This window comes from Phyllostomus hastatus, unplaced genomic scaffold (assembly GCF_019186645.2).
Source record: "Phyllostomus hastatus isolate PE091 unplaced genomic scaffold, TTU_PhHast_1.1 phas_contig_86, whole genome shotgun sequence".
Lineage (NCBI taxonomy): Eukaryota > Metazoa > Chordata > Mammalia > Chiroptera > Phyllostomidae > Phyllostomus > Phyllostomus hastatus.
The window spans coordinates 12243632-12304458 of NW_025333977.1; the positions used below are offsets into that span (position 1 = coordinate 12243632).

The 60827-nt window shown below is 41.0% G+C and overlaps 1 protein-coding gene and 1 non-coding gene across 5 annotated transcripts; both read right to left on the reverse strand.

Moving 5' to 3' along the window:
• Positions 1-8582: 8582 nt before the first annotated feature.
• On the reverse strand, positions 8583-23443 carry CCNL1 (cyclin L1). 4 transcript variants are annotated; one of them, XM_045851203.1, is made up of 11 exons: positions 21477-22348; positions 21109-21183; positions 20592-20701; positions 14534-14654; positions 13419-13483; positions 11251-11350; positions 11058-11162; positions 10829-10970; positions 10470-10581; positions 10271-10369; positions 8583-9395 (listed from the first exon to the last, which is right to left on the reverse strand). In XM_045851203.1, the coding sequence occupies exons 1-11, from the start codon at positions 21777-21779 to the stop codon at positions 9047-9049; spliced, it is 1581 nt and encodes a 526-aa protein (XP_045707159.1). In that variant the 5' UTR covers positions 21780-22348; the 3' UTR covers positions 8583-9046. The 4 variants fall into 4 exon arrangements, 2 of the variants coding, with proteins under 2 accessions (XP_045707159.1, XP_045707160.1); XM_045851204.1 differs by lacking the exon at positions 10271-10369 and having other exon boundaries at positions 21477-22932; XR_006787159.1 differs by lacking the exons at positions 8583-9395; positions 10271-10369; positions 10470-10581; positions 10829-10970 and adding exons at positions 11919-11972; positions 13164-13177 and having other exon boundaries at positions 11124-11162; positions 21477-23443.
• Positions 23444-40630: 17187 nt separating this feature from the next.
• Positions 40631-40771, reverse strand: LOC123827669. Its single transcript, XR_006787314.1, has one exon. It is a non-coding gene; the product is annotated as a U4 spliceosomal RNA (small nuclear RNA).
• Positions 40772-60827: the final 20056 nt, after the last annotated feature.

Sequence of the window (60827 nt, forward strand, 5' to 3'; positions counted from 1 at the left end):
CTGATCAGAGCCTAGAGAATTAGGCCAGGCCTAAGAGATGACACTTGCCAGCCAGCCTATAATGATGTGTTTTCATTGCTCCAGGAGTAACACAGGCAGTGAGAGGCACCGGCGCTTGGGGAAAAGGAGAGAGGCACTGAGCACGTGACATCACGGTCAGCTTTTCAGATTGGTGGAAATGGGGTTATGCCTTTAAGGAAGTGATACATAATAAAGTCTATCATGTACCTCCTACCCTTTATGGATATCACAAATTATCACAACATTCATGCCAAGGAAGTGTTATCATTGTCTACCCACAGATGAGGAACCTCAGGCTCAGGGGACTTCAGCAATTCTGCCCAGAGCCACAGGGCACTGAGCGGGAAGACCAGACTCCTAAAGCAGGTCACTGTGACGCCAGAACCCATGCCTCTTGCACCAGGCCCCACCAAGGAGGAAAGGTCTCAGACTTCATCAGAGCTTGATCTGAAGCAGCTTCCAAAGCAAGCCGTGACTGCTTCTAGAAAGAAAGGACCCAGCAGGGAAAAGCTGGTGGCCTCAGGTTCTCTGAGCACAACGCTGACCTGGATGGCGGTGGAGTCACGGCGTTACTGGGATCGATCCTGGGTCCTGGACCACATGCAAGCATGGGGGGCAGGCTGGGTGGAGTGGCATCAGCATGACTGCTGGACAAGCTCCCCATGGCACACAGCTGCTGAGCGGCACCCACTGTCAAGTTCCAAAGACCTCTGAGGACTGAAAATCTCATCATGAGGACATTTCATAAAGATGCCAGGGATCCCAGGCTTGGATATGGAAGCATTTCAAATGGGACTCTAGCAAGGCCGTGCTGGTAAATACACTGCATAACGGTTCAGGAGCTGGACTCTGGGTTTGAATCCCGGCTCCACCACTTCATACCTCCTCATGGATTCCCCCGCCACAGCATTTTTGAAAAATGTTAAATGGGAATTTAACATTTGGGAATGTTATGTCCTTAATATATGGGAAACAGAATGGTACCTGGAATATAGTGCTTGTGTTATGTTGGGGTGGCTGTAGCCTTTGGTCAGTAGAATTTAGCAAAGGCGGGTGACTTTAGAGTTGTTATCAAAGGTTCAGGCCTGGATTAAGGACATAAATGAGGCTTAAGTGGACATGTCTAAAGATGCTAGTGGTCCTTTGGATACAGACAAACCCTTATTGTGAATTAGGCTTGCAGGTCAGCAGATGCACCATTTAGTGAGGCATCTTCTATCACATGTAGCTGAACAGTGACCTCCAGTGGCATAAATACTCATTACAACCTTGTACTGCAAACTAAAGCCTATTGTAAGGAAAGAACAGACAGTAGGAACATGGGAACCGATCACTCACTGTCCTGGACCAAAAAGAAACTACAGCCATGGGAAGAGGAAGAGCCTCAAAAAATGTTCATCTCAAAGGAGATAGGACATAGCTTAAAGGGATTCCCATCGGCTCCCTCTAGGATAATTTGAACAACAAAGTAAATGATAGCAATGGGTTATAAGTCACAAAATGAGTCCTTACTGATACACCTAAACAAATGAACAAATGAAGAAAGGAAGCTCTTCCTTATAGTGGGATTCCAACTAATAAATATAGAAGAAATGTTAGAATTAGAAAATCATTCTCAGTGAGTGTTTCAGCAAAAATCATCCATGGATGCCAAAATTAGTAGCTAGAATTATAACAACAACAAAAATAACCTATCTAAAAGTATCTCCCCCATGAAATACTTATTGGCTACAAAGGTAAAAATAGCAACCTTTAAGTAGAGAACACCACCTTATCCAAAGCTAAGCACAAAGTAACACCAGCAGGAATGGGACAAACCATGTGCCTCCTACTCTGCTGCATTTAGGACCCAACCAGAAACATGAAACCCAAATGTGGTCACGAGGAAAGACTGGACGAATCCCAGTTAAGGCACATTCTCCGAAACCACCATCTTCCACTGTGAGGCCGGAGGGAAAGAACCTTGGAGTGATGGATTGGAATCAGAGGTTTCAAGTGAAAGGAATGAATGACACCCAGTACCATTGAGCCTACCCGGTGCGAGAACTTGATCCCTCACTAAAAAGAACACATAGTTGGAGGAATGGCTTGTTCCAGGGTTGAAGCTGAGACGGTACCAGGTAAGCCTGGATTATCTCGCTGTACAAGAAAGTAACACAATGCCCCCAAACTAACGGGGACACATTGAAAGGTCAAGGGAGCTGGCTTACAGGAGCTTCTACCAGCCTAATTTGAGATGATTTCAGCATCATAATGCAAAATGATAGGAATGAATTATAACATTGAGTTTTTAAAAATCTGTGAGTCCATAGATACTTAAAAAAAATAAAAACTTCTAGAGAAGGGAAAGTTCTTCTTTACAGAAAAATGTCAACCAATAAATGTTTAAGCTGGCTAGAAATAGAAAAACCCCACCATTTTCTAACTACTATTTAAAAATAATAAAACTTGATGCAGGAAAAACTGCTAATGGATGGTAAAGCAACTGGTGAACACTAAAGGCACAGGCACTGCATTCGGTTTTCATGCCCAACCCCACGGAGTGCCGCTTAGAGACGCCTCTGGCGAGCACCCAGTCCGATGACGCATGATAGAGCTGTACACCTGAAGCCTGCATAACTGTATTAGCCCCAATGAATGTATCGCCCCAGTGAAGTCAATTTTAGAAAAAGATACCTTTACAATGGAAAAATCAGTTGAACACTATTTTAGTCAAATTACCAAACTTAATGTCACTGATAAGGGGGAAATTGATAGGTGCCCTCTTAGTGACACACAGAGAACATACAATCCATGCCTACCAAAAACGTTTAACCCGGATCTAATCATGGGGAAGTCTAACAAGGCCTGAGAGACAGTCAACAAGATCCAATGCATAATCTTTGACTGAATCCTAGATCGAACAACTGATCCACAGTTATAAAGAACATCCCTACAAAAGTCTGGAAATTCAAATATAAACTGTGATGCGTAACACTGATTACATAACCATCTGTGTTGAATTTCTTGAGTGTGCTGACAATTGCACTGGGGCTTTTAGGCAAATGTACTTGATCTTTGGTGGTATGTGCTGAGTATTTAGGGGAAAAGTAACTCAAATGGTTCAAAAAAGAAACAAAAATAACAATGTATCTATACATGTGTGTATATATATATATACATACATACATTATATATATATAGAGAGATGAAACAAAATATTAACTGTAAGTGCATCTTAGGTAATGAATATAAGGATATTGGTTGTGCTACTCCTGCAATTTCATTAGATTTGAAATTTGCCAAACTATAATATCAAAAAGATAAATTTCCCCAAAACAAAAATGTCAAAGTCAAAGACACACTGAGAACTATTTCAGATGAAAGGAAACTAAGGGCAACATGCGACTCTAGATCGAATCCTGAACCAGAAAAGTGGTATTAGCAGGAAAATTGGCAGCATTTGAAAAAGATCAATAGTTTTGGCCATTATATTCATTCCCTGACTTCGATAATGACATTGTGGGTCTGTAACACAAACATCTTTGTTTTGAGGGAGTACACACTGACATACGCATAGGCAACGGGTTGGACATCAGGACCACAACGTACTCTCGGACATTCTCGGAGAGCCCATCCCGTGCACATGCAGATGCAAACGGAGAGAGAGGGCGGTGGAGCAAGTGCGGTTAGATGACAGCATCCTGGGAGTCTGGGTGAACAACATATAGGAATTCTTTGTACTGTTTTTGCAACTTTTTTATGTCTGAGATTATCTCAAAAAAGTTTTTTAAAGCATTCAGTGTCTTTCAACATTATTTTTATGTTGCTGTAGTGAGTTGTGTCCCTCCAAAATTCATGTCCACATAGAACCTCAGAATGTGACCTTATCTGGACATAGTGTCTTTGCAGAGGTAATTAAGATGAGGTCACACTGGACTAGGATAGTCCCTAAATCCAATGACTGGTGGCCTTATGAGGAGACACGCACACAGAGACAAAGGGCACATGAAGACGGAAATAGAGAATGCAGTGTCACCGCTACAAGCCAAGGAACGCCAAGGATTGCTGGAAGCCACCAGAAGCTAGGAACAATGAAGAAAGAATTCCTTCCTAGAACATTCAAAGGGAGCAGGGTCCTGCCAACACCATGCTTTCTGACTTCTGGCTTCGAGAACTATGAGAGAATAAATGCGTTTTAAGCAGTCTCCCACCTGCTTGAAACAATGGCACTCTGGTCTACAAAACACCTTAGTCTGACACCCACAAGCTTCTGATGATGCTAATGGTGATAATACCATTTACTGAACATTTACTAGAAGACTAACACTGCACTAAATGCATGATATACATTGTTTCTTTTAATCTTCTAACATGTGAATACAGCAGGTTCAATGGCTAATTCTACAGGAGGGAAAGGGAAGCTTAGAGTGGTTAAGCAGCATGTACAAGATTGGACAGCTAGTAACCTGAGAAGCTAAGCATTGATTCCAGGCCGTCTGAATCCTGAGCTACGCCACCTCTGCTCCAATATTAGTTCTCCAGTCCACACACAAGTTCCCCTGACCAAAGCAAACAGGCCAGTGTCTGCCAGCACACACCCCAGCTGCCCTGAATCCACACTTCAAACCCGGCCTCAATATTACATAAATGCTTCCCATCCTGGGCCCAGGCTCTGCTCCCTACCCTCTAGGGAAGCTTTTCAGTCCACCCCCATCTGTACCGGGCCCCAGCAGTCCCTCTTCCTTCTCTAAACTCAGCCCTCATTGTACTGCTTGCTTGGTGATAAAATAACCTCAGGATACTTTGGATGTTATTTGGCTTTTAAAAAATGTGTTTGCCTCCAACTAAATGGCAAGTATTCTGCAAGCAGGTATTAATTATACATAGGCATTTGCCACATACATATCTAGACAGTGAGATTTTTTTTTCTCTAGGCAGATACCCGACAGCCCACATCAGCTTACAAGCAATGATAGCAGACACTTAACAAACACTGGCAATTGAACTACTTTTTGGTAATTGAACTACCAAAGCTAATTTGCTGACTCTTAATATGAATTGTGTATAAAATATGGCCAGCTAGGAACTGAGAGACTGGCTAACCAATTTCACCATGTCACTGTTACTCTGTGTTGCAGTAATTATCAACTGAGTAAAACCTGTTTTGTCTGATACGGTCCAAGAACATAATACGTTTTGAGCAGAAAATCAGTTTTGTAGCTTAGAGTAAAATATTGAACCTCGTGGTGGCTTAGATTTATGATGTGCCTTGGTCTCCGTACAAAGATCTGGCATGTCATATGCTCCACAGAAAAACAGGAAAAATCCATTTGTGGAATTCACCTACAAGTGCCCCAGCAATGCAAGTGCTGCTCAAGGGAGAAAGTCTAGTTTGAAAAGGTTAGCTGTATTGCACTGTGGTTAACGAGGAGATGCAGAGCACAGCACACAATCTGAGTATCAGCGGACCCAGGAGGCTGCACAAACGAAGCCGCATTCGCAGGTGAGGGGTTCATGTAAGTTTTGAATTGTTCTCTGAGATGTCAGGGGTCTACTGCAAGGGCCAGGCAGGTAACATCAGTGAGCAAGAGGAGCACTACTCAAGGAAAATAGCATCGTCAGCACACTGATAAATGCAAATGGACACTTGCCTTCAGTGTGTCGATAAGAGGGAGGACAAGGAACTGTAATGCACTGGAGCATGCACACCCCAACCCGTGGGCTACATGGTGTCAGTCGCCGCCTTGAGGGATTGATTGATTGTAGATCTCATGACTACTTCCAATTAAAAAGAAAAAAAAATGTTAGCTAGTCCATTTAAAACGAACATTGCACAAACCAAATACCTGTGCAAGCAAGGATGGGGCCCATGGCTCACTGGTTTGTTAGTGCTGGGCTGTTGTTTACATGTCTGTCTACCCTTAGACTGTGAGCTCCAGGTACCGAGAATGGCAGTTTGATAAAGAACACATGTTCCCACCGGAAAGACGAGGGCTTAGAAGTTTCAAAAAATTGGTAGGATGTAAAATGCACTCCTCAATATTTATTGCATACCCTGATGCCACCAAAGCACTGTTGTTAAGATTAGCTGAGGGGCGTGCATAATGAATAAACTGCAGTCCTGCTGTTCTCTTGAAACCTATTCTAATGAGTGAGAATGCAAAGCCTGTCACAGAATCTGGGAGGAGAGCGTCCCAACCAGGGAGGACAAGTGCTCAGGAAGAGATGTGTGTATCTGCGGGAGACAGGAGAGGTTGGTTCATGGAAGACACTGGCAAGGGGAGGCTCCCGTACAGCAGAGTCAGGGGTTTGTCTTTTATGCAGTGACATGGGAAACCATTAGGTTTATGTGTTAGAGCAACGTGTGATCAATGCTTTGAAGAGATCATTAGCTACTGTTTGAAGAATTGTGGCCAAGGACTACAGGCAGGGTAGCAATTTCTTCTGTATTTAGAACTGGGTTAGAATTATACAGAGCAGAGGTGACAGAGGCACAAGGGTCAAGAGGACACCTGGAATCAAAGTGCCCAGTGTTGTCATGCTTCATGAAAATGTTGTGCTGTTCAGAAATCACATCCAATCTCAGTGAAGCAGCGTTCTGAAACAGCTGCATTTAGGATGGTGTCCATAGGGAACAATTGAAGTAGCTGGATGTTTCCTAATGGGGTTCGCCTTGCAGGAGTAAAAATAGAGTCCCCTTATACTCCTCGAACACATATACTATACAAACCGCCGTGAGGTAAGGGTCTGTCTGCAGTCAAGAGATTGGACTTGCTAAATTACCTTAGTAGAGGCAGGAGGACCTCAGATGACATGAAAGACCATTATTTTTTTAAGGACTTAGTTCAAACAGTTCCAAATGAAGTCAAGTTGTGACTTCCAGCCACACAAATAGCTACTCTGTAGGGGATCTCAGGGATCAAGGTCCACACAGTGAACGCTGCTCTTTTCCAGTTTTCCCAGTGGGGTAAGTGATGAGTTTCTTTACCAAATCTCATGGACAGTTTCTCCAGCAAAACTACACTTCCAACATGCCTAGGCATTTAACATGATTCTTAAAACTCTGGTTAAGCCCTGGCTGGTGTAGCTCAGTGGATTGAGCGTGGGCTGAGAACCAGTGTCGCAGGTTCGATTCCCACTCAGGCCACATACCTGGGTTGCAGGCCACGGCCCCCAGCAACTACACATTGATGTTTCTCTCTCCCCCTCCCTTCCCTCTCTAAAAATAAATAAAATCTAAAAAAAAAAAAAATCTGGTTAAAAAAATCCTCGACCCTCACACTTATTTTTTACAGCCCAAGATGAATTAAGAAATAGCTCTTAGGACAACAAATATTTATTATCAAATTACCTTGTTTTGCGGAACTCTCCTGAGAGCTTTGAATTTTTGAATAATACTTCTGATGCAGGTTGTGGGCATTAATAATGGGGTTAATACCTGATGGTGTGACATTTAGAACTATAAAGCAAAACTTAGAATTTCAATCAGGAGGCATTTAAGAATTCCACTGGTCTCCTCCTCTTCTCCTCTAAAAATGAATAAATAAAATCTTAAAATTTTTTCATTGGTCTTTTTATAGAATTAGGATACCAACTGAAAAGGACAAAACTTGTTACCTTTGCTCAACAGTTAGATCTGACTTAGCGTCATGTTAAAAGTTCTGATTCGTTCACATGAGCAGCTTACTTTAGAAACAGTACTTAACACTGACCTAACATTCAATGTTACATTAGCAGACTCTGCTCTCATTTCCTTTTCCCAAAACAAAAAAAACCCTCCCGCCTAAAAACAAACAACCCCCCCCCCACACACACACACAAACACACCCTGATTTATTTCCTGGAGGGTGGGCCCATTGCAGCACAGGCTTCCCCCAACAGGTGAGTGTTCTAGAAACCCATCTGTATCAGTGTGCCAGACGGTGTTGCTGTGAGAGGCTGTGCTTGGTTTCAGTGAATTTTCTTTGAATTCTTTCAATACAGCATTTACTCTCCTCAAAATGAGCTATTTACAAGTGCACCTGCCCATACCACACTGTTTAGCAGTTTTTCACACAAAAAAAATCCCCACAAAAAAACAAAAACAGTTCCCCCACTACATGCCCCAACCTCCCCATTCACCGGATTTTGCCCCGACTTTTGTTTCCCCCAATGAAAGAAGTCCTCAAAGGGAAACATTTTGCTGATGTGGAAGAGGTGAAACAAAAAAATGGAACAAGCACTACAGGGCATTATAATTGCACTAGAAGCAACAAAATTGATTACATCAGACTGTTCTGAGCAGTGGAAAAAATGTTTTGATAGATGTATTGCATCAAATGGAGAGTATCTGAAGGTGAGTGAAGTTTAAAATTAAGAACACACAATTTTTAATAAATTGTTTTTTGGGGGTTCCCCCTTGTATATATAGGGAAGACTTTTACAATAGCTCCTACTGCAGGTCAGAACTGTTATTTCAATTAAGTCAAACTCTAGCTAATAGAGGAAATCAGTTTATCAGAAAATCAGCACAGCCATTTTACTATTAAAATTTTGCTCCTTTTAATAATTTATTTAAATAAGGTATTTTGGAGAAGCAGTTTAGAAAAACAAGATTTGTATTTTATTTCCTTGTAAAAATCTTTACACATGCAGACAAACCAGTGTTAAGAAAGTATTCACCATCATTTAAACAAATAACCACTTAAATAGAACAGTGTCTGCAATTTTATCTGTATAAAAATAAGATACATTTTTATAGAATTCACACTCCAGTTCTTATAGCAATAAACAATACACAACTATAAGTACAATTGAACCTGACCATGGTTTTCAATTAGATACTGCTAGGGCATTTTAATGTGCAAAAAAAACAAAAAACAAAACAAAAACCAAAAACAAAAAACATACTTCAAGAGAAAATGTCCTCAGTGTTTCTAGAGACCTAGAGGGTTTTAAGAAATCAAATCCTAATCAGTTTGTCTTTAATGTTCTGATTATGAGTCCATACATCACACTGAAGATAGGCAAAACCAGGAATCGATGCAGGCTCAACAGAAAGAAGTCAGCGCCTGTGCCTGCCATGTCCTGAGCGACTGCCACCATGGTGCTTGCCTTTATGGGACCTCTCAAAGGAGCGAGATCTTTCACGCCTGTCCCTATGATGTCCCCTTTCATGCCTGTGTTTCTTGGCAGCATCTGAGTGATCCCGAGACTTGCTCTGAGATCGAGAACGAGACTTTTTCCTTTTGTGACCGTGTCTATTTGAACTTTTTAAATCATCTCTGGTATGCTTGGCCTTAAGGTGAGGAGAACCATGATTATGATGTCTTCTTGGGCTTTCACTGTGACTGCGGGACCTGCTTCTTGATCTCGAGCTGTATGTTCCAGATCGACTCCGCCTATTATTGTAACTTAGATAATAAAAAATTTGAGGTTTAGATTTGATTTCTACTGGACAGATTTACTTTGGTGGTGCTCATAACAGGTTCAAAACAAAACCATCAGGCCTGTATTGACAACAGGCCAGACAGAAGACTTACTACGTTTCTCCCCCCTCACTCCTTCCCCTCCAGCCTGTATCAAACAAATCGTAAACAACTGTTTAAGATTTGGAATATATGTCTATATTCCAAAAAAAGTAATTAGCAAGTTTTATAGAATGCTCTAGATAGCTATGCTTTTTGTTGAGTATCTCCCATATTCTCAAAATAGCCACAAATAGCTAGCAATCTCACTAAAAGCTTATCAGAAGCTTCTCTGGCTATGGTCAACTTATTGGTTAATAAGTGATTATGAAACAGTCCCATATTCTAACTGAAGCCAAACAGAAAGACAATACTTTCACATCATATACCTCCACAGCACTTTGGCTAATCCCTATACTTCTCAAACAGCTCCCCCTACCCCTTTTGGCAAAAACAATACCATTAAGGTATACAAAATAAACAAAGCCCCACACATGCAGATCATACTACCAAACTCATTTTTCACAGCTACCCTTATGTGAAATGCCTCAATCTAGCCTAACTTGTTCAACTGTTTTTTAAAAAGGGTAACTTTTAGCCCTGGCTGGGTAGCTCGGTTGGTTAGAGCACTGGTCCCCTATGTCAAGGTTGCATTTTGAGTTTGATACAGCATCAACCAATGAATGCATAAATAAGTAGGACAAATTGATGTTTCTCCCCCTTCCTCTTTCTTTCTCTAGGATCAATAAATAAAATTTACAAAGAGTAACTTCTAAACACTCCAAGATTGTTTCCCTAAGAGAATCTTTACTTGTACTTACTGTCTCCTTGGAGTATGTGATCTAGAATGTGATCGTGTTCTCGACCTTGATCGACTTGCACTTCTGCTATTTCTACTCCTCTTGCTATCTTTTCTTACACTTCAAAAACAAAACAAAACCCAAACCTTAGTATTTTAGTGTTTTAGAAATTAATCACAAAAAGTTCCTCAGACCAGTTTTCTAACTCAAGTATACTCACCCATTATAAGGGCTTTTGGAAGCCTGTTGTCTGTCCTCAGGTTCTTTTTTGACCATCTTCACATTAACGGACACTGGTGACTTCTCTTCAGCCTTTACTTCTCTTGGTGATGCTTAAAAAACAACAAACAAAACCATAATAAAGACATGCTGATTATTGGATTTAACAGAGGATCAAAAGTTGTTTGTAAATATAACTCAACTTATTATGCTTTTTAAGTATGTCTTCAGTTGACTATCAAGAGTGAACAGTAACAGCTTCTTAACATCATTGTTTCCTTGCAACTCTTACATACTAAAACTTTTTAATAACCACACACCTTCAGTGTCCAACTGATTTCAATTCTGAATAAATCTTACATGGTTTAGAGGCTGGAGAAAATCCACCAAGGGTTGAAAGGGCTGGAGTTCCATCAGGATTCAATCCCTTTGCTTTCAATTTGGCTTCTTGTAAGGCTACTTTTCTTTTCTCTACTTCTTTTTCCAGCAATTCATAGTTTGGCTGTTGGAAGAAAATAAGGTTACTTTCAAAGTTTACAGTCTTAGCCCTGAGAAAAGTATTGACACAAACACGAGTAAACAGAATTACCTTTTTCCTGGTATAAAGCCTAAGGGTTTCTATGCAGATATCCTGGATTTCCTCTTCTGTAGTGCCAAAAAGAAGGAACCAGTGGGGACGAGTTGGCAATGGAATCTAACCATAAAAACAGAACGGCTTAGATTCAATTTTCACTTTTCATTAGGATGACTGAGATAAGACAACACATACTATATATACCTACCTGAAGAGCTCTAGCTGCAAGGTAGATACAAGCACATGCTATGGTCTCTGGTTGAAATCGAACAAATACATTGGTTCGAAGACTGTCATTCATATAATTCCTGAAAAATATTTTAATCATAAGCTCTGCACATAAACCAGTTCTAACATTTACATAAAATTGGAGACTCAATCTACTTTATTCTTTTTTCTTCTCATATTTATATTCACATCTTCACATTCTAGCATATAACAATTCTTAACTCAAAAATCAATGAGATAAGAATTTAACACTAGAACAATTGTCAGCTTTCCAATATATAACCAACGTCCTTTAAAATAATTGTTATTATTCCAAATAGAACTTACTTCTAAAGTTTTAGGAATACATTTCTCTGAAAAGCAATGCTTTGAAAGTAAATTCCGACATGACTAGTTCAGAAATGGTAAACCACTCCAACAATACTTCAAGCCATTAATTACTGACCATCTCTCCTTTATCCACAATGAAAATCAGTTGTCAACCCAAGTTCTTTAAAAAACTCAAAAGTACTGTGACAGGGGTAAAAAGGTAAGCACTGAGTTACATTAAGAAAGCTACTTCAAAAAATCTACATAAGGATGTGAAGAGCAATCAATATATAAAACAGCCTTGTGACTAAGTAAAAATAAAAGCAATAAACTACTTACTTCAGTTAATAAACTGCTCAACTTTTAAAGTAGTGAACCCTCCCCACAACATTCCTGGAGTATTGAAAAAAATTTACAAGTTGTTTAAAAAGTTATAGGACTGTTTCTTAAAAGCTGAAATCTGTTTTATAGAACATATATTAAAAATGTCATGCATTTTACAAAAACAGTGACTTTTCTATTATTAATATTTACTGAATCCAGAAACATGGCAGTCATATGTCCAGAGCATGTGTCTTGAGATAGTGGCTGTGCCTGGACCACAAACTCGTTTTTACTTTACCTTTAAACAAGCCAGCAATTCCAAATCACACATCTGCATCTCTCAAGTCCAAGTTCTAAAGAGCTTATATTAATAACTCTTTTAAAAATCATGTATTCCCAGCCCTGGCTGGTGTAGCTCAGTGGATTGAGCGTGGGCTGCAAACCCAAGTGTTGCAGGTTCGATTCCCAGTCAGGCCACATACCTGAGTTGCAGGCCACGACCCCCAGCAACCGCACATTGATATTTCTCTCTTTTTCTCCCTCCCTTCCCTCTCTAAAAATAAATAAATAAAATCTTAAAAACAAAAACATGTATTCCTGCCCTGGCTGGTGTGGCTCAGTGGACTGAGTGCCAGCCTGTGAACCAAATGTTCCCTGGTTTGATTCCCAGTGAGGGTGCATGCCTGGGTTGTGGGGCCAGGACCCCAAAAGGGGGAGTGCGAGAAATAACCACACAGTGATATTTTTCTCCCTTTCTCCCCACCTTCCCCTCTAAAAATAAATAAAATCTTAAAAATAAAAAAAAAAACAACACTTAATTCTGTTATTGTCTGCAACAGCCCAGCAGCTATAAATTCAACCAGTATGGAAACGATGCCCACTTTAAGCTACAAGCTGTAGTTTCCTTTGGTAAAATTCATGCTATACATACTGAAAATAGAAATCTAGTCAAACTCTTCACAAAAAATTTACTTAATTCATAATGGCTGGATAACAAATCTATCAAAAAATGAGCTATTCATTTTGATAGTTACAGGTACACATTAAATACATAGGCATGTTGAGTAGTTACTTCTAGAAGCAAATATACAAATCCTTTTGACACCCCGACAGAACTAGAAGATGCTGCCAGATGGATATGGACCACTTCAGTGAATCTCGGATGAGAGCTTGCACTGGATTGGCTGGAGAGCAGGGCAGCCAATCAGGCCATCCTGAGGTCATGGGTTGAAGTGCAGAGGGCAGAGTTCTATGACTTACCATCATGGACTACCCTTTAATTAAAGAGTAGAAAAAAGAACAAAGTTAAATTGAGTTCTCCATTAAAAGTAATTAGTCAAGCCAAGAAAACAGGAAGCAGAAATAAGCTTTATTTACCTTTTGGTTAAAAAACAAAAAAAAACAAAAAGCACGAAAAGAAACTCATCTCATTATTTTGGAAAGGGAAAATGAAACTTACTTTATTTCTGCTTCTGTTTTCCTGGCTAAGAAAGAAATGTAAATAAAGCAACTTACCAGGCAGTTTGAACCAGGGTTTGATTACGTTCACATTCTAAGACTTGTAAATACATAACAATGATCTGAAGGACAAGGGGAAAAAAACCTCAATTTAGCACATCATTGGTTCTTTCAGAGTACATAGTTCAATGAATATAAATAACTGAAAATGTTAGGTCCAAGCTTTAATTCTTCTATAAACTGTAAATGTATCTGAGTCAACGTGGGTTATTATGCTACCAGGTTTCACAAAAATTATTTTTAAAAATGTTTCAAAATTGTACAGAAAAAATTGAGTTAATACAATGAAAATACCTATTTTTTTCATAATTGCTATGTGGTAGGCACTGTGTCCTGCGAACAAATTAAAGCTAAAAGACCACAGCATTTAATTTCCCAACATACAATTCTCCATGTCCCACAACCCTACAGACTGTATGTTTTTAGGGTTATACAATGGGTACAATACATATCTCATAATACTCTGAGTGGGCATTATTTTAAGTAGTTAAACACTACTTTCACAATGAAGCTCATCATACTACATACAACTAACTTTACCACAGTTCAGATGAGGCATTTCAGGACCTTATTACATCACTCCCATTTTACAATATTAGAGATGTGAAATCTAAGAACAGAGTTATCTGTCAAAGTCACACACTAATGGCAGAGACAAGTTTCTACTGCAGACAGTCCTGCCCTCAGAAGGAGCTATTACTTTGCTGATCACATTCAAGCCAAGAGTTGCTAGAGAAACCTATAAACATTCAGTAACAGTGAGCAGCCACGCTTTGGAAATTTTACTATGCAACAGGTAGCATGCCAGGTTCTTTTGTGCGCACACACACACAAACACAATTTATTCCTTGGCATTTCATCATCTGTTTGTAGGTAGGGAAAACTGGGTTAACCAGAGAGACAAGAAGAGCTTATCTATGCCTACACCATAAAGAGTGAAGATGTGAACCCCCGTCTTTCTGACTCCTGTTTTTCTGAAAGATTTCAATATCCAAAAGGAATGCCTTTAAAAGTCACAGTTAACTCTCAAATATAAACATAAATTCATATAAAATAAAATTTTAATAAAATCCTAATACTTACGAATATAATTTCTGTATCCTACAACTCACCTTATGGGGATGCTTGACATGAACACAAAATCCCAACTCCTTTAGCACCCTCCTTTCTGCCTTGATAACTTGATTTTTGGTGTTAATGTAGTTCTGATCAAGGATCAGGGGGCTTGGAGTCCTATAGTTTGTAAGAAATAAAATCAAAAATGTTTTGCACATCCAAAAAATTTTATTTGTGGCATCTCCGTTTTCCCTTCCAACCAACTATTGGCAACAGAAACCAGCTTTTTAAACTCCTGCAAACAAGTTAAGGCATTAATCTTGTGCTGTCCAAGTTATGCTAATTAAGTATATATACCTTTCTAAATTCCTATAGAAACTAACTCAACCCTGCAATGAAAAGAATTCACTCTAATTCTCTTGGATTTATCCTTGTTGGTTTCTCATATGGGTATTATGGAAATATCTATATATACATAGATAGATATAAATACAGATTAACTTAAGCAATACCTTGATTATCACAAATCACAAATTGAGTGTTCGTCTCCTAACTCAAGTGACAAAACAAATGTGCCTTTGAAAAGATTTACTCTAAGACCTTGTAAGATTAAAAATGATTTTACTTATTTTATAAAATACCAACTCTTTGTTACTTATGACCAAAATTAAAATTAGGTGAAAAAATGGTGGGTAGTTTATCCAGATTTCCTCAAAATGGGCAATTTGTTTAAACAAATTTTTCTAAGAAGCTTATCTCTGTTAAGAAAACTTGCAAACTGAAGATTTAGTTCAATTATCAAGTTGTAAAATTCTATGAGATTCGAAACTCAAAGTGATCAATTAAAGCCATGCCTAAATTTGATTGAGCTGTACTTATTGGGCAGTATGTTTAGCATACAATGCAAGGGCAAGACCATAACGAGAGAACCAGAACCATACTCAAGGGTCTCTGTGACAGATTAAATTTTGATAGCTTCCAAAGTTATTATGCAGAGGCTATAATTCAATCAGTGGTTCAATGCTTTAGAAATAGCACATTCAATTAAAAGCCTATCTTATTTAAGTCTTGAAATTAAAACTGGTTTCTTACTTTTATTTGAACTTTAATGATCAACAGTGGCTTCTTACAGAGAATTTTTTTGATCAGGACTTGGACTTTCGTGTAAAAGCCCATTAAGATGTCCTAATGTCCTTCATTTGATACACTTTTAGATCCAAGCAACAAATAATACATTTTTGTTGATGTATATATATATATATGTGTGTGTGTGTATATATATATATATCATATATGTGGGGGGGCATGTGTGTATGTGTAGAACATTTAAATACCTTCCCTATACTCAATTCATTTTCAGTCAAAATATTCTCGAGTTTTTTAAGAGTCATTCTGAATATTACCCCAACTCACAACTCCTTTTACCGTGCATAGCAAATCCAGAAAAATGTAAGCTCATACTTCAAAATCAAAAACCAACTTAAATACATCCACTTGAAGATTAAAAAACAATCTGAAATAAGCTGCATTAACGACTTCTGTATTGACATGTTATCAGAGTAGAAATCATTTCCTTATTTTCTCACATTTAAATGAAAACCAGAATGCCTACTAGACTATTTCAAGTTATTCTATTTTTTTTTGTCAGATTATATTAAACAAGACAAAAGTTGACAAAGTTGACAAAATGGAAAACAGCTGTTTCTCAGGTTACCAATGCTGAAAATGACCTTCACTCAGATCAGTTCCTGTTACAGATACGCAAAGGTGTGAGGAATGAGGCCACCAACTGGAGGGGAGGTTGATTTCTAGTACAGTATCACAATGAATCCATTTTTATCAGGACAATAAGCTACAAGTTAACTGCTCTTTGGAAGGAAAAATCAAATTCAACTCACATGAGAGCAATAAATGTACATATGAAACCATTTCCCAAAGATATTAAGGGTTAAGAGTTTTCAGGTTTCGTAACAGGAAATTTGGAAATAAGTTAAATCCACCTCAGACTCTTACTGATGATTAGCTATCTAATGGTCCTCCTTCAGAAGGCATTAGGACAGAGGACACCGTTGGTGCATACCACTTTAACTCTTAACCCACTGCAATTCTGACAGCAAAACTGCACCATGAGAATCTGTATAAAAAAATAAAATCCACTAAAAGCACTTTTGTCTCATTTTTACCCTATTTATGTTGAGCAAGCTCAGTCTCTTATACCTCTTACTAAGCTTGCTTTAAGAGTTGCCTGCAAATTGTTAAAATTCATTTTTCTTGTATTTAACCAGCTACACATTTGAATTACAACTACTACCTGGTGCCCAATCAGGCTTAATTATTCATTAACCCTGCTTAAATGAATTGTTATTTTCCCTTTACTCTGCCACTATCTTTACTAAACCTTTTTTTATTTCAACATCCCATTAACATCAAATGATTCAAGAAACCAAATCCATTATCCATGATTAATTTAACTACATACTCAACTTCTTATTTAGGCCTACTATTATATGCAGTTTTTGGAATTAACTTTATGAGTGCATAATCTAACACCTTCATTTTGTTCAGAGTAGGTTTTACCTCACAAATCAAGGAAGGCTCAATAAACATGTAATTTACCTTATAAAGATTCTGTGGAATAAAAACACATTGTCCAGATAAATCAGCAAGAAAAGGTTCAGGAAAACTGCCTAAGCCAAATGGTTTATTTATATTAACAATGTATCAGTTAGTACTTTCTGTAGCAACAAGCACATTAAATTGAATTAAGGTTTGCTAGAATGTCTTCCTTTCCAATTAGGTATACTTTCCCTTCCAATAAAAGTTTGAAGAGGGGCATTTTAAATCTCTTAAAAAGAAACCATCTATTCAGAGAGAAAAAAATATTCATTATCAACAAACAACCAAACCTGACTCTACTTCCCCAGTTTTTAAGTTCATCACATTTTTCAAATTAATTTATATGAAAACAATAATTCCCAAATTTTAGTCTTAATAGGAAATCTTGGGCTTTGGTCATTGGAAGTTTATTATCTGGCCCCTCAGAATAGCAATTTTTCCTTTACCATGATTTAGTTAAAACACATGTTGAAAAAAAAAAAAGGATCGGAGGCCAAAACATGGTTAAGTTTTACTTATGCAGTGTAAGGACCTAGACAATTTGGAACTAGTTCTTCAAGGAACTACTAAAATGAGATGAGTGGTTTAGAGGGAGGTAGATTGCTGCTCAATACCCAGAAATTTGCAATGCTTCTTCAAAGGACCCCCCCCTTTTTTTTCAGCAGTATCAAACAAACTGAAGACCACCTTAAGAGGCACAAAAATAAGCTGCAAAGGGAGGTCTGACTAAATAACAAGATCACATAAGACTCTTCCAACTTTCACCCATGATCTACGTACATGGTGAAAATACCTCACCACATGTACCAGTCTGAAAACTTTTCTTCTTCAGACAAACAAGTCTTACAGTATGAATGTGGGCTCCTTAAAACTACAGAAAACCCTTAATTTGCTGGGAACATGTTGCACCCCAAAAGCAAGTAATTGGCAACTATTAAAATGGAAAAGTAACCTTCCTTTAAATTCAGCCACTTATTCTTTACTCTGAGCTTAAAAGAATTACCAAACAAACCCCCCCAAACAAAATAAAAACCCACAAAAACAAACAAAACAAACCAACCCTCCCACCCCAAAAATCAAAGAGGAAATAAGTCAAAAAGTCCAGGATGTCACTTGGGCTTGGTACTTTGTAAAACCTGATCTGATGATTCTGATGTGTTGGCAGGACAGAACAATAACCTAAACACTACAAAATGATGCCTCCTTTTAATTTCCCAAGTTCACACTACAATTTAAAGGTTTTTATAAACTATACTAAAATAATAACATTAAAATAAACTGGTAAGCCCTGGCCAGAGTTCAGTGAATTTCAGCTTCATCCCAATCAATACACCAAGGTTGTGGGTTTGATCCACAGTCAGGGCACATACAAGAATCAACCAATGAATGTATAAATAAGTGGAACAACAAATTGATGTTTCTCTCCCCCACCCCTTCCTCTCTTTTTAAAATCAATCAATAAAGAAATTTTTAATAAACTGATATTTTAGCTAACTAAAGTATAATACTAATAATACTTTCTAACACCATTATCCAAAGAAAATTAACTAAATTACAGTTTGAATAACTTGGACAGCAAAGACTAAAGCTTATAACAAGAAACAGGAGTTTTTCTAAATGGTTCACCAGTGGCCAACCTGTTAGTCCCCGATTCCAGTGACCTATTCTCAGAGCACTGGCTTCTCCTTGGGGATTTTCCATACTTCACTCACTGTTGCCATGACGACAGCTTCATCTCTATGTACCACTCCACATCACCCAGGCTTTGGTAAATGTAGCTGGTCGCTGTATAGTCGGTTGCAAGGGAAAAAAGAGTTGAAGTTAATAACATATACAAGTTACGTGTCTGAGTAAACTTGTTATATGCACAGAAACACTTTTACATCCTGCTTTTTAAAAAGCGGCTTCCATGCAATTAACAACTCCTTTTAAATTTCATGCTAGTCACTTCTAAGATTGAGACAAAAATCAGTCTCTTTGTAATGATTCCCCCCAAAAAACACTGTTAATCAGACACAACTGTCAGGTGAGATGTTTTAAATTCCAAGGTTTTTACAGTTAAGACCTACTCTGACATCAAAGAAGAATACTCTCACAGAAAAATTTCAAAGTAGATAATCATTTTAAGTGATAATGTAAGAGTTAGCTCAATGGTTCAAAGCATAGAAAACTTCCTTTAAGCAAGCACAGAATCCTTTGACTAGAGCTTTTTTATCAGTCATTTTGTTTTAAACACCCTAAAGAATCAGCTAGATACCTAAATAAATTTTAGCTCAGACAATAATGAATACCAAATTGAAATCTTCCCAATTTCCAGGAATTCCTCACCAAGAAGCTAAAAGATATTTTAAAGTGAAATAAAAAATTAGTCTATCCCTGGATATGGTTAGGATGAATGAGAAGAGATGGCAGAAAAAAAAATATGTAAGAAAACTGAAAAAATGTTGTGACAACTATCTGAGTAGCAATGTTTCAGACTTTGTAACTAATCTTTTCAAGGTTACTTTACTATTTGCTTGTCACTGAATAGTCCTACGATGCCAACTTACAGATTCAGCCTATAAAAACCACTCATGTAAGATACTAAATTGGCACTAACCAACACCCATCCCCCCAAACAACTTAAAATCCTTTTATAACTTCCTTTCAGACCCAGTACAGGTTTCTCTAGCATCATCACAATTACTTAAGAAGTGAAAAGAACTAGTCTACACCAACTTCTGCAGCACCTACTAGAAGTCACCTGAAGACACATTAAGTGCTGCAACCAAAATTTTGGCACAGCCTCACATGAACACGTAAGTCCACATAAAGTATTATGACACAGCCACAACACCTATAAGACACTATTTTGGTCTCTCTTTTCTTACAAGAAAAATGGCCCTTATCTACAAGGAACCCAATCGATTAAGTTATTTTTCTAACCCACTCACTGAGACTGTATCTGACCCAAACAAAATACCTGTTTAATCCCTTTGACTTCAAACTTTATCATCCTGCAGTCCTTTCAGATCCGGTATTATGCGATATATCGTAGTTCAATGTTGAGAGGTACTCTAACAACAGCCAACCTCAATTGATCAAGAGTTAACTGGGACTTCCAAGTAGAGAAACAACCTACACAAAACTTTGCCACAATATTAACTTGAACTGCAGTGTTTAAACTTCCAGCCTTCAGTTTTCCAGAGAGGGGTGGGGAAAAACAACTTACAGAATACACTCACACTTGAGCCAAACGTATTCCCTTGTTTAATCTTAAGCCACAGGACTGCTTCACAGCACTGTTAGGATTGTCCATAAATGCAACTGCCTCTATAAACTTTAGATAGCTGGTTAATTGTGGTTTCTTTCATTAAGTTATCAGTGTGCTCCTATGTGATTTTCAACACCTAAGTTTTCCTGTGCATGGGTTTTAACTTGAGAGAAAAGAATGTTTTGATGATTGGTGCACAGTACAGTAGTATCAAGAGCTGCTGTGTTCAATAATGCCAATCTTACCTTTTTCCTCTTAACTGGCGTAGGTGGTGAAATACATTAATCACATCTCTTATTCTTCTAGGTGCTTCTTCGATTTTTGATGCAAGATTAATACAAGCCATGGCAACAATCTGAAAGAACCAATAATCCAACAAAAACATTATAGCACTATCATATGTAGTTAGGAAAAAGTGCCCCTCCCCAAACCTGACAGACTTATTTTGACTAAGCAACTTCAGCACATAGTTGGACAACCTTAGGTAAAATAAAATTACAGTTGACGTTTCCAAGCCATAAGCTTACCAGCTATATAAGTGCTATGGCTTATTTTAAAATTCTAATTACCGACTTGAGGTGTCTGGATCCATTTTCTAGTTTCTAAAACACATTCCCAAAGCCCGCACTTCCTGGTGGGTGAGGACTAGGTACAAAGGCCTGAACTAACCACTTCCTTTCTGGAAAAGCTGGCTAACACTACCCCCCTCCTTCCTATTTCCGGATGAAGAAATCCTTTTTCATCCGCCCCCGCTCTGCTTACCTCGAAACTGTGTTTGACGAAAGACTTGGAGTAGAAAAAACGATGAAACAACACCTGCCCCGTTGCCATCGCCACCTGCAGACAAGAGAGAAGAACGGAAGCGCAGGGGTCAGGCGGGCCCGCACCAGGCGTCGCCGCCATTTTGTGCCGCCACTCGCTCCCCTTCCCTTCCCCGCCGCGAACAGCTAGTGAGGTTCGCCTCCCTGCCCTCCCGCCCACGGCGTGCCACGGCTCCGGGTGGGACCCGCGGCCAGAAAGCCAGAGGGGTCCTTCCACCCTGCTGGGACAGGGCGGTACGGAGATACAGCGGAGGGGGGGCACGGCGGGGAGTAGAGGAGCGCCCGGCGGCCCGGGACCGAAGCACTGACCTGCGGAAGCCGGAGGAGAATGCCAGCGGATTGGATGAGCTCGCAGCCCAGGATGCGTAAGTCCGTCTCGCTGGGCAGATCGAGCCCGTCCTGCATGGACGGGGTGGGTGAGAGCCGCTCCTCCGGAATCAGCGAGTGGTCGATGGTGAGCGAAACTTCCGAGTAGAGGCGGTCTCCGATCAGAATTCCTCCCGACGTTGTTGTAGTCGTAGTCGTCGTCCCGGAGCTGGAGCCGCCCGCGCTCGGGGCGGCCGATGAGGCTGCGGCGGCAGCGGTAGCTGTCGGGTGAGGCCCGGACGCCATAGTTTCAGCGAGCTGCACGCACGCCCAACGCAGCCGGAACCCGGAGCGAAACTAACCAGGGTTCTCGGCGCGACGGATATTCCCGTGACCGCCGCGTTCTGGGCCGCTTCACGCAGCGTGCGCTTCCGCTCTGACGTCACCACGCCGTCCCGGCCCGCGCCAACTAGTCCCAAGGAGCCTTGCCACCGCCCACCGTACCTCCTCCCGTACTGTATTGAGAGCTGTGGCTGCTATGTGGGACCCTCTGGTGACCTGGTGACCTGCTGGGGCTCCAGAGTGGTCAAGGAGGCCCTAAGTTCTTTATAGCTAAAATAGATCCAAGCCGCTTAGTTTGTAATATTTTTAGCCACAAGGATAATAAAAGAGTTTTACAAGATAACTTCTCCCGAAGTTGGAGTTGGCAAAATTTGCTATAACCCCTGCGGGATTTTGTTAATTTGTGTAGAATGTGTGACCTTTTGCTCCCTTCTCTTGCCCTCTCCTAACTTTCCGAATTTGCGAGGCGCAGCTTCAGTGTGTGCATAGGGAATCCAAGGGCCGACCTCCGCCCCCTTTGACGCCCCCTTTGACGGGTGTAAGCAGTACACCCTGCTGTCCTGTGTGGAGGACGAACTTAAAGTGACCCGCACAGAATCTGGAAAGGACTGCTACGCTGTATTTTTAAGGAACAGGAATGTGAACCACATCGGTTCCCCCAAAAATCTTGTGGATGAGCGTTTTCTATCAAAAGGCAAGGTTTAATGAGTGGGAGGATGATTGCTCTCACTGCTTGGCTTGCGAAACAGTGACAGTGCCACAGTTTTCAGTAATCTGGAAAATCCCTAGTTTCCAAAAATAGTTTTAGGATAAGAACCTTACAGAGATAATCTGATTATGCCTGAGAGTCCTGGTTAGTGCAAATAAGAGAAGTTGATCTCATTTATATTTTTTCCTGTGACATTAGCTAACGATTCCCAAAATTTCCTGAAATTTGAAGTAAAAACAATGATACTGAATGAAACTACTGGAGTCCAGAGTTAGAGAAAAAGGACTTGAACCATCTTGGTTTACTTCAACCAACTTTCTATCCCACCCTTGAATTTCTTAGAGATTGTCCAGGGATGAGATTCCCCACAACTTTTCTACTACATAGTTCCCTTGTAAGGCTTAATTTGTTTAACTATGAAAAAAGCATTGAAACTTTGATCTGTAGGGTAAAGGGGATTTGAATACATTTCTATTTTGTCAGTGATGTCCCTGAGATAGGATAGTAAGAAGCTAGGACAATTCTTTGGCCAGCGGCATGGGGAAACAGACAGCTGAACAAACTGACCCAGCAATTTACAACCAGATACAGAAGCTACCCTCCATGGAGATGACTTCTAGGCTTCAGATGTATTTCAGCTCCAGGCCCAGAAAAGCAGCAAAACCAGGTGGGCAGTGCCAGGACCAGCTGCAATGACTAATGACCCCCTGCCCTGGCATTGACCAATAAGTGAAGACCATGGTCCTGAAAGTTTACACCTGGAAAAGCTGATGAATGTTCTATTGAGATCTTCCCCTAAGACCTCCCAAACTCTAAAAACTGTCAAAATGAAGGTCCCAGCACATGCTGTCCTTCCTAGAAGCATGCTGTTCTTTTCCTTTTCCCCTCTTCCCCAACAGGCTGCACAGGATTCCCAGGAGACTTGTAACCAGGTGAGAAATGGGCAGTGGCAGCTTGTCCTTGGCTAAACCCCTGAACCTGTCTCTAAAACACTGTTTCTGCTGACTTCTCAGTGAGCCAAAGCAGCCCTACCTAGGCCCTTTCCTGTTGCTGCTTTCTTTAAAAATTTGTATTTATTTGTATTTATTCACTTTACAAAGAGAAACATCAATTTTTTGTTCCTATTATAATATAGTATGCATTCATTGTTTGCTTTCTGTATGTGCCCTGACCAGGGATTGAGCCTGCAACTGTGGAGTGTCTGGGTGATGCTCTAACTAACTGAGATACCTGGCCATGTCATCCTGTTTCTTCTTTCCTCTGACTTCCCAGTGCGCCAAAACAGCCCTGCCTAGGCCCCCACCTGCTTCTATCCTAGGCCCTTCCATGTTTCACTGTCCCCAGCTTCAATAAACATACTCTGTAAATCACTTGGACTCATGTGAAATCTTTCCTGTATGAAGTCAAGAACCTACACACTACTGGCCAGCTCGAGGCAGACCTACTCAGGGCCAGGTCCCCTTTCCACTAACATCACTAAGGCAAAACATACTCAAAAACTTCACTCTCAAAAAGCATTAAATCAACCCTACTTAGTAAAGACCGACATCAGTAGTTCTGATCCCTGGCTTCCCATTTAGAACTTCTGAAGAGTCTTTAAAGCATACCGATGAATTGATTTGGAGTGGGCCCCAACTAGTGATTTTGCCCATCCTCCAGTGATTCCAATGTTCATCCAGGGCTGAGAAACCATACTCCCAGAGAGTGTAATTTTGGTACTAGCCAAAGCACTTAATCTCTGCATGTCACTTCCCCTTTCTACTAGGCTGCTTCTAACGAAGTGTCCATCCCCAATATTCAGAAGAGATGTAAAATACTATAACAAATGTTGCAATCTTTAAAGACTAATTGATAATATGCTTTTTTTCCTGGTTCTGATAAACTACTTTGGTTGTGTAAGATAGTATCCTTGGAGAAAGTTGGGTGAATGGTACACAGGAACTCTGCTACTTTTGCGACTTCTTGTGAATCTTTGATTATTTTAAAATAAGTAAAAAAAAATAATTTCTTTTTCTTTTTAAAATTTATTGATCGATTTTGTAGAAGAGAGGGATCGATTTGTTGTTGCACTTATTTATGTATTCATTGGTTGCTTCTCGTATATGTCCTGATCAGGGATCAAACCCGCAACCTTGGTGTATCGGGATGACACTCTAACCAACTGAGCTATCCAGCCAAGGCCAAAAAACTTATAGTTAATATGCTTCATTGAACATTGAGCTTCAGTGAAATCACTGCCTATATTTGTAGTATAGGTAATTGGTTTGAGAGTAATTTATGTTTAAGGCTATTTTTAATTGAAATTTTCCCCTGTTTAGAGGGTCTCCCACCATGCTTCTCCAATAAGTTGACTTTGGTGATGTCCTGATACATAATTTTACCATCTAGGTCCATAGTTAATTCCCAAAAATTCACAAGGTGAAGTTCTAGAAAGGGGAGAGGTTATTTTGCCCCACCTGCAGTGTCTGGCAATCATTTCTAGAAGAGCAGAACCACTTAGACTATGACACAACTTTGTGTCCATTCCCCACTCCCTTCTGGCTGCACCCTAAACTATATCCAATAGATAGGGCTCTCTTCACTGTTTCTCCTTTCAGCTTCAACATAGGTGGTGGAGAAGGTAAACCAACATTTTGTTTGATGAGTTAGTGCTAAGCATTAACTATTACTTCTAATTTTAATATCTTTAAAAAAAAACACAACCCAATGACTGATCCAGAGGATGGGAAGCAATGGGTCTAGTGGCTCTGCTTCACAAGGTTACCAAAGTACAGGGGTTAAGTTTTTTTGTGTTACTGTATCTCCTCCTTGTTGGGCTTAATTTTTTTTTTTTAAATCATGGTTTGGAAGAGTCATTACATTGTGTCTAAGTTATGAAGAGAGTTATTTTTCCATGTACCTACTTCTAAACATCAACATTAAAATGGGGAAATACTAAGACCTATTCAGAGTTATAAAGAATCCAAAATTGGGAAGAATTAAGCATGTTTTAATTGTCCAAAAACATTAGTAGAAATGAGTTCAGGCAAGTAGACTCTTCCAGTGAGACTCTTCCACTAGTGACTGAATTCTTTGTCACTCAAGGAGAAAGTGAAATGATCAGTCTGTGTTTTATATAGTCTTTCTCTACAAACAGGTCCTGCAGTAGGCCCTTAGTGAACCCAAGTCTAAAAGGAAATCAGTGATGACAGCTAAAGTTGTGTTTCTACTATTTTAAGACCTGCAGGCTTCCGATAATGGCTAAAGAGGCAAACAGAATTATCAGTGGCCTCGCTGGGACTACTGATGAATCAGATTCCTGATGCTTAAATCAGTTCTCACTCCATTAGTCTCTGTAGCCTCTCTGGAGAGCGTGTTTTACATTATTTAAACTTTCAGATTCTTTAAGTGAAGTCACAATCGATATAATTTCATTAATTTCATAGCAATTGGTTATTCATCAGTAGATCAGCAGCATTTAATAACACAATACCATAAACTTGGCTAAGGGCAATGAAGTATAAATCTTCACCTTAATAAAGAGAATGACACACACAAAGGTAAATGTCAAGGTGACCAGTAAGTGCAAAAGGCAGGTAGAAAGGGATAAGTCATCATGGTTAATGTCATCGGGGAGAGTTTATAGCCCTGAGAAACTGCTAACCTGTTTACAGCAGAAATCATATAGTATCTGACTTTTTCATGAACCATTCATGTGGTTACATGACTTTTTCTTCATGTCCTTTGGCAGTTATTATGACATCACATTCTGGTCTGGTTCCTCTTGTCATTAGAACTAGTCATTCTAAAAATGATTTACATGTAATTAGTACTTGGCATCTACTCCTTGGAAAAACTTCATGATTGCACTAGCCTGGGCATCCTGCTGCTGGCTCTGCTGAGAGCTAGTTCTGAGACAGGAAACAACCCGTTTTATCACTTCTTGAAGTGAGGGAGTCTTACTCGACCCCTTGCGGGCCTACAATTCTTTGACTCTGGTCAACCAGATATCTTGAACCTCAGACTCATCTTTGGTTCTCATTTCTTCTTTATTCTATTTCAGTTACCGAGTCCTGTTGTTCCTTACTTCAAGGAAGGAAATTTTTCCTGAACCTGTCTGTTCTGTCTGCTCTACCATATCTGCGATTACCTCATGTCTGGGCTGTTACAGTGGTTTTTTAAATGATCCTGCTTCCATTTTCTCCCATCCCTCCCTCATTCTGGGAAATCTGTAAATATTGAAATGTCAGTTTCTTCACTTCACTTACTCAAATTAAAAACTTTGGAGATAAAAGATAGAGCTCAAACACCTTTTGGCAGTTGAGGCTTTCCTCAATCTAGATTTACCTTGTCATTCATTTCCTTATTGCATTACCACCTCGCCTTATCCTGCTCTCTCCCCATCAGGTGTCTGCCAGCCAGTTCAGGTGTCAGAACCCAGACCAGCCAGACCTGTCTCCTCACTAGCATGCCATTTACTTTGAGATTTCACACTTCCCCTCGTTCTGTGTCTCAAGCCTGCAACATTCTTCTACTCTCTAGTAATCAATTCCTACCAGTTTTCTGAGATCCAGATGAAGTTCTACCTCTTGCCAGGAGCCTTCCCCATCCAATCGAGCTTTCATTAATTTCCCTCACCTTTGGACTCTTTCAGAGTGCGTATGATCTCTAGTATACATTTGGACACATAATTCCATACTATTATGCATTGTTTGAGCACTTCCTGGGTGTGTCTTGACTTTTTAAAAACAGTATCATTTTTGTGTCCATTTGATATTCACAGAATCTGGCGGACACTATGTGTACGGTACTTAATCAAAACTTGTGCACTGAATTGCATGTTTTTCTCCTCTTGTCTTGCATAGGCAGCCTGGTCTTGCCTTTTCCTTTCTGTCCAGGAGCCAGTTTCATCTTCATGTGTCTGTCCTACCACCACAAGCCCTCTCTCCCTAATAGAGAGCTACAGGTCCCCATGTATCCTGTTCTCTTTGCAGCACTTTGTAGCAGATCAGCCATGTTTCTACTTCTGCACTATTCTGTATCCTTCTTACAGGGGTTAAGTAAATAGCCCATAATGTCTGTTCTGTACAGGCATGGGCTTTAGAACAGAAGGTCTGTGGGAATTGCTATTAAATAGAGAGTTGTTGGGGAATGGGAGTTCGTAAAAGCAATACCGTGAAATTGTTTGGTGTCTCAATGTGAACATAGGTTCTGGGACAGTTTTGGAGGTGTGTTCAGAAATTGGGCATGTGTGACTAAGAGTTAAGGCCAGTGCTAAACAATCAAACAAACAAACAAAACCACAGGTTTTCTTTGGAAACTAATTTAAAGTTAATATCTATTCCTCTCTTCTTTCTCATACAAGAACACTAAAGTCCAAAGAGGAGGCTACAAATAGTAGATACTCAATATTAGCTGAATGCAAATGGTCCAGTCAAGCCAGTCCTTGGATGGATTCATTCTCTATGATACTGAATATCAGAAATTAACCAACTAGTTTGAAAAGGTTTGCAGTGGAGAACTACACAAAGTAAAAGGTAAAAGCCCCGATCTTTCATCAAAATTATCTAATTACGTTCTCCAGAGGTAATAGCATGATGTCAATCCTTCAGATATACACATATCTATAACATATACAAATTATTAATTTCATATAAAAGGGAGCACCCAATACATATCCAACATGGTGTGGAATGATACTTTTATAAAATCCAATAAAGATAAATTGTTATGGAAATGAAAACATCGAACACATTGCAAATGCAAGCCTAAATTGCTTATTATTAGATTTAACAAAGTTGTGTCAAATTGCCATAACAATTTCTCAATATTTACTCTCAATCTCTGTACTTACCTCACTGAGGACGCATAACAAACAGTTCAGAGTTTGGTGCTAGTCTGTGGATCACTCTCTGAATGGTATTACTCTTAGAATTTTTTAAATAATGATCATGTATTATTTGTACAACTGCAGTTAATTTTTTTTTTTAATTTCCAATTCCCTGATGATAATAGAAATAGATTCAAGGTTCAAAAGTGGTTTCTAGGATGGGTTAATTTTATGAACAAGCAAACAAACAAGGTGGCAAAAAGGAGGTGATATGAGATCTGGGTTTTAAAGGCTATGCAGGAATTTCTCAGGAGAATAGATGTGGAAGAGCATTTTAGGCACGGGTGGGGCGGGGTCGGGGGCAGGAGCCAGGCAGGGAAGACATCTGTTGTTTCAGCTTGCTCAGTATTCCACCGCCCTCCTGTTTTACTTGGTGACCCTTAACTTCCCCGTGCTCTGTGTAGGTGGTTTGGGAGGGGCTGACCTCTTCCCCAGCTCAGGAACTAATCAGCATCTCCCATCCCCCTGCACTGCCTTCCAGTGATTAATGAGTCCAGAAGGGCGATCAAGTCCAGGACTTCTGCTGGAACCCTGGCCAGGGGAGGGAAGTGCTTGTTGCTGCTGTGATCATTGAGTGGAGGATGTAAGCCCAGGGTTACAGACTCCCTTCTTTACACTGGAGAAGAGAAGCAGTTTGAGAAGGGAGCCAGGGGAGAAGAAAAGCAGAGACCAGAGATAGAAACCCTCTCCCGTCCAGTGACTTCACTTATTTATGGCCCTGCATGTGGCCACACCCTATATTCTATCCCTGGGACTTTCAGTTTCATGAACAAATACAGTGTTGGTCAGAAAGTTCATTTGGTTTTCTCCATAAAGTGGCTCTAGTAGCACTTAGATGTCTTTAACTTCATTCAAAACATTTTTTTTAGATTGTATTGTGACAGCTGTCATATCAGCATGCATTTTTAAAAAAACATCAAAATTGGTGAATTTTTGTGTAGTCTTTTTAATATTTAAAAATGGAAAAAGCATTTTCAGTGTATTGTGCTTTATTATTTCAAGAAAGGTAAAAATGCAACTGAGCCACATAAAAAGATGTGTGCAGTGAATGGACCAAACATGTCAAAAGTAGTCTGAGAAGTTTCGTGCAGGAGATTTCTTGGTGGACAATGCTTCACAGTCAGGTAGACCAGTTGCAGTTGATGGTGATCAAATGGAGACATTAATTGAGAACGATCAATGTTATCCCATGCGGGAGATTGTCGACATACTCAAAATATCCAAATCGATAAAGATACTGGTGAAAGTGAAAAATGTGACTTTTATGGAAAAAACTAAATAAAATTTTTTTGCCAACCCAGTAACTTCCTGTTTATTCATTTACTCTTACACCCACCTTAACTGAAAGACTTACGTAAGGAATATTGTGATGTGATAAAATACTGAGAGTGTGTGTGTGCACACTAGGGACCAAGGAGGCTGCAGAAGTGGGCAGGGGCTGGAAAATGAAGGGCTGAGGAACAGGCCCTCCTTTCTGGAGGCTCCCGGGAGGGAGCTCTGGAGGATGTAAAGCAATGATTACCTCAACCAAAAAATCAAGAGCTATAAATCAGAAACTCTAATATTAAGAACATTAACCTCCTCATGCTTTTCTAGTGGTTTCATTTTTGATACTCTTTGTTTCCCTCTAGGCAATTAAGAATAGAAAAGAGGAGCAGGTTCCTGAAAATAACATTTCAAAAAAATGATTCCATTTTCCTTTTGAGGATTAAAAGTTAATTTTATTTAGAGCAATGAAGTAGCTGATCCTGCTTAGGACTGTTTTCATTTACAAAAAAATTCAGTGCAAGCAGATTTTCAGTGCAGAAACCCTAGGAATAGTCAGAATCAGCTTTTCTGAAGCTCCCTACACATTTAATTAGTTTTCTCAGTGGGAACAGGAAGTAACTCAGGGAATCTGAGGATCACATTAGCCATGTTGAACATTATAAAACAAAGTTCTCTGCATAGAGTTGTCATGTCTCTTTAATCTACAACAGTTCCCTGGAGTTTTTGTCTTTTATGGTATTTTTCATGATTTCTGGCCAACTGGCAGCATGTTCCCCAATTCGGATTTGTCTGATTGTGTCATTACAATTTGATTCAGTTTAAACATTTTCAGGAATGTTCCACAGATGATGTTTCATCCTTCTCTGACCTTTATATCAAGGGGCACGTGATGTCCAATTTTTGGTAAATTTTGATTATTTGATTACTGTGGGGCCCGCTAGATTTATTCATTGTAAAGCTCCCTTTACCCCTTTAACTAATAAGGAATCTGTGGGATGACTCTGACAACAAATGGCTTTCTTTTCTTCTTTTCTAAAGATTTTAGTTATTTTTAGAGAGGGGGGAAGGCAGAGAGGAAGAGAGGGAGAGAAACAATAATGTGTGAGCCACTGCCTCTCCCAAGCACACAGCTGGGGACCTGGCCCAACAACTTACACACATCGTTTAAAAGAAGATAAATTGTTCATAATGAACGTCCATAGAGATGGAAGGAGGCATTTAAACAAACCTCCAGTGATCAGTACCCACTGAACAGTGTCATGTTAGCTGTTACAATGAAAATGGTGGGAGCCTAAAGAAAAGTCTTTTGATGGTCTGTTGGCCATTTCAGATCTTAGGAAATGTAACAGTCAGTTCATTAGAAAGAACCACCTGAAAAGAAGAAAAAAAAGACCAAGTGATGAAGACTGACCTGTAAACAGAGTACGTCAAATGCTAAAACAAAGGGCAAAATATCACAGGAGAATTCGGGAGAGTCACAAAAACCACACTAAATGTCAGGAAAGGGAAGTTGAGAGAGATGAAATGACTCGGCCAAGATTTGGGAGCAGCAGGGGTGAGATTAGGACTCTTTCTCACGCCCAGTCCAGTGTTCCTTCGTGACAGTATCCAAAGGCAATACTGGTTCTCCAGGATACAGTGTATCACCTCTCATTAGTGAAAACAATCCATGGTATCTCACTATGTCACTAAAAGAACAAACTTTTCCAGCCCCACATAAGGTACTTGAGAGGAAATTTTACTTGGATTGACTTAAATTATGTACATTGTGACACTAAACTCACTGAAGATCCAATCTTGTCACTTGCCTTAGGGAAAGGTGTCCCCACAGTGCCCGTGACGAAAACACACACACGTTCACACGCTACATAACCGGATATTACTCATCTGTCACACCTTAACACTACCACAGGACAAGATTTTTCTATTCACAAATGAGGAAACGTTCCAGAGGCATCTTAACTCCTACTTCCCGTGAGTAACCTAGTTGCAGTTGACACATAATTCCTTCATAGTGTACAATGTTTTTGTATGCGTCACCTGAGTCTCAAAAACAGTCCGGTTACTCCTTAAGTGAGCGGTGTCAGGTGGGTCACGAATTATTTTGCCTTTAGATTTAACATCTAGAGTACATCTAATTTTCAGAATAGAAAAATAAGGAGAACAGCCTTACACATAATATAAACTCATTAGTTTATATTCATTGTGTCTTAGTGGGACTATCTCATTAGATAAAATTTTTAATTTTATCAAAATTAAAAGCTGGGTCTGGAGGTGAGCTATTTTGGGCATTATTTGGGTGAATCGTTGAAGTCTTTCGACCTGCTGAAACTTCGAGCCCAACCTGGTTTCCTCCCTGGGCCGAGCCAATTCAGGGAGAAATGAATGGTTGCAGGGAAGACAAAAGATGGAGAAGCTGAATTTTACCCCCCTCGGTAGTTTCAGAAACGATTTTGAAACGTTAAGGCCACGATGTCATTGGCATTTTGCTCGCCCTGCACCTTCTCAGTAAGTCACCCCATGAACACTGTGCTTGCTTTGTGGGGTTTAATTAAACAGGTATTATGACATTTACAACTTTTACATAAGGACTCTGGCGAGACCTCAGTCACCATAAGCCGCTCAAGGGCCATCGCAGATTTAGAGGCGGGCTTCCCAGAAGGCTAACTACCCCGTGGGGAAAGTGGCTGAAGGGGGCTGGTAACTGGGGAGTCCTTTTCCCCTTTCGACCACCTCCGCGGCGACAGCCTGGTGCCCACACCCGGTCCAAGTCCGCTGAGTGTCATCCCCGGGCCCGGCGTCCCTGCCAAGCCTCCTGAAACCAGGCCGGGAGCAACGACGCCCAGCTCTTCCAGAGAACACGGGTCAGACGCGGTTGGGCCGCCCTGCGCTGTAGGGGGCGAAAAGATTTCGCAACGGCCAAGAGGGAGGAGCACATCTTCGTCATTTCTAGAAAGCCTGGAGCCTACCAGGATGCAGGGGCTGCCGGGAAGAGCCGCTCACAAGCCGGAAGAGCTGCCAGTCAAGGCATTCCGGCGCACGCGCAGTGCGCTTGTCCGCTGGTGACTGAGGTCGAGCGGCTCCCTCCGCCAGCGGCCGGATCTAATTTGCCGGCTTTCTCGGCCCGCCCCACAGACTTTGCACCGCCGTGAGGTCACCAGCTCACTCGCTTTGCCCCCGAGGTGCCGCCTCTGTGACATCACAGCAGGACCATCCCACCTAGTCCGGCTCTGATACCTTTAGTAGGGCGGGCAGGGTGGGCGGGTTTTCTGCCTGTGGGCAGTCTAAATGTCCTTTGTAAAGGCACGCTTTTTTGTAATTTCCGAAGACTTCAAGTGAAGGCTTTGAGCTGTGCCCATTTCCTAATAAGGGTGGAAACGAGGGCAGCCCTCCCCTAGCTCATTTCCTCCCAAGCTGAGTTTTGTTGAGAGTACATTGTGAAATGTGTTATTAGTATTATTTGAAAGCTTTTGCTTGTTTTTCTGTGTTCTCTTAGTGTGCAAGCTGGAAGAGGGGCAACCATAAAATGGCAGCTTTGTGTGTGAATGCTGGGATAAGCAGTATCTACTCTGACTCCACGAAGTGAATGCAATTTTAATTTAATTTAAACGTAGTTTTTGTTTGAATTATCCAGGAGTGGCGTCTTGAAAGGATGCCCACGGAAAGCACTCGAAGAGCTTCGAGGAGTGATCGTTTTTTAAGTTATTTCAAGCTCAAATGAAGTTCAAGGTGTATTAGAAATAAGAATTACACTAACAGAGGGCGAAGGTTTTGTTTACTCCGTACAGATAATGAAATAGGTTCAAAGATTGCTGGGACTTGCCCAATAGGGGCGGAACGCAGGCCACCCCTTTCCCCTCGCCAGCGCCCCAGCCAGGAAAGCTTGACCAAGGCGACCTTTAGAGCAGGCCGGGCCTGGGCATGCGCTGTCCTTTCCCGGTTCCGCCCGCCCTGTCCCTCCACTCCCTCCACTCCCCGTTTCCGTGACTTTGGTTCTCCTCCTGAGTTCTCTTCTGGTGCCTGCCCTCCCCCGCTTGCTTCATCTGTTTCTTTAACTTCGTGTTTTCTTGGTAGTTGAACCAGACTTTCAAAACTTCCTTTCCTTTAAATGACCATAAAAGGAAATAGAATAATTTAAAAGTTTATTTTCATAATGGTTTTTGGTTTGGGGGTTTTTTTAAAGATATGTTGGGAGGGGGTGTTCCTATTGGTAGATACGTAAAATTTCCTCTAGTGAAAGCTGCTTTCTGCTTCCATAGTAGCTCAGTGAAAGGGCGTGTGTGTGTGTGTGTGTGTGTGTGTGTGTGTGTGTGAATAGTGAAGATAAGGAGAGGTAGAAGAGAGTGTGTGATGAACTGTTTAGAATGGAAAAAATGTTTATACACTCTGATGCAAAACTCAATTTAAAATAACAGCATAGCTGTAGGTTCTGTAGAACTCGAGAACCTACATCATTTCCTCAGATGATTTTGGTCTTTCACGCAATAAACCTGGAGCTGCAAGAAGAAGTGATTGCAGGGATTCCATCTGTGAAATGGTAAAATATCAGTGTTTCCAAGCTGTATGACTACTCTGTAGGCTTCTCAGTGTGGTGGCACCTGTTCCCAGTTCTGCCACTGTATTATTCTTGTTGCGCTCGGGGAACATAAAGCACAGAACATAAGCCCCTTGCCTGACATAAACCTTCAAGGAAGCAGAGTTTCTGCTGCTATTTCCAATTCTCCAGTGCCCGAGTGAACATGTTTAGTAACAATGAATTAATGTCTAATTTTAAGTGGATTACAGAAGTTGCTAAAACATACTGATACCAACTGACTGAAGTATGCTATCATTACCACTTCATCTGTTTTGTGTTTCTTATTCTGCTTGGTCAACAGTAACTTGCAGAAATTGATTTGGATTATGTTTGGTATTTTGCTAAAGTGTTTGAAGGTACTCTTGAAGTTTGGTTTATGTTTTAATTCCTGATTTTGAAAGAAGATACACTGTTCTGTCTTTCATAATTTAAAAATAACTGGAAACTTGAGGGCATGACGTTAAGTGAAATAAGTCAAAGACAAATACTCTATAATCTGACTTACATGTGGAATCTAAAAAAAGCCAAACTCACAGGACCAGACAGTAGAAGAGTGATTACCAGGGCGTGGGGGTGGGGGTGGCGCGGGATGTTGGTCAAATGGTATGAATTTAGTTCTAGGACGAGTAAATTCTGGGGACCTAATGTACAGCATGGTGACTAGAGATAACAATACTATATTGTATACTTGAAAGTTGCTTTTGTCCCTACAGGTTTCTTAAGACATAATTAACAAATCACAATGTGTGAGTGTAAGGGTGCTGATTTGACACATATATATGGCAAAATAATTACCACCATAGCATTAGGTGCCACCTCCAACCTGTCACATAATTACCATTTCTTTTTTGTAGTGGGAATATTTAAGATCTACTCTCTTAGCAGTATTCAAACATATAATACAGCATTATTAGCTATAATCACCACATTGTACATAAGATCCCCAGAATGTTTTAATCCTGTAACTGGAAGTTTGTACTCTGTGAGAAATAACTCCACATTCCCTCCACCTCCCGGGCTCCTGGTAACCTCCACTCTGTTGTCTGTTTCTCTGACAATAGAGTTTCTCTGAGCTTGGGGTTTTTACATTCCACATATAAGTGAGATAATTGAGTATGGTTTTTCTCTGTCTGACTTACTTCACTTCGCATAATACCCTCAAGTTTCATCTAAGTTGTCAAAAACTGCAGAATTCTGTTCTTTGGGGTTTGGGGGTATGGATGTATAGATCACATCTTCTTTATCTGTTCATGCTTTGACGGACACTTAGGGTGTTTCCAAGTCTTGGCTATTGTGAATAATGCTGCAAGGAATACAGGAGTGCAGGCATCTCTATAAGATCATGAATTCAATTTCTTTGGATTATACCCCAAATTGGGATTGCTGGTAGTTATATTTCTAATTTTTTGAGGAACCTCTACACTGTTTTCCATAACAGCTGTGTCAATTTGCACTACCACCAGTAGTACACAAGTGTTTGCTTTTATTCATGCCCCTACAAACACTTAATTTCAAGTGTTTGTGGTGATATTTTATTGTGGTTTTGATTTACATTTTCTTGTTGATTAGTGATGTGAAGCACCTTTTCATGTGCTTCAGGCCATTTGTATGCCCTGTTTGGAAAAATAGTCTATTCAGGTCCTCTGGTCATTTTTACTTTTATTTATTTATTTAGTTTGCCACTGAGTTGTAGGAGTTCTTCATATATTTGGAAGTTAACTGCTCTTCAGATATATGATTTGCAAATATTTTCTCCCATTTCATGGGTTGTCTTTTAATTTTGTTGATTGTTTCTTTGCTGAGTAGAGGCTTTTTAATTTGATGTAGTTCCACTTATTGATTTTTGCTTTTGTCGCCTGTGTTTTTGGTTGTTCTATCCAGAAAATTGCTGCCAAGACCAATGTCAAGGAGCTTTGGTTCCATGTTTTTTCCTGGGAGTCCTGCAGTTTCCGGTGTTATGTTTAAGTCTTGGTCCATTTCCAGTTCATTTTTTGTGAGTGCTGTAAGATTTTTCTGCATGTGGCTATCCCATTTTCCCAAAAAGAGAGACCTGAAATGTTCTCAACATAACACCAACAGTAAGATGGTAATTATGTAAGGGATGTGTTAACTGCCCTTAATGTGGTAAACATTTTGTAGAATATACATGTTAAATAATCACATCGTGCACTTTAGACTTATGTTATATACCAACTATATCTCAGTAAAGCTGGAGAAAAAAATAAAAAAATGTTCATTTACCTTAAATTACATTTTTTTAAATTTATTGATTTTTTTTAGAGAGAGAGAAGCGAGTGCGGAAAGAGAGATTAATGTGTTGTTCTACTTATTTATGCACTCATTGGGTGATTCTTGTATGTGCCCTGACCTGGTATTGAACCTACAACCCCAGTGCATTGGGATGACACTCCAAACAAGCCACCCAGCCAGGGCAAATTGTTAATTTTAATGACATTTGATAGCTGGATAGTAAAAACAAAAAATGATATACTCTGTGATCCTCAATCCCAACATTTATGTGAGGATAAATCACTCCCATAATGTTTGTATAATGTTGTAATATTGTAAATCTACCATGAAGTCTATAATTCACAGAAGCACTATTATTCTTTATCATTCTTTTTTTTTCCAAAAAAAAAAATTCTTCTAGGCTAGTGATTGACTTTTACATTTTATATCTTAATCCACTCTCCCCAGGCTCATCCAGGAGGCATAGGGGAGCTTAGAGCTCTGCCCCATCTACAACATTGGAGAGAAAGTGGGCCTTGTGTTTGCACCCACATATTCCTACAGCTTCCCAGAGGCTCATGAACAATGACTAAGGAGATAAACCATGCAGGAGATATCTAGAAAAAAAAGATAAAAGGAAAAAGGAAGAAAAGAAAAAAAATATATATCATCTTATCATAAAGTTGAGAACCTGGATCTCCTGGGTGGTAAAACACAAAGGTTGCATAGTCTAAGAAGAATTTTGTTTATTTATAGGATTTTATTATTACCCTTACCATATACTGTGTTTTGAGGACAAATTACACAAAACAAAAACAGAAGCATTGTGGGAGTTAGTATTATTTTTGTGGCTTTATAATACAAACAAAAATAGTGATTTTGTTAGTCTTTAAAATGTCAGCAATCATGTTGACATTTTTACTGCTAGAACTGCTAAACTCACAGACATGACGTAAAGTCACCACCAGAAAAAGTGTGCTAATCAATTCTCTTGTTGGGAAGGTTAAAAATACACTTTACTAATACCTGCATTCATTGGATAAAATTTGCAATGGAGGCTCAAAGAGCAATGTTTGGAACTTTAATCCTTCTATCTTAAAATAACTATAGAGGCTCTCACAATTAAGCAATCTGAACAGAAAGAATTAGCAAGGCTAGTTAACAGGCTTTATATGTTTCACTGCTCTGAAGCTATAAGACAAAGCCTCAAGTGGGACAATACACATGTGCAAAGGTTAGTTCGGGTTATTTGGAAAAACTTTTATTCCAAAATACTGTAGAGGACTTCTGGTCAAGATGGAGGTGTAAGGAAACATGGCTTTCCTCCTCACACAACCACATCAAAATTACAACTAAGCTATAGAACAGCCATCACTCACAATCTTCAGAAATCGAATTGTATGGAAGTCTGACAACTATGGAATTAAAGAAACTACATCCATCCAGACTGGTAGGAAGGGTGGAGATGCGGAGACATGGAACAGGCTGGTTGCCAACCCACATGTGGTAGATAAAAATTCCATGTATGGTGGAGGAGGGATATCTTGGTAATGAGGGGTCCCACCTGCACACCCGGCCCCCTAGCCCAGGGTTCCATTGCCAGGAAGATAAGTTCCCATAACTTCTGGCTGCAAAAACCAGTGGGGTTTGAGTCAGTTAAAGGAACTATTAGATTCCCAAGAAGTGCCTAAAAAGCTTGCACATGGATTTACTCAGACTCACTACCTCTGAGCTCCAGCACCTGGGTAGCAGCTTGAAAGGCACTAGTGGCATATGGGGAGGAACTGAAGTATCCGGCATCAAGGCGAGAGCTGGGGGATGGCTTTCTCCTAGATAGAACTGTGAGCAGAGGCTGTTGTTCCTTTTCTGAAGCCTCCCCCCATAGAACCACAGAGCTGGCAGGTAGGGGCCATATCTGCAACCCATCAACCTGGCTAACACTGTTTGTCCCACCCTGGAGATTCCCTGAGGCTCTGCCCCACCCAACTTGTGGGTCTTCCAAGCCGTTAACCCTGGCTTTCCATTATGAGTGGCTGCTCTTGGCTCATGTTTCACAACTTCTTAAATTCTATCAAACAAGCAACTGCTTTCCTCAGCAAGCCTCCAGCCTCCATACATCTTGCTAAGTGGCCCCAGGCCTGGCACTAGCAGCAGCCAGCCAGTGTTTGCAGCTTGGCTTCTGGGAACCTTCAAGCCCAGCACAAGTACCAGCCATCTCACATTGCTCTACAGCTCATGCAGAGTGGCCCCAGGCAGAACACAGGTAGGGGTTGATATTGGTCAGCACCACCCAGGAAACCCAAGAACCTGCACACCCAGTGGACAGCTAAGACCCTGTTGAGCACCACCACCCTGCCCTGGCACAGCTGATCCTTCACAGCGGGTGGAGTTTCATGATCAGTGGTCACATCCAGTCCTTACAGCTGACTGGTCTGGGTAAATCCCTCCCATTGATCTGCCAACAGATATCAAGGCTCAACTACAAGAGGAGGGTGCACTCAACCTACACAAAGGATGGGTGATACCCAGCTTGGGTGTTAGGGGAGGCTGTGCCACTGTAACCTACAGGACACCCACTACATTAGACTATACTACTAAAACAAGGAGTCATAGCAGCTCTACCTGATACATAGAAACAAACACAGGGAGGCTGCCAAAATTAGGAGACAAAGAAACATAGCCCAAATGAAAGGACAGATCACAACTCCAGAAAGAGAGATAAACTCCAGAAAATGGAGATAAACAAACTATCAGATGCAGAATTCAAAACACTGGTTATAAGGATGCTCAAGGAACTTAGTGAGGACCTCAACAGCATAGAAAAGATGTAGTCAGAAATGAAGGATACACTAATTGAAATAAAGAATAATTCACAGGAAAACAACAATAGAGTGGATCAAGCCGAGAATCAAGTCAATGATTTGGAACATCAGAAGCAAAAAACAATCAGAACAACAAGAAAAAAGAATCCCAAAAAAGGGAGATAGTATAAGGAGACTCTGAGACAACTTCCAGCATTTCAACATTCACATCATATGGGTGTCAGGAGAAGAAAAAGAACAAGACATTGGAAATCTATTTGAAAAAATAATGAAAGAAAACTTCCCTAATTTGGTGAAGGAAATAGACATGCATATCCAGGCAGCACAGAGAATCCCAAACAAAATGGATGCAAAAAGGCTCACTCCAAGACACATCATAATTAAAATGCCAAAGGTGAATGATTAAGAGAAAATCTTAAAAGCAGCAAGAGAAAAGAAGTTAGTTATCTACAGGGGAGTTCCCATAAAACTATCAGCTGATTTCCCAAAAGAATTTTTGCAGGCTAGAAGGGATTGGCAAGAAATATTCAAAGTCATGAGAAGCAGGGACCTATTGCTCTACCTAGCAAAGGTATCATTTAGAATTGAAGGGCAGATAAAGAGCTTCCAAGATGAAAAAACTAAAGGAGTTCACCATCACCAAACCATTATTATATGAGACGTTAAAGGGACTTATTGAAGAAAAAGAAGAACAAAAGTATGAACAATAAAATGGCAATAAATACATATCTGTCAACAATTGAACCTAAAAAAACAAACTAAGCAGTCAAGAACAACAGAGATAGAATCATGGATACAGAGAGCATTTTGATGGTTGCCAGGTGGGAGGGGTGTTGGGGGGAATGAGTGAAGAGATGAGGGGATTAAGAAGTACAAATTGGTAGTTAAAGAATACCCCTGACCAATGGACATAAACAAAGGTGTGGGGATTGCCTGAGGGAATGGAGGGTGCTGGGTGGAGGATAGCAAAGGAAGAACGATCAGGACAATTATAATAGCATAACCATAAAATATAATTTTAAAATATTGTAAACTTCCATTCTGCAGATGATTGGAATATTTTTGAATAATGAATCTATCCATTTATGTTGATAGGTTTTTGACCCTCGTAGTTTATTGCAGTTTCTACTGCAACATAATACATTGACCCAAATTTATCATATCAAAACAATTACTTTGTGCTCACAAATTCTGTGGGCCAGGGATTCAGATTGGCAAAGCAGGGATGGTTAATCTCTCCTCTTCGAGGTCTTAGGTTTCATCCCCTGGGCTGGGCTGGTCAAGACTAGGATGGCTGACAGGAGCACCTGTAGTTGGTGGTTAGTTTTTTTTTTTTTTCAGTCTCTGTAGAGACTGTGAAAAATTGCCAGTGCCAACTATATTTTAAGTTGTCACAGCACAGTATTGGGGAAAGTTTTCAGTTAGCAATAATCACACCTTGGATAAACCTCATTGGCTATGATACGGCCACTGCGCAAAGTATTTTTTTAAAAAATTGAAAGTAAATTTATTGAAGCTGGGGGCAGTGAAACAAGGAAGGGCTTAGGATGGAAGAAGCCACCTGGGAGACCTAGGCAGGATGGCCTTAGCTCACTGGGAAGTCAGAGAAGCCTTGGAATCATGTTTTGGGGGCTCACCTGGGAAAAGCTGCCACTGCCCATTGCTCCCTAGTTGCAAGTCCCATGGGGTATTTAGAGTACAGGTGATGCATGCCTGTAAAGAAAGAAAGGTGAGGGAATGTGTACCTGCTCTTTGCTTCTTTATGTGGCTCAGCTTCTAAATAGCTAGTGGTCTCAAGGTAGCTAGACTTTCCTATAGCAGCTCAGGGCTTCAAGCTAGAGTGCTCTAGTGCGTAAGTAGATGCTGCATTGCCTTTTATGACTCAACTTTATTATTTAGTTCACTGCAGTCTATTGGTTGAAGGAGTCATAAGGCTGCCCATAGTCAAGAAGTATGCCCACTGGCACCCCCTTTGCCTCACCTTTCAATGAGAGAAGTCATGACCCCATGACTTGGGGACATGTTCTAAAACCCTATATTCAACTCCCTCATATTCATGTTCAACTTGAAAAGATTTTTCTTTAGATATTTTCTCAAAGTGAATACAGCATATTCATAAAATGTCTTACATGTGGCCTAAAGCCATCAAAATCACCATGTTGACATGACCACTGGCCTGCAGTGACTGCAGAATGCTGCAGATGGCTCATCAAAACATAAGAAAAACATACACAGAGACAACCAGGTCCTGTGGGGAAATAGGGATGGAACGGCCACTCTCTCTAGTGGGGAGCACCATGGCCACCCACCCTAGGGGAGAGCGCCCCCGTTCTCCTACCCGAGCAGGCTTTTATTGGGTTCATTTACACAGGAATTCAGGTAAAGCTCATTAATCATTGCCAGGAAGTAAGGATCAAACAATACATAACAAAGAAGTCTGAGGGCCTAGTTTGAGTCAGGGTCAGATAGCTAAAGAGCTGTAAAACTTTGAGGGACAAACTTACTTCTTGCTCGGACCCTTATCATTTCATTGAGAGCATTCTAAACAAAGCAGGTTTCACAGGATCTTACATATTCTTTCTTAGGCCCGATCACCCGGGGAATCTGCCCTTTCCAGCACAGGGCTGCACCACCCTCTGTCATTGTTTCAGGCTTAGGTGGAGCAAGAGAAGGAGATTTTCTTGCAGACAACGAGGACTCAGGCTATGTCAAAGCCAAGGGGTGAGGGTCCATCACCCCCTTTTGCTGTAGCCTCCAAAGTCCTTCCTTGGGGGCCTCCCATGTGATCGTGCCTGTCTTAGATTGTCCCCCCTTGGGGAATCTTACCCGTCATTGGCTAACCAACCAAGCACTGGGGGCCAGGCAGGGTGAAGTAAAAGGACCAGAAGTGGAGCTCCTGCCAGGGAGATAACCTTTGTCTCCTTGCTGGCTTACAGTCCAAGGTCATTCCCTCAGCTTTAGCCTTGGCGGGGGTTACAGCTTCTGATACCAGGCAGGGCAGTTCCCAACACCATGTCATGATTTTTCTTTGTCAAGGAAAACAGATGAAGTGATCAAACTGTGCCTACTGTATTTAAACAAGACTTCCCAATATCTGTGTGTTCTTTCCATGAAATGGGCTGCATTTCTGCAAAGAGAGAAACCGTGAAACCATCTCTCATTGAAGAAATCAACCGTTTTATTTAGAAATCATGTTTTCTTGCTTGCTTTTACTGCTTGTTCTTTAGATATACCTATATATCTCTGCAAATAGACTGGGAAGATTAGGGGGAAGAAATGAAGCACTAGCTTCAGCTGCAAAATTTAAGGGAGCACCAAAATACTCAGTCATCAAAGCACATATTTTAATGCAACAGTTAAAAAAAATTAATGCCAAGTAATACATAATAAAATATCAGAATTTTAAATAAAGACAGTGATTCATTTCCTAGGGCTGCTGTAACAAAGTGCCATAAACTGGGTGACTAAAAACAACAGTTTGTCCCCCAGTCCTGGAGGCCAGGGGCTCTCAGAGAAACCTCACGCCTCTCTGCTAGCTTCTGAGGACAGCTGCCCTCCATCTTTGATGCTCCTTGCCTTGTAGCTGCATCATTCCCATCTGTCTCCTTCACATGGCCTTCTTCTTTGTGTGTCTCTGTGTCTGTCCTTTTCTAATAAGGACATCAGTCATTGGATTTAGGTCCCACCTGAGTCCAGTATGATCTCAATGTATTGCATCTGCAAAACCCTATTTCCAAATAAGGTCACATTCTGAGGCTCTGAGTGGATAGGACTTTTTGGGAGACACTATTCAACACTGCAGACAGGATCAGTATTACTGATCTTCCCTTTTGCCTCCTGATCCACTGTGGCTTGGCATGGTGCCCCCTATTGTAGGAGCTGCCAGCATGGGTTAGCCACTGCCAGGTGAGCTGCTGTTACATCAGCGCCGGGGCCCAGGACTGAGGAGGCCATTCTGTACATTCCTCCAGCGAAGTTTCACCCACTCACCTGCTTCAGCTTCCACATACCTATTTGATGACTCCGAAATCTCTTCACAACCTCACTGCTCTCCTGAGTTCTATGTTCCTTTCTGCAGGACACCCCAACTTGTTAGCCCACAGGCATCTCAAATTTTGTCTCCAACTGAAGTAGTCATATCTTCCTGTTCTCTTTTCCTGTCTCCTTTACTGATTTGATCACCCCCACCCCCAACAAGCCCGTGAGAGGTGTTCTTGACTCTCCCTCTCTCCCAACATTATCTTTGGGTCTACCTCAGACATAATTCTGGATCACCATCCTTTGCCAGGACTCACAGATCTTGTAGATATCCCTGTAGAATATTATATTCAACACGACCTGCTTTGAAAATAAGGGTTGTGACTTTGTTACAGGGTTTGCTATCAAGCAAGTTTTGGCTCAGAAAGCCCAATGATGATAGATGATTTTGTAGTTGTCAGCACAGCTTGGACATTATGATTTGATGTTTGGTATTATTGCTAAACTTAGTCATCCTAAGCAAATTCCTTCTCTTCTCTCTCATGATATCACTCCTTTCACCTCCCTACATTAGAGAAAGCCTGCTCAGTGGAAGGACACTTCTCTCTGCGGCCCTCTCCAATGTGGCTGCTCACAGGCTCCCGCTGCCCCTGGGCCTGGAGGAGGATGAGTGGGGGGTTGGGGGGTAGGGAGTGGATGTTCTCTTTCGGCCACTTCCAGATCACTTCTCCCCCTCCTTCGTACCCCTCCTCCCAGGGTTAGTCTTAGGCCACCAGACAGTACCTTATTCCACTCCTCTATAATGCAGTCATTATGAATCCCTGGGTCCTTCCCCCTCATTTTTTGAAGATTCTAATCTGTAGGCTCACTGCTCTTCTCTGAAGCAACTCCTTATTTCAACAGCCAGTGGGTGAACTTCCAATGGCCAGCCCTCATTGTTCCTTGACCTGCCCTCTCCCGAGAACCATAGCCTCCCCCCACAACAGCTGCTCAGCTCCCATAGACCTGCTCTAAATGTTGTGATACAGCATCCTAGTGTTAACCTCAGCTCTCTCCACGCCTCCAGTCTTTGCAGGTACCTCCTTCTCACAGTCCTTTTGACCCCACACCATTTCTCAATATTCTCCTTACGTGGCTTGAATTTCATGATCAGTCATTATAATTACTCCCTTGCACAACTCTCAGCTCCCAACCTAACCCACTCAGCATACCACAGCTGCAGGAAAACACTCAAGTGTGCCAACTGGACTTACTCTAAGTGCATGACTTCCACCCCAAGTGGACCATTCATTCTGTCTGTCAACTACTCATTTCCCTGGAACATTCATCCTCTCTGGATAACCCTTCTGGATAACATGCACACTCTCCTAGTAACCTGTTTTCATACCTTTTCTTATTTCTTTTAACCTCTGATACCTCTCCCTGATCCTCAGTCTTTTAGTTTTTTTTTTTTTAAGAAAACAGAAACCATCCAAATAGAAAGTCTCCAGCTCTCGGCACCTCAGCTCCATTCCATCCACATCTGGGCTGAATACTCAGCTTTCCCTTCCATTTCTGTTCCTAGTCTGTCCATGCTCCTAGGTAAGGGCTGTCCTTTTGCTGTGCTGAAGATCAATGACCAATTGCTAAAAAGAAACTACAGACCCAAAAGGGAGTCACTTATGTTACGCCCCACCAAGACTTAATACCGAACCTAACTTCAGAACCAGTTTCAGGCTCTCCTGGGAGTGGAATTTTAAACCAATCAGTCTGGAATGTCCTGGTTAGCCCTGATGAAATAATCCACCTTATCATTTCTCTTGCCTTCCTAAGGAAATGTGACATTTCCGGAACTAATCCACTTTTTTAACTTTCTTGTCTCATCCTCTTCCTGCCTATAAACCTGCTATTTTGTACAACCCCTCAGCCCCTCTGAGGTCCCTTCTAGCTGCTGGATTAGATGCTGCTGATTCATGAATTGCTTAATAAAGTTAATTAGATCTTCACATTTACTTTGGCTAAAGTTTATTCTTTAACACAATCAGTTAATATAATTGTCAACAAATGAATTATTTTTTTTCCGTACATAACCTGTGCTTTGATTTTTAAAAAATGTGGTGATTGCTGGGGGGAGGGGGCAGGTAGACGAGGGTGGGGGTGGTTAAATGGTGATAGGTGGAGACTTGACTTGGGGTGGTGAACACACGATACAGTGTACAGATGATGTGCTGTAGAACTGTGCGCCTGAAGCCTGTATAACTTTGTTAACCATTGTCACCCTAGGACATTCAATAAGAAATAAATGAGATAAAAACACAAAAAATTTCTCTCACATCTCCTCTAGCTACTGCTCCATCTCTCTGCTCTTCTTCACAGCAAACACCCCAGTATTCCTCAACTTCACTTTCCATTCAAACCAGGCCTCACCCTTGTCATTCCACCAAACCCATTCCCATCGAGGTCGCGATGACCTCCACATACTGGTAAATTCCGACACCTCATCTTTCTTGACCCACCAGCGGCTGTGACACAGTAGCCTCCTAATTGGCTTCACTGCTTGTACCCAGAGTCCCCTGTAGTCCAGTCTCAACACAGAAGCGATGGTGAGGATTTGAACACCAAAATCAGCTCATTTTTTCCCTTTGCTCATAAATTCAGAACAAAAGCCAAAATCCATGCCATGTCCTGTGAGCCTACAAGCCTCCCTGAACTGACCTCTCAAAAGCACTGGAAGCTTCTGTTATCTGCCCCTCTGTCACTCCTCATCAGCCCCACTGGCTGCCCAGCAGTACTTCCAGTGGAATGGGGTGTACTTCCCCCAGGACATTTCTGCGGGGAGTTTGCTCGGCCTGGAAGGCACTCTCCACCATTGCTATCTGCCTCCGCCTTTTGTCCCTCCTCCCACACCCACTATGAGAAAGGCTCTCCTTGAAGGCAGGGGGCCTAGTTCCTTCAGTTACTGCCGTAGTCTCACTGCTTTGGGGCTGTGCTGGACACACCCAGTGGATAAGTGGGCCCTTATCCAATACCTGTTAAACGACTGGAAAAGTACCACGCTTTGTCTTGACCTCGTGCCTTCCAACACGTTATGTTCCCCTGGCCTGAAATGCCCTTCTTCCCACCTGGAAAGCACTCATTTCTTCAGATTCACCTTTTGGTGAAGAGTCTTTTACCATATCGGGGGTGTCCAACCCAAGGCCTGTGGCCCACCTGAGGCCCAGGATGGCTACGAATGTGGCTCAACAAAAAATCATAAATTTACTTAAAACATTATGAGATTTTTTTTGTGTGTATGACTATGTGTCACAATGTATTTAATGTGTGGCCCAAGACAACTCTTCTCCAGAGACACCAAAAGGTTGGACACCCCTGCTAGGCAGTTTCTTTTCTCTTCAACCATACTGGTGGTTTGAAATATGAGTACACTTAACCACAACATCACTATTTACTTAAAAAACTGACATTGAAACAGTCATTTTTTCCTAAAGATTTTATTTATTTATTTTTAGATAGAAAGGAAGGGAGGGAGAGAAACATCAACATGTGAGAGATACATCGATTGGCTGCCTCTCGCATGCCCCCAGCTGGGGACCTGGCCCACAACCCAGGCATGTGCCCTGGCTGGGAATTGAACTGGTGACCTTTCAGTTTGCAGTCCGGCACTCAGTCCCCTGAGCCACACCAGCCAGTGCTATATTTTTAAATATATAGTCTCTATTCAAATTTCCCCAACAGTCCTAGTAATATATTTATGGCTTTAATTTTTAAAAAATATAAGATTCAGTCAAGGATCACACATTATCTTGTTTTTAAAGTTTGCTTAGTTTTTAAAATATATCTATCCCTACACTATTTCATGTCCATAGTTTCCAAGAGAATAGTAAAATCCCATCTTGGCAAGATCAAATAAAGGAGAACATCTATTCATTCTACTTTTTCTCCTTTTGGAGATGCCCTCCCAAACATCTCCATGCACACAAGTTCTGCATATGCTGGGGTGGCCAATAACCAAGAGAACAGCTTTTTTTCTGACACTTCCCTTCAACTCCACCTGAGAATTTCCTTGACCTCTCTTCTAGGTTGAATTCCATGTGGCCCGGACCCTGGGTCTCCCTCTGTCTTGATTCAGTTACTCATTTGGGTAGAAAACATCTTCCAGTAGCTTCTGTGGAAGAGGGTGCATTGAAGGTAAGTTTTCTGAGAATGTACATGTCTGGAAAGATCTGTATTCTACCCTCAAACTCTATTGAGAGTCTAGTTGGGTACAGAATTCTGGGTGTATAAATAATTTACCCTTAATATTTTGCAGGCATTGTTCTGTTGACTTTCAGTTTGCAATGTGATTTAGACCTTCAATAGGTCTGATTGCTTGTTCCGTGTGTCTGACTATGTCTCCCCCACCCCCACCCCTGCACCTGCAGGGCTTTTAGGAATATTTCTTATCCCTTATGTTCTGAAATTGTACAATAATGTGCCTTGGATTTGTTTTTTCTTTTCTCAGTGGGCTGGATACCAGGTAGAGGCTTTCAATCTGGAAACTCATTTCTTTCAATTTGGAGGAATGTGCTTTTACTATTTATCCCGTAATTTTCTTCCTTTGAGTTATTCACATTTCTCTTTCTGGAACTTCTATTACTCTAATGTTGAGGAGCCTGGATTTATCTCCTAGTGTTCCTATGATTTTTTCTTACTTTCTTCCTTTTTATTTATTTTATGAGAAGTTTTTAAAAATTATCTTCTACCCTTTCTATTGAAATAGTTTTTATTCTAGTTATACTTTTTTTCACAGCATTTTCTTTTTCTCTGATTGCTCCTACTCCTTTTTAAAAACTGTTTTAATAACACCTTGTTGGGGTATCCTGGGTCCATTAGTTTTTCTTTTTCAGGGAATACTAGCTAGTTTCTTTGAAATTTTCTTCTGTTGTCTAAGTTGTTTCTCCTAATTTTTTTTTTTTTTTTTTGGCTTGGACTATGCCTCTTAGGTTGGAAGTTTTTCTAAATATCTGCTGGTCCTGACTGCCTGTATTCGAGAACGAGTATTGAAAAATCTGATTTTGGTGGGAAGGGTGAAGTCTGATGAGCACTGAGCTTTACTGGAGGATTAAGAAGCCAGGAGCCAGCCGACTTCTGTTGGGCCTGCCCAGTGTTAGTACACAGAGGATCCATCCCTTTCTAGCTTTGGACGGAGCGAACCAGCCAGGTCTGACAGCTTTCTGGGAAGTGAGTAGGCAAAGGAGCCGGAGGTCTTGCAGACTGGTATATAGCGTGGATGGAAAAAAAAAAAGCGGGGGCAGGGGGGCAGATTCTACGGAACGTGACCTCACGCGGTGATCTGATCATAAATTCCTAACTGGGCAGGTAAGTAGTCATGGCTGTAACTCTTCATGCCTACAGTACAGGCCTATAACTTTCTAGTGGTTTATCTTTGCCTTAAGCAAGCTCTGTCCCTTGTTTCTGTGCGTCAAGGTTAATGCCTGCGAACAAAGGGACACAAATTCTTGTTAAGTGTCCTGTGATCCTGTCCCCACCTTGCTTCTACCACCTCCATGTTATCTTCCCTAAATTCCCTCCTAAATTTTGATTGTGTAAAAATAAAAATACTAAACTTCATCTCTGGAGCATCTGAGGTACTGCTTACTTGCTGGCATATATTGTCAGTTTGTCTCAAATAAACTTATAAAAATTCTCTACAGGTTTGGTTATTTCTTGTATGGACAGTAGGTTTCTCCAAATTATATTCTGGCCTCTGCCTTTCAGGGCCCAGGGTGGGGGTGTTTAGGGGTCAGAGGTTGGGGGTAGGGGGTTCTTTTGATCTCTGAGCCCCCAGGGTTCTGGTGTGGAACAGGCTTGTTTCTCACTTGTCCCCCTCTGTTGGTGCTTGGGTTTCAGCTTTTTCCTGCATTAGTCACACACAGCCCCTCGTTGCCAGCTTCCAAAAATGTGATTAGGTCTGCTGTTTTGTTCTCTCCCATTTTTTATTTCCTTGTGAATTTATAACTTTTGCTTTCCTTTTCTGTCTTTTGAGGGGCATTTGGGAGAGTTTAATTCTCCATCTTTTTTCATAGCTAGTTCTGTCACCGGACTACAGGGGTCTGCTTGCCTGTGTGCATCAAACCCAATAAAACTCCAGAAGGAGTCTGCAGCAAAGAGCGCAGAATTAAGGAAAGGGCACTGAGTTTGGAGACACAGGTAAGCTAGTGCTCTGAAACCGAGCTAGCTCCCTGATGGGCTGCATGAGGACAGACTATGTACAGGAGAAATTATTAGTCACGGTTATTAAGAGGGCTGGGCTTATGGGCTCTACTGATTCTTTGGGTCCAGGGTAGGGAGCAGTGGTCATTGTGTCAGGTCTTGAATGTCAGCTGTGGCGTCATTCTGTCTGGTTTTGTGAGTATGGTCTGTAGGGTCTCCACCTTCACAGGTCTAGGGCTGAACACAGCTGCAGTCAAGGCGTCATCTTTAGTTTGACCAAACCTCTGTTTCTGTGGTCAATAAGTCTGAGGCTTTGTTCTTTTCTTTTCTTTTTCTTTCTTTTTTCTTTCTTTCTTTCTTTCTTTTTTTTAACAAAGGGAGAGAAACATCAATGTGTGGTTGCCTCTCAGGGCTCCCGTCACGCCCCCTGCACTGGGGGCCCAGCTCGCAACCTAGGCATGTGCCCTGACTGGGAACTGAACTAGCAACCCTTTGGTTCACAGGCCGGCAGCACTCATCCACTGAGCCACACCAGCCAGGGCAGAGGCTTTCTTCTTAGGACTGTTTGATGCTGACCAGAATCTCATGTCCTAAGGGCTTAATGACAGAAAGGAGAAAGGGTCAGGTTAAAGAAATGGAATTTTTGCATAGATACAATTCTTTGTTATTAAACTTTTTTTAGATGGTCACAGCATGGTTTTTTTCTTAGAAGAGAGCTTCAATCAGATATATAATTAAATTTGCCGTACTTCATCATAGGAATAAATGTTCCACTGGTTAAAGGAACTCAGTGTGTATTAGGGCCATCTAGTGGACAACTTGAACATAGCACCATAGGCTTTAAATCTGACTGGGCACCTTCTGAAATGTAGGGAAAAGAGCTAGAAAGCATCGCTTATTCAGTCCTTCGTGTCTCTATTCAAAATCTCCCCAGATAAAAGTGTCTCTTTTATTATATTGACAGGACACACACATTTATTTTGTAGTTTATTTTAGTACCTGTTTTATTTCATATTTATGGCTATCTTAAAGTCTCCCTGTTAAAATTTAAAATGTTTCCCTGCTAATATCCTTGTGGGAAATGAAAAAAAAATTGACCTAACTGTTCTCCTTTATAACAATCTTTTTATTCATTGAGGATTAGATTCAATTTATTTCTCCTCTGGGTTGTTTCCCAAGTCCTCAGCTGGCCTTTCTGAAGAATTAGTTGAAGAGGAAACGACAGGTGTGATTAGGCTGCTGGACCCGGTAACACGGTAGAGGCCACGCGTGAAGGTGTCCACGGGCAGTGGAGACCAGCCACCAGCGAATTACGCTGCTGTGGTTATTAAGACGTCATGTTACACGGGTGAACTGAGAAGACATAAGTGATCCAGTCCCTCAATCTCACCCTAAATAATTCAGTTAAAAAAAATCTGATCTGAAGGTTTCAGGCAGAAATTTAAAATTACTGCTTTTTTTAAATGTCTGTAGCTGCAGAACCTGATGTAGATTTTCCTAAGCTCTGATTCTGCCAACTCCTGAGAGTTCCCATAGTGTCAAAGTACACGAACCGCCAGGGCTTGAACCAAGTGCAAAGCAATTAAGGTTTTTTTTTAAATGTATTTTATTGATTATGCTATTACAGTTGTCCCATTTCCCCCCTTCTCTCCCCTCCCCCCTGTACCCCCTCTCCCACCCACGTTCCCCTCCTTTAGTTCATGTCCATGTGTCATTCTTATGAGTTCTTTAGCTTCTACATTTCCCGTACTATTCTTGCCCTCCCCCTATCTATTATCAACCTACATTCTATGCTACTTATTCTCTATACCTTTTCCCCCTCTCTCCTCCTCCCACCCCCCTGCTGCTAGCCCTCCATGTGCCCTCCATTTCTGTGGTTCTGTTCCTGTTCTAGTTGTTTACTTAGTTTCTTTTGGTTTTGCTTTAGGTGTGGTTGTTAATAATTGTGTGTTTGCTGTCCTTTTACTATACATGTCTTTTCTTTATCTTCTTTTCTTAGATAAGTCCCTTTAGCATTTCATAAAATAAGGGCTTGGTGATGATGAACTCCTTTAACTTGACCTTATCTGGAAAGCACTTTATCTTCCCTTCCATTCTAAATGAGAGCTTTGCTGGATAGAGCAATCTGGGATGTAGGTCCTTGTCTTTCATGACTTGGAATATTTCTTTCCAGCCCCTTCTTGCCTGTAAGGTCTCTTTGGAGAAATCAGCTGACAGTCTGATGGGAACTCCTTTGTAGGTTACTGTCCCCTTATCTCTTGCTGCTTCTAGGATTCTCTCCTTCGTTTTTACCTTGGCTAATGTAATTATGATGTGCCTTGGTGTGTTTCTTCTTGGGTCCAACTTCTTTGGGGCTCTCTGAGCTTCTTGGATTTCTTGGAAGACTGTTCCCTTTGCCAGATTGGGGAGGTTCTCCTTTATTATTTGTTCAAATACGTGCTCCATCTGTTGCTTTTCTCCTTCCTGTTCTGGTACCTCTATAATTCGGATGTTGGAATGTTTAAAGGTGTCCTGGATGCTCTTAAGCTTTTCCTCGATTTTTTTGAATTCTTATTTCATCATGCTTTCCTGCTTGGTTGATTCTATCTTCCTTCTGGTCCACTGTATTGTTTTGAGACTCAGATTCCTTCCTTTCACTATTGGCTCTCCTCCGCGTATCTTCCTGCATCTCTTTTATGGTAACTTGCATCCTTTCATCTAAATTGCACCCAAAATCAACCAATTCCGTGAACTTTCTGATCACCAGTGTTTTGAACTGTGCATCTGATAGATTGGCTATTTCTTGGTTGCTCAAAAGGATGAGTCCTGGGGGACTGATCTGTTGTGTTGGATACATGTCTTATGTCTAACCCTGTCTCTGGTCGCTCTTGTTACGGTGGGGGGCGGAGCCTTAGGTGTTCCCCGGGGCTGGGCACCCTGGTCGCTAGATTGTGACGTTATATGTGTGGGCGGGGGCGGGAGCCGGAGGGGACAATGGCGATAGTTTCGTTCTCCCAGGCTCAGGCCCTTCCTTGGGATCCTGGGCTGCGAGCTCTGCCCTGGTCCACAATCGCTGCCCCACAGGGTCCGCCAGCCGCAGCTTGCTTACTCAGGGATCACCGCTGTGTTCTTGCGCCCCGGATGGCTGTTGCACCGATTTCACGCCAAATTTTCCCCGACCTCCGCGTGCCGCCGACCTGCGTGCCGCCGACCCCCCGCCAGCCCCGCGCCCGCCTGTCTCGTCATCCCCTACCAGTCTGGATGTACGGGTTTACTTCAACTTCTTGGCTGTCCGACTTCCATTCAGATAAATCCTATCAGTTCTGAGTGATATTCTGTCTGTAAATTATTGTTGTTCTAATCTTGGTTGTAAGAGGAGGCACGGTGCGTCCACCTATTCCTCCATCTTGCTGGAAGTCCGCAATTAAGGTTTTAACTAGATCGAGTGTGAGCTGAAATCTGCTACAACATAATTGAAATGCCATCTAGTGGCCAAGTGCCGTTTTTAGTCCTCAATCAAAACATCGTTGGTGCCTTGTAGTATTTTTCTTAAGCCGACTTACCAAACAGTTTTGAATAGAGGATGTCATAGCTGCTTCTGCTCTTGGAGTGAAATGGAGTATTTCCTTATCGTTAAAAAAGTATTTAACAGCTTGAAATGTGCATAAATTCCAGCTCTTATTCTAGGCCCCATCTGTTTATATGGCTGCCAAATAATTGTTGCTTGATTTGGCTAGTAAGTCATTAAATAACACCAGTAGTTATAATTTGTTACTTTGTAGTTGAAAAATAAAAAGAAGTGTATATGTAATGTTAGGTAACTAGTATAGGAACAAAATTCTAAATATTGATGGCCAGGGGGTTTAAAGGAGCAACCTTCAGTCTCAGAAAATTGAAGAGCTATGAGGGAGACGTATCATTTGTTTGTAAATGAATGCCATGGACAAACAAATTAGTGTGGTGATAATAATAGTGGTGGTAGCAGCAGCAGCTAGCATGTATTGAAATACCAGACACTGTTCTGAGTGCCCTGCTTGTAATAACTCATGTGATCTTCACAACAGCCTAACGAAGTAGGTACTATCGTTATCCCTATTTTATAGACAAAAATCAAGGCACAAGGTGGTTAAATTGCATGCCCACTACTGAGAGGCTGAGTAGGGATCAGAATATTTGGGGTGTCCTTTGGTCTCTTAGCAGGTTTGGATTTTGGGTAGTATTGTTTTGGTGGAAGGATCCTTGGAGAATTATGACGGTCCCTTAAATAGAACCAGGGCACAGTCAGCACTTGATCACTCTGGCCTGGGGCCCCAGGCAGGGTTTGGGGATGTTTATGCAAAGATGAAGTGAGTGATGGGGCCCTACTCCGAGGGGAGGTACTGTCCCTGGAGAACTGAGAGTCCATTGGCTTGTGTATAATTGTGGTCTAGCGTTATTTGTCACCTCCTCCAACTCTTCTCCAAACAATAGAGACTGGATTGATTTGAGTGTAACCAAACTAGCTGTGGTTATACAATAAATAAGACATCATTAAATATTTCTCTTTTCATTCATCACAAATCTGGTTCTATTTTTTCCCTTCAGGCATTTGATCATTTAAATCTTTAAAGATAACAAGTGAGCTTAATACCTTGCAGAGTGCTTGTTGCTTTCAAAGGGCCTCACAAAGTGTTTCTGAGGGGATAACAATGGGTGTGTTGTCCTCCGCATGCAGATAAGGAAGCTGGCACTCAGACATATTAAGCAGCTTGCCAACATTCACAGGACCACTGGCTATAGAGTTAAGGCTAGAACTCTGAGGCATTTCATTGCATCAACACACGACGACACAGATTTTTCCAGGCACGGAGTGTGATATGTGTGCATGCATAAATGACACCACCAACCGAATGTTGAGTAAGGTAGGCTAACGTAAAGGTGAATATTATACTAATTGTAATTTTTATCATCTATTTTTTTACTTTCCCAGTTTACTGTTCAGAGATTTTTAAAAAGAAAGTCAGATAACCAACTCAGTTATATAGTATAGATAGTGTAGGTGCTTTATAGCCCCAGAGGAAAAATTTAGGTAATCTTTCAAGGTTTATTTTAGCTTCTAATTTTATTTTTTAATTAAAAAATTGAGAATTCTAATTCTTTAAACAAATTTTACCTGTAAAACGACATACTCCTATAGCAGCATTACAAGCTTATCATGCCGGACACAATGTATCCAGAAGGAGGCAGCATTTTACTATTAAATTGATATTTCTGCAAAGATGCTAACAAGCATTTTTTTTTCTTTAAATGCGTAGGCTACCTAATCACACACATCCAAAACCATTTTAGGGAAAAGATTCTTGGATATCACCAGAGCTTTGCATACTGAGACAGTTATAAGAACAAATTCCACTCAGATTAGCCACATTTAAAATTACATATCGCAAGTATGGTGCCCAAATTCATTGGCAGGAACTAGTTTTGTAGTAAAGATACTAATTAAAATAGAAAGTTAAACAGAAGATGGACTAGAAGGAAGGGAAAAGTAATGATCCAGTCATTGCTAACTTGTAGAAAATAAGTATTTGGTCAATAAGAGACCAACTTAAGAGAAAAAGAACCTTTAATTCTCTCAAAAATAAGGGTAAGAGATGAGTTTTAATCATCTGCCTGCTTCTTCTTTCCTTGTTTTCATAGGATCACAAGATCTTTAGAAGGGACCTTGACATTTTATATGACATATTTCAATGACCGAAGGTCAGAACTTATTTCATCCACCAAGGGAAGTGAGCGTTCATTTGCTTTCCAAAGGCACCTCATTAGCCTAAAAAAGACACCTTTATTACTGTCATTACTTCGAAAACTCCAAGGGTTTAAGGGCCTCTGTGCCTGGAATCAAAGACCAAATGTATGAGTATATTTCCTGTTATAAATCACAACATCACAGCACAAGTTAAGAAAAAGTTAGATTATTTCATATTTATGCCCCCTTAAGTAGAGATAAATTGGCTATGTAAGTATGTAATGGGAATGCTATTAAAAACTGACATAATAATTTTATTTTTCCTAATTCCTGTGTTTTCCTCCACCCTTCACCATTGAGGCTCATTTCCTGGGGAGAGGACAGTATCAAAGTGGTGCTGAGGCAGCTGTGACAATCAGTGTTTTCCACAAAACAGGAAGAGAAAGTAGATAGCACTCTAAGTTTCTAGGAAGCTGTGTGTGTGGTGGGGGGCACTGTGGGGGACAGGGGAGGAGAGACAGATAGATGTACACACACGGGCACCCACTCACACAGTCTACACCCAATCTATACCCAATACACAAGAAAAAGGGAAGTTCAGGAAGATGTAGGGAGGGAAGTAGTCAAATAAATACGCCCTGATTTTCTTCTCATATCTTCATGGTCCAAGGAGAGAGGGAGTTAAAAAAATTTTTTTAAGGGTGGGTGATCCCAGAGCATGAAGGTTTGTTTCTAGTTTCTATAGACACAGGCTAAGAATATTTCAAGGCATCTAAGAGAATCACAATAGTCAACATGGAACCATCCAGGCAACAAAGTAGAAGTGGCTGAAGGTAACATCTAAGCAAAGAGGGTCCCAAGAATCCTTTGGCTTCTGTGTGATGTGGAAGGATCCAGAAGGCTTTACATACCCTAATGCAGAAGTCAAAACCACAGGCCTGCTAAGCTGTGGTAGCAATAGGTGGCATGTCCCCAGTGAAGACCTCTCTCAGAGCTGTTGGATGCTGAGGTGGATATTAGAGGGTTTGCAGGGCTGGCCTGGCTAAGATGGAACCACTTAGCAGAGGAAAAGCCCCCTGAGACTTCCAGCTTTGTCAAATGAACTGACCACTAATGTCACCAGAAGGTATGAGCAGGTAGTGCAGGGGACATCTCTGAGGAGGCCATCTCTGGGACCAACTTTCCCCTTCAGCTGCCCCCAGAGAAAGGTCATCTCTGCCCTGAGACAAGTCTCAGAGGGAGTTTGAACTTTGAACTCACTGTGTATTTATCTGGAATGGGCTGTTTAATCCAAAGTATCTGATTGATTCTTAACTGGCAAGTCTGTATCTTTCCTTATTCCACTTCATCTCACCACGTCAAAAAGTGCATATAGGGGTGCATTGGTCAGCTCGGGGTACCATAACAAAATACCATGGCTGGTGGCTAAAAAAACCTCACAAATTTATTTTCTCCTTATTCTGGAGACTGGAAGTTCAAGACTAGGTGCCAGCAGATTTGGTGCCTGGTGAAAACTCTTTGCTTCTCACCATGCCCTTCCTTGGCAGAGAAAGAGAGAGCTCTGGTGTCACTTCCTCTTGAATAAGGACACTAATCCCATCACTGGGGCCTCACCATCATGGCCTCATCCAAGCCTTCCTAGGGTCTCATCTCTAAGTGCCCTCACAACTGAGGGCTAGGGCTTTAACACATGCATTTCGTGGGGGAAACGATTCAATCCATTGCATGGGGCTTGTGAGGAAGTTCATGTCATTTATGGAAAGGCACAATCTCTTGGCACGTACAAATTCAAGTGTGCCATTAAAAAACCAATTGTACTACACGTGTACATTCAGTTCCCCATCTTCTCACGCCCGGGAGCCGGGTCTGTGTCGGTGGAGAAATAGCCTGAGAGGATGGAGGGAGGCGGAGGGGAGGGAGCAAAAGAGTGGAGGAGGGAGGAAAAGAGAACAACAGAGGGAGATGAAGAAGGAGAGGGGGAATGACCTGGAGACAGGGAGGGAGTGGGGAGGAGCGGGGAAGACAGAGGCGGGAGGTGAGGGGGAGAGGGAGTTGGTGCTCACGGGAGCACTGGAGGGGGGAGTTTGCCAGAAAGACTGGAATTTGGGGGGAAATTGGAATTAAGGGGGATTCTCAGGGAGCCTTGCTCTGTGATATGACACTCTCCTGCATTTCTCAAGACACCTTCTATCAAGAACAGGAACACATTCCTGTTCTTCCCTTTTACGGTTGCTTCCCTGTCTTTATTCTGAAACTTTGTTGTGTTGGGACCCGTGGAGAGGCAGTGGCCCAGGGTCACGCGCTGTTCGAACGGTGGTGACCCAGGCTGAAGTTTCACAGGCCTGCATTATCCCGGGGTCTGTCTTGTGTCTGATTCCGTTTGGGACATCCCCTCCTGTTTTGTCCCCTTGGAGAGCGTCTGTCCCTGGTGCGCCTAACAGTCACTGTGAACTGAAGTCTGACAGGAGAGCAGGCTCCGGGGCTGGAATAACCTCAGTTTCTTTATTTGTCTCTCCTAAGCTGCAGTAGGCTTTCCTTCTGAATCATTTAATTGCCTTGAACCTTCCTTGGATGTGCCATGTGTTTCTTCAGCTAATAAACCTGGAGTAGGGTTAGCAAATACCACCAGACAGTGTTTAGCTCATGTATTTCTGAATCATTCTCTATCGCTTCCAACAACTTTACATTGATTTCTTCAGGATACTTGCTTAATTAAAGAAAAGGTCATATTTTAGTTGTAACGGTCCCAATGATTTCAGCTGTTTGCTGACTTACTCCGACTCCTTCAGCCTTAGTGACAACATTGGCTAGAGGACACTGCTGCTATATGATTTTTTTCCTGATAGTCTGTTTTCAATGTAAAATGCTTAGTGAATATTGAGAAGTTTGGTTTATTACAAAATTTAGAGTGCGTGCTTACTTAAAACGAAAGAGCTCTAAGTCCATCACAAATGTCTATTTTGGTTGACTGCTTGCCTAATGAGGCATAATATACAAAAATGCTGAACATTCCATTCAACCCTGTGGGACAAACTGGGAATGCTGAAGGATTGAATTTCAACCTTAAAAAATGAGACAGTTCCATACAATTAAGAGGAGACTGGAAGAAGGAAATGGTAAGTTTGTAATTTTCTGGAAAAAAAAAAAGGATTTTTTTTCCTGGGTAGAAAAGTAGGGGAAAGAGTTTCAGATAATTTATAAAATATATAAACTGACTTTATGTCTCAAGGTAGATTTTGTGATCCATTTTAAGGCTGAAAATGTTTGCAAAAGTTGATTGGATTCAATATACTGAGGGTGTCTGTCACAGTTAAAAGTTACTTTGAGAAAGCCCTCTGGTATTTGAGAATATTAATAAACATTTTAGTACTCAGGATTCCAAGCACCAAGTAATCTAAGCATTGGGCTGGCCAAAACTTATGTTTTTTTTTTCCATAAAATAAAAGACACATTTTTCATTTTCACCAATAACTTTATCGATTTACATATCTTGAGTTTGTCAGCTCTCTCTCGCTAGTGGCTTTGGTGAGTAGAGGCTGGGGTGCTGCTAAACATCTTCCAATGCATACGACAGCCCCACAGCAAAGGATTATTTGGCTAAAATGTCAGTAGTACCAAGAAACTTCACCAACCACTTTTAACACATTCGATCAGTTATAACACCTTCTCCACACACTGTACAAATCTTTTGTGTGTGTGTGTTTCAGTTGTGTTTTTACTTTCCTTGAAGTAATAAAGCATAATATGTCAAAAATATTGCATATTTTCTTTCATCTTCAAAATTAAAATGGCTGCACCAGAATTCACCAATTTTGTTAAGTTTCTTTTAAATACATGCTGATATGACATTTGTTACAACACAGTTTAACAAAATTGTGTCAAATGGAGTTAAAGACAACTAAGCACTACTAGAGCCATTGTACAAAAAAACATAATGGACTTTTTGGCCGACCCAATGGTTTTAAAGTCTTCCTGGAAGTGATGTGGACATTTTTTGGACAAGGTCAAAGGTATTTTGAAATATCAAGTACATTGTTTTATTTTTGACCAAAAGAATTAGAAAAATGAAGCCATGCTTAATTAAATAAAAAGTAGCAAATTTGAAAAATAGGACATGCTAAACATCTGGACTATTTAAGAACATCATTTTAAAAGAATGACTATTGTATCTGTGTAACATCACCTGTTCTCTTCGGTAAATAAAAGAGGAAATGTTTGTTGGAAGATGATAGCAGAGTTCATGTTTTCATGATCACATATCGCAAAATCGAAATAGAAATTTGTTGTTTGTTCCAAGAATTTGTCAGTTTCCACTTGATTTATTCTTGTTAATAAGGGAAAATATATTAAAGTTTTGCATCACACTTGTGTCCTAAAGGATTTAAAATACACCGGTCTGAATGACAGAGGAATCTCATGCAAAAAAGTCACTAGTGAAAATGAGGCAGGATCCCAAGCATATCCGATGTCCATGTTTGTGTATGTTACATATTAAAATAATGGATTTGTGATGTCATAAACTTGCCTTGGTTTAAGATTTTGAGATTTTAATGACCCATCCAGACACTTTCTTCATCATTCCTTGACTATTCCAAAGCCTCTGCTTCTCCACTTCTGCCAACTCATGATGTGCTCATACCCTAGACCTTGTTGTCACCTGGGAATACTTCACTGCCACATTTTTTTTTCCCTTTGGTCACAATCTTTTCTCCCTCAACTCAACTCCTCTGAAATGGGTCTTTCTCCCACGCCAACCCTGGTGCTCTGTGGTATAGCCTGTGGCAAGCTCGCTCCAGCCTCTTGTCTCCCCTGACTTGCTTGGGGGCCCGGAATATTGTCTGGGCCAGACTTGGTCCTTGAGAACTTGCTTTTAGAAAGGTGGGCAGCTTAAGTCTCATGGTGATGTTCTTTTCCTTAATACCTCCCTCTTTTTCCAGCCCTCTTTTTCCAGGAAATGGCGGCTCACCATTTCCTTTGCTTCAGCTGCATGTTTGGGGGAGTGTAGAGAAGGCACAACCTAGTAACTACCCTGCTAGAAGTGACCCGCATCACCCGTGCTCACGCTCAACTGTCCAGTGGAACTGCCAGGGAGGCAGGAAAATGTAGAGGCACAGAGATATCAGTGGGCCTTGATGCTTTCTTTGACATCTGCCTTGTAATTGTTTTGAGAATTAAATATATTAACATTGGTAAAGTATTTATCTCAGTGCTTGGTAGATAGTTTTCTCAATAATTATTTGGTATTCCAGTTCAACAAAAGTTGTCTTCCTCATTGTAAGTTGATGGATTAGCATTTGCCTATATATTTCTGTGTTTCTGTGAGTTTGTTTAATACAAGCAAAAGAGAGAGAGGTCACCTGAGACTGAGTGTACGAATAAAATAACCCTTCTGGGTCTGCATATGCAATGACCACCTAGAGACCACCTAGAAACACCACCTGGGGAGTCACATCTTGGGGCCAGTCGGCTTGGAGGTAAAACTGCTCAGTCGTAGCTGGTGCCTTTCTTGGAATTGCACCAGGTTTTAGAATGTATTTTTCCTTCTGATCTTAGCTAGGCTTTCAATATTAAGAGCTGTGGGTGGAGTATCCATTTCTCCACATGAATTTTTTTTTTGTCATTCTTAGTTATCTTCGCTAAATTTCTTTTCCTATTCCTGACAGCAGTTTCTGAGCTTTTCCTACGAAT

What these genes read in the sequence shown, in the direction of transcription:
- CCNL1 (XM_045851203.1), bottom strand. Translation starts at nt 21,779, where the DNA reads ATGGCGTCCGGGCCTCACCCGACAGCTACCGCTGCCGCCGCAGCCTCA. An exon ending in TTCTCCTCCGGCTTCCGCAG is followed by an intron (nt 21,184 to 21,476) that starts GTCAGTGCTTCG and finishes TCTTGTCTGCAG; the next exon opens with GTGGCGATGGCAACGGGGCA. An exon ending in TTCTCCAGCCTCTAAACCAT is followed by an intron (nt 10,582 to 10,828) that starts GTAAGATTTATT and finishes TTGTTTTTTAAG; the next exon opens with CATCACCAAGAGAAGTAAAG.